The sequence below is a fragment of the Tenrec ecaudatus genome, chromosome 15 (genome assembly GCF_050624435.1).
Source record: "Tenrec ecaudatus isolate mTenEca1 chromosome 15, mTenEca1.hap1, whole genome shotgun sequence".
Classification (NCBI taxonomy): Eukaryota; Metazoa; Chordata; class Mammalia; order Afrosoricida; family Tenrecidae; genus Tenrec; species Tenrec ecaudatus.
Genome location: NC_134544.1, coordinates 11,184,879 through 11,256,967, shown reverse-complemented (window position 1 = coordinate 11,256,967; position 72,089 = coordinate 11,184,879).

The window sequence follows — 72,089 nt, the reverse complement described above, 5'->3', positions numbered from 1 at the left end:
AGGCAGCCTATGCTCTTCTTTTCATTGATTTCAGTTCACTTGTTGTTCCCTTGTCCCTGGGTCTGTCCAACTCCCCACCACCACCACCACTTTCCTTTCTCCTACCTTCCCTTCTCCTATATCCCCCCCTGGAACTATTGGTCCCATTCTTTTCATCTCTGAATTATTTATCCTGCCTGTCTTATCTAGATAGCCATGCAGTTACATTAATAAGTGCAAAAGCCAGTCAAAGCCAAATAAAACAACAAAGGAAGTCAAAACAAATAAAACAACAACAACAAAACAAAATAACAATAGTAAAATGAAAGCTAATGACAAAAATGGAAAAGCCTATAAATAGTTCAAGGTCTGTTTGTTGTCTTTTATGAGTGTTTTCTAGTTGATTTTTATGGGGTGGCATACTCTGTCTCTAAAGTCTATTTTTGGTATTCCCTTGGGATTTCATTATTTTGCTCCCCTTGCTGCTCTGTTGCATCCCCTTAGTGTTTTGCCCAGCATGATGGTGTCAGATTGTGCACAGATTGTATCCAGTGTTATCCCCCACACCGCTATGGTTTTTTGAGGGCTGTCAGGTCCCATGGTAGGACCGAACCTGTGGCCCTTTGAGCATGAATATAGTCTTTGGGGCTTGCTGGACCAGGATGTCCTCTACTCCCTCTCCAACCCTTTTTGTTTCTCTCATGTGGTCTATCTGACATGACCCTCTCCACAAGCTGTAGACCCAGTGCTTCTCTCTGAAATGTATTCTTAGGAGGCAGGAAGGTGAGAGGAGGGGAGGAGGTTGTCCATATAATTGGGATTAGTGCCGGCCACTCAGACCACTGTATTGGTTCTCTGGTGCATGCCAGTATGTTCTCTCATTTCTTAGCACATCTGGTTGAAGCCTGGTCACTCTCTCCCCTCTCCTATGGAGATATAAACAATACCCTCCCCTTGGGTGTGTTATTGCCCTGCTTCTTCTCTCACATGTCTCTCTCTCTCTCTCTCTCTCTTCCCCCGCCCCCTTATTTTCCCCTCTTAATTAGTTGTATGTCTTATGTATCCCTGAATTTGGCCCCTGCAATAGTTGCTGGACTTCACCCCAGGGATGTATGGATATAGTAGCTTTTCCCCTATGCCCTGATTTTGTTTTTATCTTACCTAAGTGGACTCATATTGTACTTGTCCTTTTGTGCTTGGCTTACTTCAGTTGGAAGTTCTTACGTGAACGCTTGGTAGAATTCTCCAGTGAACCCATGTGGCCTGGGGGACTTTTTAATTGGTAATCCCTTGATAACTTTGTCTATTTCTTCATTGCTCTGGGCCTATTGAAATTCATGACATCCATCAGAGATAGTATAGTATAGAGAGGATTTGTTTTTCCAAGTAGTTGTCCACATTTACCAAGTTGTTGAATTCATTATAGTACACGGCTTCATAGTACTGTGTAATTATCCTTTTTATTTCATTAGGGTCCGTTGTAATGTCCCCTGTTTCAGCCTTCATCTTTGCTATTGAAATTTATTGCTTCATTTCTTTGGTTAGGTTTGCCAGAAATCTGTCAATTCTGTTAATCCTTTCAAAGAACCAACTTTTAGCTGCATTATTTTTTTCATACTTTTCTTATTTTCCCTCTTCTGTAGCTCAGCTCTGACTTTTATTATTTCTTTTCTTTTGCTATTAGTAAGATTGTTCTGTTGACTCTGCTCTAATTGCTGTAAGTTTTATGCCAGCATATCAACCATAAGTCTCTCTTCCTTTTTCATGTGTTCATGTATTGCTATTAGCCTTCCTCAAATAAATGCCTTTGCTGTGCCCAAAGGTTTTGGTACATCATTGTATTTTGAATGGTTTCTAGAAACTTCCTGATTTCATCTCTGATCTGGGCCAATACTCGTACCTTTTGCAATAGAGAATTATTCATCCTTCAATTGTTTGCATAGACTGTAACTCTTTATCAGAGTAGAAAGCCCTGTTTTCTCCCCCAGAGCAGCAGGTGATTTAAAACTCTTGACCCTGCAGTTAGTAGCCAAACATTGACCACTATGTCACCATGGCTCCTCAAATGAAAAATGAAGAAGATAAACATAAACTTGAAAATAAGTGATTGCATTACAAAGAGAACTGTTTGTAGTGAACACGCACGCACATTCTGGTAAAATGTTGACAGTGAATGCAACTGGAATGTGCATGCATGAAATAAACATCAAAATGAATATATTTGTATGCTATGGAGGTTAAATGGCTGCATCAATAAATTCATATGCCTATAAATTGAGCATATATAAAATTTTTGTGAATTTTAGCATTTTGTAATTATTTAGAATTTCATAACCTGTGGGCATTCATTAGAGTATTTTTGTATGTAATAAAAATTATTCTTGATAACAAAGTAAGTACACGAAAAATAGTACTTCTTGGGGTTTCTCGGAGCTAGGAAAGGGCTCTCATCTCTTAGACACTTCACATATAATGAGAATTGGATCTGTGATCATTTTTGTGGCTAATGGTTCTGATATGAAAGGATAATCCAACTCTCCTTATTTCCTCAACAGGGCCCGATTGTTATAATCTGCACTACATTTCTAAAGTAAACATCCAAATTGCCCAGAGACCAAAATAGTATCCTGCTAGGTGTTTGTTGTCCAAGAAGAAAGGAAGTTCAGGAGTTTGGAAGCAGCTGTTAGACCTTACCATTCTATTGGCTTTCTGACCAATTTTAACTTTGTTCTACGTTTAAATATTTTCTGCTTTCCTTTTGAGTGAGGCTTTTCTGTTTTATCTTGTTATTATTGAGTTCATTTTTGTTTTGTTTATTATTCTGTACCTGAAATCCAGGATATACTTATGTTGGATAAAATAATCTATAGAGATAGTAAATGCATTAAATATTTCCTCAGGACATGGCAGAGCAGTTAGGGTGAAAAAGAAGAAAATGTTGGGACATGATTGTGGTAATAATTGCATAACTCTTTTTAATATGATTGAACTATTGAACCATAATGTGTGCATTGTATAGATCCCCGAGTGTTGTAGTTGTTAGACATTGAGTGGCTACCTAAGGTTAGCAGTTCAAAACCACCGTCACTCCATGGTGGAAGAATGAGTCTTTCTACTCCACTACAGAGTTGAAGTCTCTGGAACCCACAGGGGCAGTTCTGCCCTGTCCTGCAGGGTTGCCACGACTCAGGTTGTCTTTATAGCAGTGAAAATGGAGCTTTGGCACATTATACATCAATCAAACTGCTAAAAGAATAAATTAAAATGAAAACAACTCACAGGACTATATGACCCTGCTTTGGAGAGCTTTCATTTGCATCTAAAGGGTCAGACTCAGGAGGAGAACCTTTTCAAAGGAAGACAGACACCTATCTAAGTCCCTAAATAGTTGACTTTATTTTTTGAAAAAACAACACAAACAACCCTCCCCGCCCCTAATTTTTCAGCTATGGGATAGCCAGTCCCTTGAATAAGAAAATATCTTTTGTGAGAAAAACAAAAGAAAACTGAATTTTAAGTGAGAAAATAACAAGATAATGAAAAAAATTCTAATCTATTTCACCCTCAACTTTGAAGGATACTTTTGTTTTATAAAGACTTTTAGATTGCATTTTTCTTTCTTTCTTTCAATGTTTCAGCTTTGGGATGTTTCCCTGTGTTTTATTGACTATGCAAAGCTTTCAACTCTGTTTCATCACACATTAGGAAAAACATTGTAAACATGGGAATTCTGAACATTTCATTGTTCTCATGTATACATACAGGATTTGAAATTAAACAAGGGGGCACTGGAAGGTTTACAATCAGCAAAGGTGTGTGTCAGGGTAGCACCCCATTATCATACTTATTCATTCTATTTATGGAACACCTCAGCCAAGAACTTAGGTCATATGAAGTTGGACCAACTCAGCCAAGAAGTTGGACCACATCATAGGAATTAGAGAAAAACTATGATTCATCCTCTGATGTACATATGCCACAACCTTCCTTGTTCCATGGGAAAATGACTTGAAGCATTGACCGATGAACATTAAAGATCATGGCCTTCAGTATGGAATGCACCTCAATTTAAAGAGAAAGCAACTACTGACAACTCTACTGATAACATCATGATAAATAGAGAAAATATAAATATTGTCAAAGATTCCATTTTACTTGGATCCATAATCAATGCTCCTAGAAGAAGCAATCAAGAAATAAAAGAATGGATTGCATTGGTCATATCTGCTCGAAAAGATCTCTTTAAGCAAGTGTGGTGAAGAAGGCTGATGGTGCCCTGCTATTGAGAGATATAACGTACGGGGACTTAAAGGCTTGAAAGCAAACAAGTGGCCATCTAGCCCAGAAGCAACAAAGCCCACACGGGAGCAGAGCAGCAACATGGGTGATCGTGTAGGGCAGAGGAGACCAGGTCTCAAACAACAAAGGCAGGGGGATCACATCACCGTGAATGAGGGGGAGTGAGTGATGGGCACCCAATGCCCATCTGTAGACAGCTGGACATCCCTTGCAGAGGAGTAGTGGGGAGAATATGAGTCACTCGGTTCAGTGTAGCAACGATGAAACTCAAAACCTTCCTCTAGTTCTTGAATGCTTCCTCCCCTCCCAATTATTATGACCCCAATTCTACCTTGCGGACCTGGTTAGACCAGAGGATGTACAGCGGTGCAGTAGGGATCTAGAAGCACAGGGAATCTAAGACGGATGAACCCCTCAGGACCAGCGGTGGGAGTGGTGACACCGGGAGGGAAGGGGATGTAGAAAGGGAGAACCGATCTTGAGGATCTATGTGTATCCTCCTCCCTGCAAGATGGGCAATGGGAAGGTGGGTGAGGGGAGACGCTGGACAGTGTAAGATAAGAAAAAACAATTATTTATAAACTATTAAGGGTGCAGGGGGAAGAGGGGAGTGAGGAGGGAGGGGGAGGGAAAAAAAGGAAACCGAGCTGATTCCAGGAACCCAAGTGGAAGGCGAATTTTGAGAATGACGAGGGCAACGAATGTATAAGGGTGCTTTGCTCAACTGATGTATGTATGGGTTGTGATAAGAGTTGTATGAGCCCAAATAGAAATATTTATTAATAAAAAATAATGTTAAAAAAAGAGTTAGAAAAGCAAATATTTCACTTTGTGGACTAATGTGTGCCTGATCAAGACGTGAAGATTTTAATGGTTTCACCTATATGCAAACCTGGATGCAGATTAGAGAGGGCTGAAGAAGAATTGGTGCTTTTAAAATGAAGAGCGTATGAAGAATTAATGAGGCATACTGAATACACCATGAACTATCAGAAGAATGGACACATGTGTCTTTGAAGAAGTGCAGCTAAAATGTTCCTTTGAAACAAGGGTGATGAGGTGTCATTTCACACACTTTGGACATCCTTTCTAGAGGGGAAAGTCCCTGGGAAAGGACAGCATGCTTCACAGAAAAGATTACACTCTTCATTGTGATAGAGTCCTGTGGCTGCAGCAATAGTCTCCAGTGTTGTTCGAATGGTTCCGGAGCTGGAAGAGTTTTGTTTTGTTGTATGTAGTGTGTTTCTGAGTGGGTGCCTAAAACAACATTCGAACACCCATGCAACCAAAATTATATGTCAATAGAACAGTTAAAAAAAATAAAATGCCCACCCACTTCCATTAAGAAAATTCCAAATAAATATATATTTATATATATTATTAATTAAAACATGCATTTAAATAAATAATATCAGTGTTGAGATGTACAGAGGTTTAGAAGTGAGGTTTCTAAATAAGATAAGGGGGGAAAACCACCTTACATCCATTGATTCGATTCCAACTCATAATGGACCTTTAAAAAGGGTAGAAGTGCACCTAGAGATTTTGGATAGTCACTGTTTATGGGAGTAGGAAGTCCCAGCTTTCTCCAACAAATAAGATAAGATGTGCCCAGAAGTCTTGCCTGCCGGGCAAATGCTTAAATGAACTTTGAAGGAAGGACTTGGCAGGAGATGGAGATCAGGTTGAGATGAGAGGGGCTCCCTTCCCCCCACCAAACCCTGAATCTTTTTTTCCCCAAAGCTATGTATTTACGTGTTTTTACAAAACAACTTTATAACCTGCAAAGGACTCTTCATTACACTAAATACATTTGTTAAATCTGTGATTCTATTCTTGCACACATTTTTCAAACTCATCTGCTTGGATGACTGATAGCATCTCCCTCGATTTTTTTCTTCTGCCCTTCTGTGTTGCCAAATCACTGTCCTTTCATGCCCCTCTTCATTAGCAGAAACAAAAGGAAGTCACATAGAGCAAGGCCAGGTGAGTAAGGTGTATGGGGCAAGAGAGCCATGCTGTTTGGGGTTTTTTTAAAACATTTTATTGGGAGTTCATAGGACCATTGTCACAATCCATACATCCATCCATTGTGTCAAGCACATTTGTACATATGTTGCCATCATCATTCTCAAAACATTATGCTTTCTACTTGAGCCCTTGGTATCAGCTCCTCATTTTCCCCTCCCTCCCCGCTCTCTCTCCCCTATGAACCCTTGACAATTTATAAATTATTATTATTTTGTCATATCTTACACCATCTGATGTCTCCCTTCACCCACTTCTCCACTGTCCATCCCTCAGGAAGGAGGTTATATGTAGATGTAGATCCTAGTAATCTGTTCCCCCTTTCTCCCTCCCCTCCCCTCCACCTTCCTGTTATCTCCATTCAGTCTCACCACTGGTCCTGAGGGGTTCATCTGTCCTTCATTCCATGTGTTTCCAGTTCCTATCTGCACCAGTGAATATCCGCCGGTCCAGCCAGATATGTAAGGTAGAATTGGGATCCTGATAGTGGCAGGGAGGAAGCATTCAAGAACTAGAGGAACATTGTATGTTTCATCATTGCTCCGCTGCACCCTGACTGGCTCGTCTCCTCCCCTCAGCCCTTCTGCAAGATGATGTCCAATATCCCACAGATGGGCGCTGGGTCCCCATTACACATCCCCCCTTATTCACAATACCATGATATTTTTTTCCCTTTGATGCCTGATACCTGATCCCTTCCACACCTTGTAATCTCACAGGCTGGTGTGCTTCTGCCATGTGAGCTTTGTTTATTCTTGGCTAGATGGCCACCTGTTTATCTTCAAGCATTTAGGACCCCAGATGTTCTATCTTTTGATAGCCAGGCACCATCAGCTTTCTTCTTCACCACTTTTGCTTATACACCCGCTTTGTCCTCAGCGATTGAGTTGGCACAGACTGGTGTGCTTCTTCCGTGTGGGTTTTGTTGTTTCTCAGCTAGATGGCTTCTTGTTTATCTTCAGGTTCTGCTGTGTTTGGGGGGGGGGGGGGTTGACAAAAAGTCACACTTTGAGATGGTATGTGTGATCACGTGCATTGTCATGGTGGCAAAACCATTCCCCCTATATAAATCAGGACTAGTTTGTTGCGCAATATTTTCAGAATTTCTAAATTGAAAGATTAAGTAACAGTCTGACCTGGTGGACTGACCTCCAAATCCACTACTACTAGATATTTTCATCCATTCAGGAGTTGATGAAAATCCACAACAAGGTTTGGCATCAATCAACATTTCATCTTTTTTGAAACAAGAAAATTATTTCTACCCTTGAATTGTTTGTTTGTTTTCATACTGCTCTCCTTCTAAGCTGTGTTCAATTTCACAACAGTTTCTACAAAATTTTTCCCGAGTAGGAAATAAAATTTCACAGCCACATGCTGTTCGCTAAAATTGGCCATCACAAAAACAAGGTTCAAGTGAAACTGCTTTTATGAAAAATTATCTGTGACCAGAGAGAACCTTCCCAGACAATACCACTGAGTGAGTTAACTCAGCATGAGAGTCTGGATGTCTGCTAGTGGGAAAAATACGTACTAAAAAAGCTCTGCTCTGCCTAGTGAAATTCTGTTTTGTTTATTTGTACCCCCCTCATATTGCTATGTAGGAGGCCAGGGTTGGCAAGGTCTTTAAGTCAAAGGAAAACAACAGCAACAATATGTTTGGGGAAATGTGCATGCCTGAATTTGACTCGGCCAAGAAAGAGCTTCAGGCAGCAGAGCCAAGGAAATTGTCTGTACTATCAATTTTTCACTGCTCACCTATATGTCAAAAAGGCATTTTAAGGGGTTTTAAACATCGGTTCTGAATTCATTAGGCTTGCACTTTGAAAGGATTTTGGGGTGGTGGGAAGATGAATTTAAAGCAGCTATTCTCTAGAAAAGAATAATGCAGACATTGTTGAGAGTAATCTGGGCAGAGATTATGGGATTGGGAAAAATCACACAGACTTTGTGCATGGCACACACATGTGGGCATGGGCATCACAATTGATTTTTTGATGAGTGAAAACAAGTAGATGGCTCTAAAACCGTGGTCATACTTGTGTCTTTTTTATAAGAATCTCAAATTAAACAACCTTATTGGTGATATGGTCTAGGCATTGGGCTTCTAGCTACAGGGACCTCTTCTCCTATAATGATATTCGTTCTAGAAGCCTTATGTAGGATCAAGGTGTGCCAGCATCAACTTGAAGGCAGTGGGTTTGGTGTTGGGGAATCACTGAAGAGGACAGTGGTAATTCAGTGGTAGCATTTACATCTTCCATGCACAACACCTAGGTTGAATTCCTGACCCATGCACTTTCTCCACCTTCACCACCTGCCCTGTCAATGGATGTTTGCATGCTGCTAGGATACCTAACAGATTTAAACAGACCATATACTAATGTTTTCTTTGGAGGGGGGGTGGGGACACTTAGAATGATTGAGAGGGACAAAGGTGGATAGCAAACTTTATCCTGGTTTATGGCAATAGGACAAATATTTCTAATTGCCAGAAGGGTGTTGAGTAAATTCTCTTTTCTTTTTCTAAAAAGTTGGAAGTTGGCCAAATAAATTTGGGAACCTATGGACTCATCTAAGAAATAAAATTAATGATCTGCTGATCTGCCAATGGAAGATCAACCAGGGAAAGCCCTATGGCTCATGATGAGCCAGCATCCCTGATGATGGCGACGGTGCAGTCCCAGGCAAGGGCTCACACCATTTTTCATGGTTTGGATGACAGGAAACAAATACAATAAATAAATGGAGATAAAGAAGTACAGCATGGAGAATAATAAAAGAATCCATTCTGTGTCAATTAAAATTTATACCCTCTGCCCATTCTGCAGTTAGGTCGGAAGGAGCCGTATATGATGGCGCCTTGCTTGATCAGGCTTGAAAAGCCTGCAGTGTGGCAAGTCCCCTGATGGAGACTGAAGAGAAGCGTGCCCAGGAGGAAGCCCAAAGGAACAACAGCATCCCAGAGTGTCACAGACCAGAAGATTGCAAAGGCTTGGGAAGATTAATGGGGAACAATTGCATAGAAGGTAAAGGGGAAGAGGTGTGAATGAGGAAAACAAACTGAAACTGGGCGCAAAGGGAAGGTGAATATTGGAAGAAGAAAAAAACAAAAGGCAAAAACTCATTGACTCTGTAAACATTGTTTTTAAGGTAGGTAAATGAATCAGATCCAAAAAGCAAAGACAAGTGATTTGTGATGTGAGAAAATCACTTTCATTCTCTGAATCATGGTGTGCTAGTCTGGGTATTTTAGAGAAACAAATCCACAGAAACTCATGTATAAGAGAGAGTTTTACGTAAAGGTTAAGTACGCATCAAGAAAACATCCCAACCCAGTGCTGCCCAAACCGGCAAGTCCAATATTAACCCATTTACCCCTCCTCCATGTCACAAAACAGACACAATGATGCCCACTGCAGGAGGAAAGTCAAATCAGTGAACGTGTAAACATCTCAGCACTGGCAGGGGTCTCCACATGGCTGCTCCAGCACCCAGGGCTGCATCAGGGTAGGTCCATGGCTTTTCTCCTTGGGAATGTCTTGAAAGAAGTCATCCTTGAAAGCTCAAGGAGCGAACTGCTAAGGCAGCTGCAGCCTGGTCCGGCCATCACAAAGCAAGAGACCTGAGAACTAGAAAGGCAAGTCTCACCGAGCCATTTATTCCTCTGCCCTTCAATTAACCCCACATGTGTTTATTGGCCAGGTTGGCACAATAAACTAACTTCCATGGTTTCCTTATTCATAAAGTGAGGACTGAAATAGTTCACCTACAGCACAGACCTTCATCTGTTCAGATATAGTTAATATATATAAAGTATTTATAGTATTGTCTACTGAATTGTATATGTTATATATACTTTGATATTACAATCTGATTTTTGTAGAGCTTAGGGAGACTTTTCTTATTCGTAGGAGCCCTGAAATAAACAGATTTTGGGTAGCTCAAACACACCTGTCACTTGGTGAGACAAAGATGAGTGTCTTTTTCCATGTCAGAAGGATGCTATGAGTCTGTGTCAACTTGATGGCAGGGGGTTGTTTTTCTTTTTGTATTTGCTGGATGTCTGCAAATGTATTTCTTTACAGCTTGACAATTTTGAAATGCACTTGAATCCATTGGAATATATATCTTAGCTTGAATGTTGTTGCTACTCAGACCTATCATCGCTTGCACACCATGCCAAAGTAGGAAGAGCCCTAATTACCATAGGTGATGCCAAAGTATGTGCCAGCTTTCCCCTTCCCCTCCAACACATGTTCTCATAGGTCCAGGCAGACTATGTGAATAGCTCATTTGTTGGAGAAATCTCTTCTCATAATAGAGGGTACGATATGGGGACCACCCAGCATTTGCAGAAGCTGTTTTATCTTAAATTTAAAAAAAAAAACCACACAAGAAAGCAAAACATTTCTTGGTGTGCTAGTCTGGGTACTTTAGAGAAACAAATCCACAGAAACTCATGTATAAGAGAGAGTTTTATTTAAAGGGTAAGTGCACATCAAGAAAACATTCCAACCCAGTGCTGCCCAAGCCCACAAGTCCAACATTAACCCATATGGCCAACATCAGTCCACAAGGTCCTCCTCCATCTCACAAAACAGATACAACGATGACCACTGCAGGAGGAAAGTCGAATCAGTGAACATAGAAACATCTCAGCATTGGCAAGGGTCAACACACAGCTGCTCCAGCACCCAGGGCTGCATCGGGGTAGGTCCATGTGGTTTATCCTCAGAGATGTCTTGCAGGAAGTGAGCCTTGCCAACTAAAGCAGGGAACTGGCTAAGGTGGCTGCACCCTGGCCCCACCATCAGAATGCAAGAGAGCCTAGAACTAGAAAGGCAAGGCTCACTGAGCCATTTATCTGTCTGCCCTTCAATTAACCCCACATGTGTTTATTGGCCAGATTTTCAAAATAAACTAACTACCTCACTTGGTTTAGCATATTTCACCCTTGCTGCCCGATGTGGCATCTTGCAACATCTTTCAAGAGGTTATTGAGACAGTGTAATAGTATTGTAGTGGAACAGTTGAACAAAAATATACTTATTTAACAATGAATGAAACACTATCTGTTCTTGCACCATCTGAGACCTTTGTTGAAACTATTGTGTCATTCCTTCTTGTCCAGGGCCTGCCTTTATTTACCCTAAACCTTGTTCTTGACCAAGCATGATGTTCTTCTTCAGGGACTGCTCCCTATTGATATTTCCAAAGTCTCTTGAATCAAACTCTTGCCATCCTTTGCTTCTCAGGAGCATTCTTCCAAGACAGATTTGTTCATAACTCAGGCATTCATTGATATGTTATATACGTATGTGTGTGCACTCATAAGCATACTTGCTATATGCTGTGATGTCTGGTGCTTTGCATTTATTTCTTCATAAGTAATAAGAACTTTAGGATATTCCTTTGAAATTTTCTTCTCTCAAATCAAGGATCCTGGACCAATTAGTCTCTCTGATACTAGTGATCCAAAAAAGGATTTATACATCCTTTCAATGGCTGCTCCCAATCTTATAACCTTGTATTCATGGCCTCTGTACTTGAAGGGAAACCACAGGTAGACAGACAAGAAACATAAAAATTCTAAGGTGAATATTTCAAGACCTATTGACTCTCCTTACTTCTTCAATTATGTCCCCACCGTTGTTATTTTGTGAACTTACAACCACTGATATTTCTTTGTTAAGTTTGCCAAGGAATACTGTGACTCTGATTCTTGAAGGTTCTTCATTGCTCTATTATTTTCCTAAGGTCTAATCATTTTTAGTAATTTGCCTAATTAGGTGCCAGTCCATCATCCTTTCCCATGTATAAAACAAACAAAAATTTGACATAAATGTAGTTAACATCTTTCTTTCTCAAATCTTCCTCGTCTGGTTTTCTACATTTTTTGCTTTAGCACTCCAAATTCAAATCTATTTTTTTAAAACCACATAATGTAGCCATAAGATGTCATAATTTAGACATAACTGCGGACTTCAACAAAATGATACCTAGAACAAGAATTTATTTTAGACTCTTTAAGAATTTTGCCACTTCAATTTCTTTCATATTTTTCATATCTTTTAAGGAATGGAAAGGAATTAAGCAGATTCACAGTAATGAATACACAAAATTATTTTTATCCACAAATAATAACATCACAATCTACTCAGAATTGTGTTTACAGACTCATTAACTTTGAATAAACATTCTCTGGAATCTAGCCATTTTAATATATGTGTTATAATAATTAAAGCACATACAGAGAGATTGCCATTTCTGCATTATTTGTATTTCAAGATTTTATTTCCTTTAAAAGAGAACCAAAAGCATTTAAATTAATATAGCTTTAAAATATGTTGACCTTTTAAACATTATTTTGCAACTTTCAATTCTTACAGGTAAACTAAAAATGAATTTGTCAGTCAAAGAATTGTTAATTGGGATAACATCTTTGGAAAAGATCTGAAACAAAGAATATAAAAATTGTAATATTTCTATGTAATGAAATTATGGTTTATTCAGATAGTTAATATATTTCATAATATATAAGAAGTCACTAGTTTTGGAAAGTAATGATATTAATGAATGAAGAATTGGTCAGATAGTGAAGAAAATTTAGAAAGCATAAGGGAAAAACTTGTGTTACTGTAATTAAAATATATTTTAAATATTCATTTACTGAAGTATTGTGCTATAAAATACTAACAATTTAAATGGGAACAGCTAGATTGACATGACAAAGACGTAGAATGAAGTCATTGGTACATGCAGCTTTTATTTCCCACTAGATTCATTTCAATCATCTTGTATTTTCAATCATCTCATTTGTGTGGACATTGAATAAAGAAGACTAAAAACAAACAAAAAAATTCTTAAAATATTTGAAACAAAAATGAGGTTTAACTATACAGAAAAGCTATGTCCAAATATATATCACTTGGATCAGATCATAGCTATATAACATAACTGTACATTAAATTCATGCATATTGATCTGCTCATTACAGTGTGAATTTTTTCTATGCTTAGCTGTTATTAAGAAGCCATGGGGGCGGAGGGGAGGGAGTAGATTACTCAATGGGCTGCAAACTGGAAGATTGGAAGTTCCCAGCTACTGTAAGTTCAGCAGGAGAGAGACGAGTCTTTGTACTCAGTAAAGAGTTATAGTCTTGGAAAGAAACCAACAGGGGCAGTTCTTCCCTCTCCTGCAGGGTTGCTATGAGTGAGAATAGAATCAATGGTGATGAATATAGCTGTAATCAAGCAAATATTAAACTTAATTCTAAATTTCACTTAAGTTTAAAATTTAGATGTCTATTTTAAAATAGCAAGCACAAATACAAACTAGGAAAGTGGGTGTGATATTCTTATTTGAAAATTGCTATCCTAAATATGGAATTATCTTATATATATCTACAGAAAATTGATGAAAAAGGTCATATTAAAAATGACTACGAGAATGATTTGTTCTAATAATGTGTATCATATAGTATCATAATAACTATATTATACTCACTTTCCTGAGATGACCACTGAAGACAAAATGGGTGCATAAGCAACTGTGGTGAAGAAAGCTGATTTTGCTGCGTATTAAATGATATAGTGTTTAGGGTCTTACAGCCTTGTAGTTAAACAACCAACCATCTAGCAGGGAAGCAACAAAGCCCACATAAAAGAACAACACCAGACTGTGTGGTCATAAGGTGTCCATGGGAAGGGGTAAAGGAAGTTCAAAAACAAGGAACCAAATCAATGTGAAGTGGTGTGGATGTCATGGAGACCCAAAACTTACCTGTACGATAATGGGATAATCGCTTTCAGAAGAGGCACATAGTGGAAATGATTAATACAGGGTGCAGTAGATCATGGATGAAACAAAAAAATGTCCTCTGGTTCTTTAATATTTCCTTCCCTTGCTATTGAGGCTTATGTTTAACTTCATTCATATTGTTAGGCCTACATATATTCATTTGATAATTGAGATAATTTAATGCAGGAATGCCAGGATAGCTGACCCTTCAGAAACAGCAACAAGAGTAATGATTCCCTGAGGATATGGGAACAGAAGGGTGGGGGAAGGCTGGGGGGAGAAGCTGATAGCAGTGATTACTTTAGAACCCCATTCAATGGAAATGAATAATACAATTGGTAAGATATGGCTAATATATGTACATTATTATTAGAAGAAGAATATAACGATACCAATAAGGCTTCTTTGGGGGAAGGATGTGGGAGGGAAGGAATAAAAGGGACCTGATATCAAAGAGTTCAAGAAGACAGAGAATGTTTTGAAACTGATTGTAGCAGCAATTGTACAATTATGCTGGATTCATTTGACTTATAAAAGGTTATGATGTCTGTGAGAGCTCCCAATAAAATTATTTTTTATCATTTTATTGGAGGCTCATACAACCCTTATCACAATCCATACATACATCAATTGTGTAAAGCACATTTGTACATTCATTCCCCTCATCATTCTCAAAACATTTGCTTTCCACTTAATTCCCTAGCATCAAGTCCTCATTTTTATGCCCTCCCTTCCCAATTCCCCTCCCTCATGAACCCTTGATAATTTATAAATTATTATTTTGTCATATCTTACCCTGTCCGACGTCTCCTTTCACCCACTTCCCTGTTGTCCATCCCCCAGGGGGAGGTCACACGTATATCCTTGTAATTGGCTCACCCTTTCCATGCCACCCTCCCTTCACCCTCCCAGTATTGCCTCTCACACCATTGGTCCTGAAGGGACCATCTGCCCCAGACTACCTGCACTCCCAGCTCCTATCTGCATCAGTGTACATCCTCTGGTCTAGTCGGACTTGCAAGTTAGAATTGGGATTATGATAGTGGGGGCTGGGGAGGATGGAGGGGAGAGATGCATTTAGGAACTAGAGGAAAGTTGTATTTTCATCGTTGGTACATTGAACCCTGACTGACTCATCTCCTGTCCAAGACCGTTCGGTCAGGGGATGTCCAGTGGCCTACATATGGGCTTTGGGTCTCCACTCTGCATGCACCACCTCATTCACTATGGTAAGATTTTTTGTTCTGATGATGCCTGATACCTGGTTCCCTGGACAACTCGTGATCGCACAGGTTGGTGTGCTTCTTCCATGTGGGCTTTGTTCCTTCTGAGCTATATGGCTCCTTGTTTACCTTCAAGCTTTGAAGACCTCAGACGCTGTACATTTTGATAGCCAGGCACCATCAGCTTTCTTTGCCACATTTGCTTATGCATCTAATTGTCTTCAGCGATTGTATCAGGGAGGTGAGCACACAATTATATGATTTTTTTGTTCTTTGAGGCCTGATAACTAATCCCTTCAGCATCTCATGTTCACACAGGGTGGTATGCTTCTTCCATGTGGGCTTTGTTGCTTCTCAACTAGATGGCCACTTGTTTACCTTCAAATCTTTAGTACCCCAGACACTATCACTTTTGATAGCCGAGCACCATCAGCTTTCTTCACCACATTAACTTATTCACCTGCTTTGTCTTCAGCGGTTGTGTTAGGAAGGTGAGCATCACAGAATGACAATTTAATAGAAGAAAGTATTCTTGCATTGAGGGAGTGCTTGTGTGGAGGCCCAATGTCCTTCCACTACCTTAATACTAAACCTATAAATATAGGCACATAGATCTATTTCCCCATCCTCATATATAAATATATTTACATATGGTCATGTGTTTATCCAATGCCCTTTGCCCTTTGCCTCCAAGCTCTTTCCTCTATTTCCTTTGACTTTCATCCTGTCCCACTATCAACCTCTGTCCCCACCAGGTTTTCAACAATTCCTCATGGTTACATTACCCTTGATCATGCCCTACCAGGCCTCTCATACACTCCTCACCAGCAATTTGGGTCACTTACTGTTCCCTTGTCCCTGGGTTTGTTAACACCACTACCTCCCCCCACCCCATCTCCTCCTCTCCCAACTCCCCCCGGAACACTTGGTCCCGCTGTTTTCTCCTCCAGATTGTTCATCCAGCCTATCTTATTTAGACAGACCTGCAGAGATAATAACATGCACAAAAGACAGAGCAAAACCAAGCAATGATATACAACAAAACAACAACAAAATAACAAACCAATCACAAAAAGAAAACAAAACAAAGCACAACAAGAAAGAAAACCTTGTAGTTAGTTCAAGGACTTTTTGTTGGTCTTTAACAGTGCTTTGCAGTTCAGTCTATTGGGGCACCACGCCCTGGCCCCAAAGTCTACCTTCAGCATTCACTGGGGACCTCATCGCTCCATTCCCTTGCTGTTCTGTTGCACCCACTTAGTGTTTTGCCTCGGTGTGGCGGGATCAGATCAGGTGAAATTCCTGCGTGTCTCTGGTGTTGTCTCCTATAGGGCTATGGGTCAGTGAAGGACAACATGTCTCATAGTGGGGCCGACCATGTGGTCCTCTCTGTGAACTTGCTGCTGTGATTGGGAACATCGTCCTCATGGCCTGGTGGGCCAGGGTGTGTTCACTCTCTTCATCTGCTCCCATGTGCCCTGATCAGATATGTACCTCGCCCGAAGCTGCACATTCAATGCCGTCCTTTGAAATGAATTCTTCTAGGGGAGGGGCAGGTGTCCACTTAGTAGTTGGGATTGGGGCCTGCACCCCAGACCTCTCCACTGATTCCCTAATCCACCCCAGCATGTTACATTAACATCTTGGAGCACTGGGTTGAAGTCTGGTCCCTCTTTTCCTGTGGAGAGATAAATTATACCCTCCCCTTGGGTGGGTTAGTGCCCTGTGACCTGCTACACACTTCTTTATTATTTTTTTCCTTTCACACCTCCATTTTAGTTGTCTACCATGTGAATCCCTGCATTTGATCTGGTCCCTGCCATAATACTGAGTACTCGTGCCAGGAATGTTTGCATACATTAACTTTTTCCCTAAACCCCCTTTGCATTTTTTAAAAAAAGCTTACCTCAGGGGACTCATGTTGTACTTGTCCTTTTGTGCTTGGCTTACTTCATTTAGCATGATTTCCTCTAGTTCTTGCCATGCAGTGATGTGCTTCATGCATCCATCCATCACTGCTTTACTGCTTTTTAGTGATGCATAGTACTCCATTGTGTGTGTGTGTGTGTGTGTGTGCCACAACTTTTTAGTCCACTTGTCAGTTGATGGAAATTTGGGTTTCCAACTCCTTGCAGTTGTAAAATGTGCCACAATGAACATTGGTACACAGATGTCTGGTCTTGGTTTCTTTGTTGTTGTTGTTTTGCCTCTTCTGGTTATATGCCAAGTAGGGGGATTGTTGGGTAGTATGGTCACTTGATTTCCATCTGTTTTAGATATCACCAGATCAATTTCCATAGTGGCTGCACATATTTCCAGGTCCACCAGCAGTGGATGAAAGTTCCTGACTCCCTGCAGCCCCTCAGACACTTGTTGCTTTTTGATTTTTTGAATTGGGCTAACTTTGAAGGTGTTAGGTGGTACCTTATTATTGTTTTAATTTGCAATTCTCTTATGGAATTTTATCATGTGTTTGTTGGCCATTCGGATTTCTGCCCCCTGTGAAACTTCTGGCCAGGTCCTTTGACCACCTCGTCAGTGGGCAATTACTTTTTTTGATTTTTGGAAGCTACCAGAGTATTATAGATTTTAGTAATAATGCCTTTGTCTTATATATTATTACTAAAGATTATTTTCCCAGTCTGTGGACTCTTTTGTTACACTCTTGGAGAATTCTTTCGATGTACACAGGTGTTTTGTCTTCAGTATATCCCATTTGTCAATTTGTGCCTCCTCTGTGTTTGTGTCCTTCCCTATTTCTCATAGCCTGTGTGTTCCCTGTGCCAAAGATCTCAAGTTGGTCCCAATTCCCTCCCTAATTGTTTGAGGTTTAGCTTCGAGGTCTGTGATCCCCCTTGAGTATATTATTGTGCATGGGGTGAGATAGGGGTCTTGCTTCATTTTTTTGCAGGTAAATATCCATTTTTACAGCACCACTTGTTAAAGAGGGCATTTGCTTCCCATTGGATATTTTACTGAGGATTTTATTCCTGTGTTTTCACTTCTTTTCCATTGGTCTGAGTATCTGTCAATGTATCAATATCTTGTGGTTTTGACCACTGTAGCTGTATAGAATGTGCTAAAGTCAGATAAAGCAAGCCCTCCCCCTGTGTCCTTCTTCTTGAGGAGTTCTCTGCTAATTCTGGGCTTCTTCCCTCTCCATATGAAGTTGATAATCTGTTTTTCCATTTCTTTGATGAAAGATGAGGGTAATTGTGTCAGGATTGCATTAAATTTATATAGTGCTTTTGGCAGAACTGACATCTTGACTATATTGAGTCTTCAAATCCACGAGCATGGGATATTCTTCCATTGGTTGAGGTCTCTCTTTTTCTTGCAATAGTGTTCTGTAGTTTTTCCCATATAGATCGTTTTGTACTTTTTGTCATGTATATCTCTAGATCTTTCCATTTGTGCTTGGCTATTGTGAAGGGTACCACCTTTTTGATCTCCTCTTCTGTGGTCTTACCTGATGTATCTGAGTCCGATGGACTTCTGTTTATTAATCTTTTATCCTACCACTCTGCAAACTCATCTATTGCTTTCAGTACTCCGCTTGTGGAACTTTTGGGATTTTCCATATACAAAATCCTATCATCTGCAAATAATGATAATCTCTTCCTTTGTTGTCTTTTCTTTGCTTGTGGTGTTAGATAAAACCTCCAGCATGATATTAAATAAGTGTTGGGACAAGGGGCATTCTTTTCTGGTTCCCTTTTTCAGTGGGGTTGTGTTAATCTTTTTTCCATTGACTACCATGTTAGTTATTTGTCTGTATTGTATTGAGGAGTTTTCCTTCCATTCCCATCTTCTCAAGTGTCTTAAACAGGAATTGGTGTTGGATGTTGTCAAATGCTTTTCTGCATCTATCGATATTATTATGTGGTTCTTATATATTTTCATGTCAACTTGCTGAATAATACTCATGGTCTATCATATGTTGAACCATCCCTGAATCCCTGATATGAATCCCACTTTGACATGGTGAATTATATGTTTTATATACTTTTGTATTCTGTTGACTAGTATTTTATTAAGGATTTTTGCATCAGTGCTCATTAGGTATATTTGTCTGTAGTTCTTAATTCTTGTGGGATCCTTCCCGGTTTTGGTATCAGAGTTATATGAGATTCATAGAAAGAGTTTGGAGTTTGCCATCTTTTTCTGTGTTCCGGAAGAGTTTGTGTAAGATTGATGTTAGTTCTTCCATAAAAACTTGCTAGAATTCTCCTATGAAGCCATCTGGTCCAGGGGATTTTTTTTGTTGGTAATCCCTTGATAACCTTGTCTATTACTTCTATTGCTATGGGATTCTTGAGGTCCATCGAGGAGGGAATGTTTTTCCAAGAATTTTTCCATGTCTTCCAAATTGTTGAATTCATTGGAGTACAATCCTTCATAGTACTGTGCAATTATCCATTTGTTTTCATTAGGGTCTGTTGTAGTGTCCCATCTTTCATCCCTCATTCTTGCTATTGACATTTGTTCCCCACTTTCTATGGTTGGGTTTGCCAGTGCTCTGTCGATTCTGTTTATTCTATCAAAGAACCAACTTTCAGCAGCATTAATTTTTTCCATAATTTTCTTATTTTCACTCTCCTGATTCTAGCCTTGATTTTTATAATTTCTTTTCTTTCACTATTAGTAGGATTTCCCTGCTGACTCTGCTCTAGTTGTTGTAAATTTTGTGCCAGCCTATTAAGCATGAGTCTCTCTTCCTTTCTCAGGTGTGCATTTATTGCTATGAAACTTCCTCTGATAACTGCCTTTGCTGTGTCCCATAAGTTTTGGTATGTCATGTGCTCATTCTCATTGGTTTCTAGAAATTTCCTATTTTCATCTCTGATCTGTGCCAGTATGCACTCCTTTTGCAATAGAGAGTTATTCATCCTCCAATTGTTTGCTCTCGGTTTCTTCGTCTTCCTTTTCATGATTTCCAGCCTTATGGCACAGTGGTCAGAGAGGGAGGTCTGTATGATATCAATGTGCTTAAATTTAAGTAGACTTGAGATGTGTCCCCTGTAGGCAGCATATTGAGGGAATGTGTTTTCTAAGTCAGTCTCTTGCTAGTCGAAGTCTTTTAATGCCTGCTTTCAGGCCGTTGATTTTCAGGGTTCTCTCCATCTGCAGACATCTGTGATGTCATCTTAGACTAAGTTGACCAGATGTCCTGCTTTTGATGGGACAGTCCCCATTTTTAGCAATTTTTCCCAGGTCCCATGGTGTTTTTAAAAAGTCCCGATTTTTTGAAAGAATGTACGTCAAGCTATTATATTCGGCTTTCGGCTGCCAAGTGGCTATTTCACCAGAATATGAGTTGCATCAATGGTGTCCCACTGGTGTCCCGCTTTACCAGTGTTAAAATCTGGTCACCTTATCTTATACCTTTGGTGTTGGGTGTTTTCATACTTTCCTTTCTCATTAGTGTGTGTGTTGTGTGTGTGTGTGTGTGTGTGTGATTCTTGATTTCCATCCTTAAGGCAAAGATATAATGATATCTTGGGATATGTTTTCTCTTTGTTACCCTCTGGATGAGTTTGTTCTATATGGTGGTCTCTTATTTATGCTTGGTTATGAGTGTTGTTCTTCTGCCCATACTGGGTCGGCAAGGATTTTTTGTAGGGCAGGGTTTCTTCTAACATAGTCTTTGAGTTTTTCCTTGTCTGGGAAGACTCTTACTTCTCCTTCTATCTTGATCAATGATTTGGCTGGGTGGAGTATTCTTGAGTTTGCACTGTTTTTCTTCAATTTTTAGAATATGTTATACCATTCTCTCCTCTTCTTCATAGTTTCTGCTGATAGGTCTGGGCTTTGCTTATTTGGGAACCTTTATATGTGATTGCTTGTTTTTCCCTAGCTCTCATGATTTTCTCCTTTTTCTCACAGTTGGATAGTTTAACTATTATGTGCCTTGGTGACATCTTCTTGGGTTTCAGTCTAGCTGGTGTTCTTTCAGCCTCCTGAATGGTTAACTAGTTTTCATGCATTAAGCCGGGAAGTTTTCCTCCAAGAATTCTTTCACTATTGTTGCAGATGACTTCTTTGTTGTATCTTCCTCCAGTAAGGCAATAATTCTAATGTTGTTCTGCTTCATATCATCAGACCTAGCTCTTAAGTTTTCTTCAGCTTCTCTTATGATCTTATTAGATTTTTGTTCGCGTTTGTTGAGTCTACTTGGCTGTCCTCCAAGTCCCTGATGCGGTTCTCTGCTTCCTCCCATCAATTCTCTAGGTCCATGGTTCTACCACTGGTTTTTGTTTTCTCCTCCCTAAACTCTTGTATTTCACTTTGGTGTATGGCCTTTATCTCCTCTATCATTTCATCCTTTTTCTGTATTTTTCCTTCATATCCTGTATCACTCCAAGCAGCATTCTGAAGATTTCTTTCTGTGGCAGCCCAATGTCTGCTTCTTCTATGCATGTTGTTATGTTTGGGACATCTGCCATTGTGTTTCACTCTCCTGTTTTTTAGTTGAGGTTGTTGTAGCTGATGGCTGTTTGTGTTGCGTTGTTTTAGAGCAGCCAGGTTCCATTTTCCAGGAAGTCAAAGAACACTGGCTCTCTCTTGGAGACTTGTAGGCATGCTTCTTTGAACTGCATTCAGCTAATTTCACTATGGAATTAACCTACTACTTTATCCTCCTGTGGCTTCCCTCTCAGGGGAGTGCCCCAGAAGGCTAGTGGGTTGCCTGCTTTGGTGTTGCAGAGGTTGGGCAGTGATTCTTGCTTGGAATGTTGACGAGTGTTGGCTGAGATGCTTTATGCCCCCAGGTACACAGGCAGGAATTCCCAGGTAAGAAGCTGGGCTGAGTATCCCTTGGTGGAGGCCAGCAGGGCTGTCCCCAGCTTCAGGCTAGCTACACAGGTTGGAGCTCACCTAGCTGGTTGCGATGCAGGCTTAAATGCCCTAGGCTATGGGGAGTGGTCTAGAGGTCAGCAGTGGAGTGTGAGAGAACAGAAAAGAGACAAAGAGAAGAAAATATAATTTAAAAGTATCCCTGATGAGCCTGTGCAGGGATACAGCGAAGATAGGAAAACAAAAGCAGGAATATAGGTTGAGTCCAGATCCCTGCCTATGGAGCTGCAAGGGTTTACTCCCTGCCCTGAGGCCATAGGGGCAAACTGTGGCTGTGTTGAGAAAAATCCCCTGTACAGCCCTCCCAGACTGTGGGCAGATAGAGAGAAGATATTGAAATAAAAGAAACAATGTAGCTGAACCCCAATCCCTGCCCATGGAGCTGTAAGGGTCCGGTCCCTGCCCCTAGGCAGGTGGTGGCAAACTGTGGCTGTGTTGAGACCAAGCCCCCCTATGGGTTCCAAATGGTCCGGTTCTAGCAGAGAAAATGTCTCAGCCAAGGTCAGGCCCCAGCTGGCCTCCACTGAGATAAGCAAAAATCCCCCAGGCCCTCAGAACCCCATGGGTCTGTGCCTACATATTTTTATGATGCTCCTCCTAGCTTCCAGCAGTGTTAAATTTCCCTCTAAGCAATTCTCCTGGTCTGAATTATGCAGAGTCCCTCTGGTATCCAATAAAATGATTTTAAAACATGAGTGAAGTTCATGGATAATGCAAGTAAGTAGTGAGAGAATGTTATTTTATCCATGGTAGTGGACCAAGAGATGAAGATGAAAGAAAATGACCATGTTTGCAAATGCTAAAACTCTATTTTTGGAAAAGATTCTATAATTACAATATGTGGATATAAAGTTTCTAATGAAAATTGATCAATTTGGCAGAGCAGATGGAGCACATGGAATGGAAGAATGCTGAGAGGCTCTGCTTTTCTTGATCTTCCAGTGAATAAGGTGGTGATCTATCATGTACCTTGAGGAGCCCTGGGGTCTGAGCGGTTAGGAGTTGGGCTGCTAACTGTAATGTCAGTGGTCAAGCCCCTGTGACCTTCACAGGAGAGAGAGGAGGCTTGCTGCTCCCATCAAGGTTTACAGGCGGGGATGCCCACAGGGACCCCGTGGCAGTTCTACACTGCCCTTTAGGGTTGCAGTGAGGAAGAATAGACTAAATGGAAATGGACTGTCTTTTCAGTTTTTAAATTCACTTTGTTCATTAATTTTACAGTACTGCATAAAAGTAAGTAGGTGCAAATAACCCAAAGAAAAACTCAGTTACATATTGTGTATCCATCCATGTGATGAGACACAGTACTTGCTTGAAACATTTTTTACGTAATGTAGGAACATAGTAAAGTAGTGATCCTTTGAATGTGTGTATGTTTCCCCCCAAAATCTGAAGGCAATTAATTTTATTATTTGTATTTAGTTGTGATTTTTTAACTTCACTATATGCAATGTATTTTCCTATAACTAATGAGTATTATTTCAACAATGGCAGTGACCTTATAAAGGAAGACCAAGGTTTTAAATGCAGGAGCTGGCCTATAACCATGGTCAGGTTGCATGCAAACTGGACTGTCAAAACAGACAATGGGGCTAAATTAGGTGAGAGACAGTGAAGAGGAATATCAAGGAGCTGAAGTCAAAGCCATCAATCAGAAATCAAGCAGGCAGTGAGTAGAGCTGACAGGTACTCAAGTGCAGAGGAATTTCCTCACAAGATGATTTTTAAACAGAAAGATTTCTTTTATTTGGGCATAATAGACTGGACAAGGGTAAACAAAACAAAACAAAACAAAAAGCATGAACCAAATTCACTGCCGTTGAGAGGTGAGGACTCAGGGGGAGCCTATAGCACAGGCTATATGAGACTTTTTAACTGTTTACCAGAGTAGAAAATCCCATTTTTCTCCCAAGGAGTTTATGGTTTTGAAACTGCTGGCCTTGCAGTTAGCAACCCAACACATAAGCATTACCCTACCAGGGTGAACAGGTCAGTAAATTAAGGAATTCATACTTAGCTCTCATTGATGAAAAATTAGTAAGAAACAATCAATTTTCAATCTCAGAGCAAACATGCTGTCTTAAACTTGTTGTTTGACTTAAATGCAAGCATCAATTTGCATATTGAAAAGTTTCTATTTCTGTAGTGGGAAAATTTTGGAAATTATGCACGTACACTAAGCACACAACTGAAGCAATACATTATACATTAGTTCACCACTGTACCTTGAAATATATTTCAAATATTTTTTTGAAAAAATATGTCCTTTTTTCAAACATTTTTGAAAACTGGAATTTCTGTTGAATTTAAAGCAATTTAAAATATACAAATGTATAGGCTTCAAATATCTTTCTTTATAGATGGAGCACTACAAGATTCACTTATTGTGTCTACATAAAATTAGCAAATAGACCTTAACAAATGGACTTCTTTTTGCCATACTACTATTTTCAAGTGAATTTCAAAATATCTTACGTAATTTGCTGTGAGGACTTAAACTCTGAGCTTCAGGAGAAGTATCCTCTTCTTAAATAAATACACTTTCTTAACTTCTGCATCCCTCTCTCTCTCTTTATTAAGCATTAAGATAGAAATATAAAGCTGTGTAGCAAAGTGCATCTTCATTGTTCTTAATCCAGAAATACATAGAGATCGAATAGTAAAGATGACTATTTTCAAATTAAATTAGTTTCTATTGTGGATTCACATTATGAAAATCATTTTCTTCAACCATTATCTGTTTTTTACCTATTGCTATCTGTGATAGGACTACATCTAAACACCTACACTGAAGTCCAGTTAATGCACCTCTTAGTCTAGTTTACACAACAATCACTAAAGCTAGTCTTGAAGAAATAGAAGGATTCTACTAATGTCTTAAGTATGAAATTGATCAAAACTGCAATCAAAATACAGTTATAATTATTGGTTAGTAGATTGTGAAAGTTGGAAATGAAGAAAGTAGTTGGACAATATGGATTTGATGATAAAAATAAAGCTGGAGATTGTATAATAGAATTCTGAAAGACCAATAACTTCTTCACCGCAAATACCTTATTCAGCAACATAGATAGTGAGAGTACATATGAAGCTCACCAGATGGGATACACAGAAATCAAATGGACTGCATCTGTGGGAAGAGATGATGGAGAAACTTAATATTAGCAGCTAACGTGAGATGAGGTGAGAACTGTGGAATATATCATGAATTACTCATATCTAAGTTCAGGCTGAACTTGAAGAGGATTAAAACACGTCCAGGACAGCTAAAATGTGACCTTGATAATACTCCACATGTATAATGAGAACATCTCAGAAGTGGACTTGACACATCTATCACAAATGACAGAAGACCTGATGAACCGTGAGACGACATCAAGAACATTATATATGAAGAAAGCAAAGGGTCATTTAAAAAGGCAGGATTGGAGGTTTGCTTATTAAAAACTTATGATATGCAGATGACACAATCTTGTTTGCTGAAAGCAAGAAGGATTTGTAGAACTTGATTATGAAGATTGAATATGGCCAATTTCATATGAATTTAAAGAAAATTGAAAGAAATTTAATATAAAAAACCTAACCTAATTTGAAGAAAACAAACAAAATCTTCACAACTAGACCAATAGACAGTATGATGGTAAAAGGAAGCAAGATCCAGGGATTTAATTTTGTTTGTGTCCACAAACAACATTCACTGAAGCAGCTGTCAAAAAATAAATTGACTTATTGCATTGGGTAAATCTGCTGCACAAGATCACTTTGAAACTATCTAGATTTTTTTTTAAGTTCATTTGGATTAGTAATATGTACCTGACTCAAGACATGGTGTTTTCATTTGCTTCGTATACATGTGAAAATTGGTCACTGAATATGGAAGATGGAAGACGAATTGATGCATTTGAACAATGGTGTTGGTTCAATGCACTGTCCCCTGCCAGAAGAGCAACAAATGTGTCTGGAAGAGGTGCAGCTCCTTAGAGTTGAGTATGCTGAGATTTCGTCTCACATACTTTAGACAGATCAGGAAGGACTGACTATTGGGAAATGATATCCTGCTGAATAAAATAGAAAGGAGATAAGAGAAAAAGAGGAAGTTCTTCAAGAGAAGAACTGATATAATGACTGGAAAAAAAGGCTAAACGTAACACCGATTGTGAGGATAGGGCTGTCTCCCCGGCACTGCCATTGTAAACAGAGTTACAATGAATCAGAGCCAAACTGATCGCACCTGTTAGCTCTGGGTCTCTACGCCAACTGGACGATGTCAGTAGAAGCAGAGAATAACATCCAAAGTGCAGAGGTTTGGGATTTAAAAAGAAAGAATTATCCCAGAATGAGAGTTTAGTTACTTTTGAATGAATGCAATGTTCACAATTTATGAAGCAACTCCCTGATTTATCCACAGGTTACTGATATTTATTTTAGGTTAGAGAGACATGACATGAAAGTATTTTGAAAATAAATGCGGCACATTCACCATGCAGTTGTAGGAAATATCTCTCATCATTCAATAGCCTAGTAACCTGATGGTTTCCTGGGTTTTCTTTAAAGGTCGGCAGTTTTAAACCACCAGCCACCCGGCAGAAGGAAGAGAAGACTTTCTACTCCAATAGAGTGGCCGTCTCAGAAACCCACAGAGGCAGTGCTCCCTGTCCCTCAGCATCTCTATGAGTCAGAATCGACCCTGTGGCAAGCAGTTTGGTTTTGGTTTATTTTCTGATACTCTGATAATCATAAACATTGTAGAACAAGATATTGATATCTTTTTCTTTGATCTGGAAAAGTTTTAAGGACTTTATTATTTGCTTTTTGGTCACAAATTTTATGTTTTCAAATCAATTCTATTCCTAAGAGAAGTTGACTATTGTTTTTCAAAATACTAGACTTGGTATTTCTCTGGGGAGTTTCCGAGGGTCAGTGTGTCTTGTGTGTCCATTAAAGTAGATGGAAGGTTCCCTCTAGATTTTGGTTCTGTCTCTGTTGTTATTTGTTATGAGCCCCAGCCCACAGAGACCTTACACACAACGGGAGGAAACATAGCATGGGCCCGGGTGGGCATCCTCACAAGTGTCCCTATGCCTGAGCCCATTGAGGCAGCCACCGTATCAATCCAGGTCGTTGAGGACTTCCCTCTTTTTTTGCTGCCCTTTAACGTTACTAAACATGAGGTTCTTCTCCAGGGATTTGTCTCTTTCATCCATACTGATGGCTACAAACCTGGATCTACACCACCCAGTGCTTTAAGTCCGCCTCACTTCCAGCAAGCAAGACTGTATGTATCCTCTGTATATTGCAATTTGTTAATAAGCATTCCTCCAATCCTGTTGTCACATTCTCTTTATAGATGAAAGAGCTGTTGGTTTTGCAAAATTCTATCACATGACCTCCAGTTTTACAAAATTCTGTCGTGTGAACTCCAGCTTCATTTCTCTACTATTTTATAATAATGTTAATCATTTTAATTGATTTGACATGTTTAAATGTGTGCACCTTTGAATAGGTATTATTATCATTTCCTTGCTTCCACAAGGTGCAGAACAATCTGAATTTCAATTATTCAGTGTGCATAGAAATTCTTTTTTGGTGTGTCTGCATCAAAAATATATAACCTTGCTTCAAAAGAAACTAAATGGCAAAGATGAATATTTCAAATCACACGCCCATTTAAAACATCAAAACAGAGAATTGGCTCCTCTGCATGCGGCCGTCGTCTCCCTGGGGGCTGCCGACCTAAATGACACTGATTACACCTGTTACTCCAATGCATGATTCATGAAATTGTTGATAGGCCATCTTCAAACCGTCGGTCATTTTCCATTACATTTCACCAATGCTGCTCTCCCAGTGCACTGATAGTCTGGCATACATGACATACTCACTGAAGCATATGGAGACATTATAGGGTTTCCGATGAGACTTTGAAAATACTTATTCAGTGCTTTGAATGGCTTCCATGATTATGAGAAACTTTAATTGAGGAGTTTCAGCAGAGCAGGCAATTGGTAGCCACCTCCTCAGCAATGATTTTGCCAATTACCTGCTCTTAGACCTTGGGTGCAACATCAGCGTTTTCTTGACCTTTTGTTCTAACCTGTCAACGAGGGTTAATGATTTGATTCTAACAAGGCAGCTGTGTATACGAAGTAGAATAAGAGTATGTGAGTCCTGTCAATATCTAGCAGAATATAATATTAGTTACATGCCATTAGTATTGTTTGTTGTCATATTGTTACAAGGTAGAGAGGTTACTACCAGAGATATTAAGGGATTTTCCAAAAGGTAAAACGGCACATTATTATAGCAAAAATATTACATGTGCATGTGCATGCACATACCCGTGTGTGTGAGTGAGAGAGAGCGAGAGTGAGAGCGAGAGCAAGAGCGAGCGAGAGAGAGAGAGAGAGAGAGAGAGAGAGAGAGAGAGAGAGAGAGAGAGAGAAAGGGAAGAGACAAAGTGCTATTCTGCCAATTGAATGATGGGTGGGTGGGTTCCATCAGAAGTTGTGGGAAAAAATTGGGGCATTTTGCTTCTGTCAAAATTATGCTTTGGGGAATCTATGAATGGTAGTTTTACTGTGTCCTATAGGGTTACTGGGGTTGGAATTTGACTGGATGGTAATGGGTTTGTTTTGGGTTTGGACCATGTTGGAACATTTGATATTTTAATAAGTATCTTCCCCTCCTTATCTCCCCTACAATTTAAAGTGTGGGCTGAGAGACCTCTCAGTTCACACACCAGGATTCCTATGACTATGAAAAGATTGAAACAGTTTTAAAATGTAATACCATTCACCTATACTTTCTTCTGGTTGGTCACTGCCATGTGCTATACTATGTTCATTTCGCTTTGAGAGCAAGGTGCTATATTTTTATTAATGGAAACCTCAGTCAATAAGTTTCCCTTATTATATAGAAAACTCTCTTCACCCTTTTTTGATGATCAGCTAACAAGGGTTGCAAAGAATTCACTTGCCACTAGCCCTCTACCTAAGTCCATTAAGGATTCACTGGGTTTCAGAATAAGAAAGTCCTCACCCACCTTTCAACATGCAATATCCTTCAAATCTTAATAGAGTTATCACAGTTTTGCATTTTGGGATTTTCTTCTCATTTCTTCTTCATTTCTGTAGACAGAATTGAATATAGTTCCGCCACATGGGAAATATAAAATTTAAAAATAGAGTAATGAAATTTCTTTAGCGTGGAAATGTGGGAAGTCAATTTATTTGCTAATTATTCCTGTCTCAGAGTGGGCTTCCAAAAACAGGCTAACAGTAGAGGATACGTATTTTATGCTTGTAAGAATACTTAGGTTTTCAGTTTAAGACCAAGCTGGTTACTAATGGCAAAGTGTTTTTTGTGTGGTTGTTATTTGTTTGTTTTTTAGCTAGAGAAAGTGAAACATAACATTAATTATAATTAAAAATAATATCTATAGTACTGATTCCTTGAAAGAAATTAACATGAACCACTGGTATGTTCAGAAGGACTAGAAACTCACAGCTGAAAACACTCTACTGACAATGGATTGCTTATTCAATTTGGCAGTGCAATTGATCCCTCCAAAATGTTAATATATTGATATTTTTAATGCTAATAGTACATTCTGTTTTCATGAATAAGAAAATATTCTGATTTCTACTCTATAATCCATTGTAAAGTGCTATAAAATTAGGAAAAATAAATGCACATATACTCATATATGTATATACATTATTGATATATGTATGATATATCTATGTATGTACTCATATATGTATACATATGTATGCACACACATATATATCCCCTGCCATTGAGTTGATTCTGCCTCATATTGAGCCAATATTACAAGGTGGAGCTACTCCATAGGATTTCAAAGATGAAATCTCTCTTTTTTTCTGTGAAGCACCTGTTGGATTTGAACAGCTGATCTGTTCAAAGCTTCAAGATAGAAACCCAACAGTTAACTCTCTACGTTACCAAGAAACCTTCTCTCTTTCTTCCTTTGTTTCTAAAAAAGAAAACAGTTCTATTGACATATAATTCACACCATACATTTCACTAGTTCAATCATATTAAAAAGAGTTATAAACCATCATCACAATAAATTTTGGAACAATTTTCTTCATCTTTGTACTCTTTATTACCTCTCCATTTCTCCCTCCATTCCCCCAAGAAACCATTAATCCAGTTACCATCTTTATAGATTTCCCTATCCTGGATTTCATAGACAGAAAAACATTTAAAAAATGAAAACAGACAAAATCCTAAAAGCACTAACAAAATGAAAGAGAGAAAAACCTCATTTGAAAAGAAAGAAAATATTAAAAACTAGAATAAATTAAAATGGGTCAAAGAGGTATCTAATGATAAGATTTTAAATTTTCCCCTAACTTCATCTTCAGTAATGCACTTTCCAAAGTTCTGTCTTTACATATCAGGATATGTTTTCGTGTTTGTTATACTTTTTCTGAAAATATAAGTAAACAAAAGGAGAAAGGCATATACATACTGTATTTGGCAAGCATTATCCATGTAGATATATCCACTATATGACTGTAAATATAACCTATAGTATGCATGGGAATATTATATATTACATATTCTAAAACAAGTATATAAATATGATGTATGTACATATACATATTTCCTATATCTATGTAAGCATGAAACTATATATCTTCACATATATTACTACTTATATATATATAAGCACTCTTTTAAACACATGCAAAGATTCTGCTTCTGTACTCACACAGCTATGCAGACCTGTGCTACCCAGCTTGCTCCATCACACTTTTCCCCATAATTGTTCCTTGACTTTAATTTCAGTACTATTATCTCACATTTGTAGAGTCACAGGGATTTAGAATATAATTTAATTGCGCCGTTTCATTTAATTTTCATAGTAAATCTGCGAGAGGTGCTTCACTATCCTCCATAAAAGACAATGGCTTTGGAGCTGAGTATGATTGGGACTTGTCTGCAGTGCCTGGAGGAGAAAGGAGCAGGGAAACATTGCTGAGTGGCTGCTCTGGACCATGAGTAGCATTCATTGAGTGTGTCCTCCACCTGAAGAGAAGCCCAGTATTTGCTGTCTTGGTTCATACCATGAAATTCAACCATAATGTAAACCCATATTTTACAGGCATGTTTGATAAAGCCCTTTCTAACAGTAAAGTGTATTTACATAGTATTCCAGAATTGTGCCTTCCCCATATATCATTATAATATGAATTTCATACCTATGGAACCAAGGCATTCCTGTTTGAAGCTATTATGTCTTAATCTCTAGAGTGAGATAAAAACTTGGTAAAAATAGAGTTTCGATTGCTGTCTTCTGACTTCATCTAAAAAACAGAGCATTTATTAAGCTATTGTTTTGATTTACCACACACCCCTGAACGCACACATGTGAACACACAAAGACACACAAACACAGGGACGCACGCTCACACATTATTTTTATGCACTCTGAACTTTGCATATGAATTTATTGAATCTGATAACATATTCATTTTTTAAGGAGTTGTGCATTTTTCACTTGATTTCCCTTGTTTTCACCTGTGTACAACACATTTTGTCCTTATTTATTCTTTCTCAACATTGTGGCCTAAAAGGGGTTTTGACAGCACATGTATAAGCTTGCAAAAGCCAATGGCCACTGTGTTTTCAAGTAATTAGTTTATGACACCTACATGTTGTATTCTTTCTGAGAAAGCAAGACAGTGTGCCCCTTGAGCTGTGTACTTTCTTGATAGTCTTTGCAGGGCTTTCTTTGAAAATGAAGAAATGCTTTTGATTTCCAGTTTGATTTTGAAGCAATAATATCTCAGCCAATAAAAGTGTCAGCCTCGTGGCAAATAATGTAGTGTTATACATGAAATGTAATAGTGGGAAGATGTTTCTTGAGCTTTTCATTATAAATATTGTATAAATGTTGACCTCTACCCAATCCCTTGGAGATTTAGGTGTCTGTTTGAATATCCTAGACATATTTTGTTGTATCACTATATTCTCATATGTGCCTTTTGAAATTGTACTGTAAAAATGACACCATTTATGAGACTCATAAAGAATATGATTTCTATGGAATTGTAGGTGAGTCTAGTAAAATATTGCAAAGCATGCTATATTAAATCCACTAGCATTAGAATTTTTTCAAGGTAATTTGATAAGAGGTTTAAAGAGTATTTAAGCAAAAATCAGTTGGCCCTTTAAGTACTTCTTAAATCATATAATATAAAGATTCTATGGAAAATATTTTCCAACATTTCACTAACTTACTCCAAAATAACTTTGTTTTATGATTCAAATATTTTAGGATTGTTTTCAATTAAAAAAAATAGTTCTTGGAATAATTAAGCAAAAGGGGGTATTTCTTTGAAACTTGTCATTTTCCCTTCCTTTGGGTCAAAATTATTCTATTTTTTCCTTCTATTTCTCTTACAGTAAGTGTATTATGGCCATAACAAGTGGGACAATATAATTCATAGTCTTGCTGCCATCGAGACAATGGAGACTCATAGTGAGTTCTGGAGACTGTAACTGCTTCAGTGAGGAGAAAACCCAGACTTTCTCACAAGGATCTGCTGGTCCTTTGGAAGCGCTGACCATGCAGGTCACAGCCTAGCACAGAACCACTACGCCACGAGGACTAGAAGTTATAATATACATATTAGGTCAGAAAACTATTTAGGGATCATTTCTTGAATTAATTTCAGTTTAGCAGAGGGATTCAGAGCTGGTTATTTTGTTAGAAAGTCATTGCAGGAGAGGGATCAACAGAATGCTATGGTTTTAATCATGAGGAAATTTGGGACACATTTTTGGGATTATGTATATCTATTTTAAAAGATTGTCAATTGAGTGAAGATTTATTAAGCAGATCAGCTTTCCATTCAACAATGCAATGTTTTGTTTCATCTCCTTGATGGCTAACTCCACATGACACACCTTTTATCCCACCCCCCTCTCTGTTTCCAGTCTCTTTTTCTCCTTCATTGATAATTTTTCTGAGTTTCCTCTTTGGTAGAAGCTCTTTTCCCCCTGCCTATTTGCTCAACCAGTTCTCTTACTCTTCCTCAGATCCTGTGAGGCACCCTTTCTCCTTCCAATGAATGTACTCTCTAACCAAGTTAATCAGAGGTTATCACTTTTATTTAGGACCAAGAAAGCTGACCAAAATTCTTAGTAAAGCAGAGTTCTAGAAAATGGATAAAATGTCCAAATGGATATGTTATACAATTGATAATGAAAAAAAACAAAAGGATAAATCAGGTATTAAATGATGGGATGTTGTGCACATGTAGTACCACAATTAACTACATTTTTGTTAAATTCATCTTTGGAGCCAGAACTCTGGGTTTCATCAATAATTACATAATGTCAAAATTCTATGATTGACTAATCATGAATAATGGGATTAAGAAACATAAATTCTTAAAGTATTTGTCTTAGAAACAACTTAAACCATAAGTATTGGTCGTGGTTAACTGCTGTCAAGTCAATTCTGACTCATAGCGACTTTATGCACAAACTGCCCAGTCCTGCGCCATCCTCACAATTGTTCCTCTACCTGAACCACAGATTCAGCCATCGTGTCCGTGCATCTCCACGAGGGCCTTCCACCGCTTGTATAACAGTTTGTCATGCTGTGGTGGCTTGCTTGTGGCTGTGATGCTGGCAGCTATGTCATGGTATGCTTACCCAGCAGGCTCCCCCAAAGCAAACTGGTTTCCATGGAGCTTCCAGACCACCAGTACACATGCAAGAAAGAATCAGCTACTTCCTACTTCAGAGGAAGTAGTTGCTGAAAAATGTATGCATAGCTAGGAATCATTGTGAGACCTATAATAAGTAAATATTTATGCCAATTAATTCCCAAGTGGTGTGTAGTGTTTCCCAGAGGACCCAGGTCTCCCATATTAAACTTTGTGTATTTATCAGTAAAGGGACTCAGAATTGCAACCAAGATCATTGTCTAAGTCTCAGTAAGGTTTTCTGGGCATCTAAATTTTGAAGTATCTCCTTAATGTTGTTTGCCTTAATTGAATATGCTTTAATGCCTTACCTTAAAAAAAATCCTATACAGGTATACTTTCTTTTTCTCGCCAGTGTTTCAAATTCTATACTATTGGCTAAGTTAATGGTATTATCTATGGAACTTCCATATGTCCCATTGGGATAATTTTTAATGCTCATTAACAAAATAACAATCATATCTTTAAAGTGAACCAGAGTCAGATAGTAATCATAGATTAATGAATGGAATTTGAACTTGCACATAATATTATCCCCAATCTAAGAAAAATCACTTCTTGTGACATGGCGCTGCTCAATGTTTATCCCCATGAGGTGATTACTGAATACATGGGTGCTATAGCAAAGTATGGTGAAGAAGTCAGATGGTGTGTGCCTATCAAAAAGAATAACATCTGGTGTCTTAAAGGTTTGTCTTAAAATGAGTAGCCATCTAAGTGAGATGTTAGATTATTCTACATGAAAGAAGCACACCAGCCTGGGTTATTCAAGATTTGTAAATAATAATACTAAACAAACAGGGATGGGGGAAAGGCACTGGAGCCTACAATCTGACCACTCAGTTTGCAAAGACTATGGATGACAGTGAAAACTCACAAACCCATCCATAGGGTCTGTCATGTGATCAAGTGCAGGTGAATCGCCTCCCACTCAGAAAAAACAATGCTTTCCTTCTACTATGATTAATGTGCAAAAAAGTAGTGTTGTCACAGCTATAGTCACATACAGATGCATTGCATTAGAATCTGTGATACATAGACTATCATCTAATTGATTCCACAAGCCCATTTGACAATCTAACATAAATGAATCACCACAAACCGGAGTAGAATTAGCTATTGTATAAGGTATCTCATGATTCTTTCCCCCTTGGCAGTGGAAATAGGACCTGCAAGTTGCACTTGACCATTAAGAGCAAGTTAGGTGTCTCTACAACCACCTGTTTTTAAAAAAAATCCTATGTGGATTTGGAATACTACAGACACCATACACAAAAATGACAAATTGAAGAAAGTACAACCCCAAATATATTCTCAGAAGAGGATATGCCTCTTGATTTCTTTTGATGTTTCAAAAGAAATATAATAGCCCTGTGCTATTACCGATGTAGCTTACCATATGTAATACACAGAAAAGCACATAAACGGATGTAACTCTTCAAAGTGTTGACAGCACAAGCTTAACACATTTCAGAGATATTTGTCCGACAGGTCAGGAGAGGATTCATTAGGTCATAGTAATCCTGATTCTCAGGCTCCCCAATGAAGGCTTTTAAGTTATTCTTTACTTGATAGGTTGATTAGCTGGAAATGATAATGAACTTCTTAGAGAATGAACTTGTAAAGTATGGCAAGTAAATGAAGAAAACATTATTTAAGGGTTTTATAAAACTCTATGTCAGAGTCAAGAATTTATTGAGTGGAAATGGTATCTCTTCAAGTGAATGATCATTTTCGTTTGTTTTTATTTGAGTGACATAAATAATAAGACAATAGACAATGTGAAGTAATTGTAAATGATTGCATTGGTCATACCTTGAAATGAATTTAGTAACACACATGAATTCATTATATACATGAATACATAAATTGTTAATTCATGTATCTACATAATCCAAATACACATCTATTTATATGTATATTTATAGAGGCCCAAACAAACTGAATCCACTGCTGAGTCCATTCCAATCTATAGCTACCATGGAGAACTAGGTAGAAATGATCCGTAAGATTTCTGAATCTGTACACCTGTATGGGAGCAGTGCGCCTCAGCTCCATTGATTCCATGAATTATTGTTGCTGGTGGTCTGTGATATCAAGTTAGTTCTGACCCAAAGTGATTTCTACACCATGAAATTAAACACTGCCCAGTCCCACATCATCCTCACAAACTCTTCCTTCGTGTGAGCCCATTGTTGCAGCCATGGTGTCAATCCAGCTCCTTGAATGCTTTCCTTTACCCTTCTTCCCCTACTCTTTTCCACTCTTCCCCTTTGTACCAAACACAAGGTCCTTCTGCACAGCCCATTCTCTCCTGACAACGTGTCTGAAGCCTGTGAGTAGATGTGTCTTCATCTTGGCTTCTCAGCAGCATGCTGGTTGTACTTCTTCCAAGATAGATCAGTTTGTCATTTTAGCAGTACATGGTGCTTTCAATGTTCTTCTCCTGAACAACATTTCAAATGCATTGATTATACTTCAGTTTTCCTTATTTAATGTCCAATTGTCACATACATATGAGGTGATTGGAAATACTATGGCTTGGGTCAGTTTCACCTTTTCCTCAATGTAACATTCTTGCCTTTCAGTACTCTAAAGAAGTGCCTATGGCAGGGGGCGTGGGGTGGGTGGGTGGGATATGTAATCTTGGTCAGTGGCATCAAGTTGGTTCTGACTCATAGTGACTAATGAACAACAAAATGAAACACTGCCTGGCCCTGCATCAGCCTCACAATTGCTAGATTTGCGCCCATTGTTGCAGCCACAGTGTCAATCCATCTCTTCAAGAGTCTTCTTCTTTTTGGCTGAATTTCTCCTTTACAAAGCATGACTAGTCTTTCCTAATAACATGCCCAAAATACATGAGAGAGTCCCTCGATCCTTGAGTTAAAGGAGCATTTTAGCAGTATTTCTTTTAAGATTTAATCTTGTGGCACGCACTCCCTGATCCTTTCAATATTCCTCACCAACACCATAATGGAAATGTATTGAGTCTTCTTCATTCTTCCTTATTCAATGTACAACTTTCACATCCATATGAAACCATTGAAAATACCTATTCTTCAAGGGGACCTCTCTTTTCAATACTTTAAAGAAGTCTTATGCAGCATATTGTCCCAATGTAAAGGCTATTTGATTTCTTGACTGATGCTTCCATGAGCATTGTCTGTGGATCTAAGATTAAATCCTAGACAACTCCGTCTTTTATCATAATGTTATCTATTGCTCCAGTTGTGAACATTTTCAATTTCTTTACACTGAAATGCAATACATACTGAAGAGGGCAGTTATTGATCTATATCAGCAAGTGCTGCCTTCAAAGACACATTTTCTGCATTGAAAAGCAAGATATTGTCATCAAGGCTGATAACAAAGATTAACAGAATGCACAAATTCCTTTGTATAGATTTTTGTTGTTCTTAGGTGTCATAGAGTCAAATCCGACCCACAGTGACCCTGTTCACAACAGAATGAAACAATGACAAGAATTACCCCTTTCTCACAAGTGTTCCTACTCTTGAGCCCATACCAGTGTACCAGAGGTGCATATGTGTGTGTGTGTGTGTGTGTGTGTGTGTGTGAGAGAGAGAGAGAGAGAGAGAGAGAGAGAGAGAGAAATACATATTGATCTATCTAACCCCTTCCCTCCCAGTATCGCCACTCTCACCACTGGTCCTGAGGGGTTCATCTGCCCTGGATTCCCTGTGTTTCCATTTCCTATCTGTACCACTGTGTATCCTCTGGTCTAACCAGGTTTTCAAGGTGCTTGAAACCTGGTCTGCTCAGCCCTTCATGATCACACATGTTGGTGTGCTATTTCCATGTGGACTTTGTTGCTTCTGGGCTAGATGGCCGCTTGTTTACTTTTAAGCCTTTAAGTACCCAGATGTTATATCTCTTGAGAGCCGGGCACCATCAGCCTTCTTCACCACACTTACGTATGCACACATTATTCATCTTCAGCATTTATGTTGGGAGGGTGATCACAGAATGATGGTTTTTGTTCTTTGGTGTCTGCTACCTAATCACTTCAACAACTCATGATCACACATGCTTGTGTGCTTCTTCTCTGTGGACTTTGTTCTTTCCGAGCTAGATAGCCAGACATACCTACTTTCTAGTGTGTTTTTCTTCCCTAAAACTAGGGAACTCCTTTTGTAAACAAGCATTTCAGTGCCATAAAGTAAATTAAAATGATTTAATTGGTATAGAAGGATTTTATAAATCAAGAAAGTAACAGTTAAGAAAAATCAATCAATCAAAGCCATGAAACTCTTTTTTGATAAAAATAAAGCACAGGTTGGGATGATGAATGAGAAACACTTCATTTTCTTAGCCACAGCTTTCAATTTTTGGTTGTGTCATCTTGGTTCTACAGCCATGGAGAACAAACCTGGCAAATTGTTGCAAATAGTAGCTATTTTTAAAAGTTAGGTCACTGTATTCAGTTTTTAAAGAGCAGTAAACAATGGCTTTTCCTTATGAAAGCTAGCTATGCCGTCAATCACATACCTAGCAAAATTTAAATTTCAGTATGGGGTAATCAATTATTTCACTCAGAAGCGTATAGTAAAATTGTTCTCTGCTGAACTGAATATGTGAAAACCTCTTTTATGCAATCACTGATTTTTCTGAAAATATTGAAGTATATTTCCCCCCTTTATTCACCCATCTGAAGCTTCTAGAAATGTTAGTATGGAAATAGAAAGAAATAGTCTGATAATCGTGCAGCAACCATTTTCAAGGTGGGAAATAAGTCTAGACAGGAAGTCAGACTTTGGAATCCATGGACTGGAACTTCGTGGTGATATTTGTTAGCGTATTTAATTTTATTTTTAATTGTTATATGAAGGTTAAAGGATGCACTTTTTAGAAGCATACCTATCACATAGTAACAGTTATAATGAATGTTATCTACTAACTGCTGAGTATTTTGCAGGCACAGGTTATTCACTTTCTCCATATTACTTCATCAGTGCATCATAGAAATGCTTTTAGGTGGCTAATGTTGTTATCATTCATCTTGCAGATGGAGCACTAAAGGCATAGATCTTTAAGTTGTTTTCTAGTATCAGGCAAGTAATTATTGATTTTCAATGGTGTAATCCAGGAAATATGACTCTAGTCTGATTTAGAGTTAGCAATGCTATCAGAAATATTGAATAAATCTATGAAACAGAATTATAATATTCTTTTAAAATTTGTCCTGAAGTACATGCTAGAAAACAATTATGCATGATTTAAGAGTCAGAAAAGGTTGTTAAATAAAGTAGAGATTATTACAGTTACATATTGATAAATAAACAAGATATTTATAAAGGAGAGTGGAGTCACTTGGTAATATCATGAAAAAATAAATGTTTGATAAAAGTTCCAATTAATATATCCAAAATCTTCTACTGCTTTTTCTCTTTGCTTAGAGAATGAAAGGCAAAGAGGGAAGTAAAAGCAGAATAAATCCTAGATATAGAGAACTAGGAATTGCTTGCTATATATTCTCAGATTTTCAAAGAGATAAAACAAAAAATTGGAGGGTTGAAATGTTACTAAACAGGGCAGAAGTATGAAGGAACATCAATGAATAATTAAGTTTAATAATTGAGATAATTGAAAGAGTGATCTTTTATTTCCTAATAGCTTCTTTAGACTTTATTATGTTTTAAAATGATAAATGTGATTATGTTTATACCTTAAAAAGCAAAATTGAATAGGAAGATTGTTTCATTTTTTATTTAAACATACCGTAGCAAAGCCTAACTCTCTTTTTAAAAAAAATCATGGTATTGGGGGCTCGTACAACTGTTATCAAAATCCATCCATTGTGTCAAGCACATTTGTACATTTGTTGCCATCATCATTCTCAAAACATTTTCTTTCTACTTGAACCCATGTTATCAGCTCCTCAGTTTTCCCCTCCCCCCCGTTCCTTCCCCTCCCCTTTCATAGGAAATATTTTAAGACTACACTCAGAGTCCTAGAGATGCTCATTGCTACTGATGGCCTTTGTTGCTAGGCCTTTCCATACAGACACATACACAAAGTACTGCATACATTCACACAGATACTCCACACTGAGATTTATTACAAGGTTTTATTTACCTCCTTTGATATTATTTTTGCATTGCCTTCTTTTCTCATCCTTCAGGGGAAAATTGAATGGGAATATAACCTATAGTGACTCCTTTGCTTTGCCCCACATTAGACACAAAACAGTTTGGGGACATGAGTACTAATAATATCAACCGTAAATTTACGCAAAATAGGTTACTCTTATTTAATACCAAGTGCTATGTTTCCTGAATTTGAATTAGCTCATTTTGGATTTAACTCAACATTTAACTCATCATTTAATCCTCAGTTAAACGTTGTTATGAAAAATATGTGCTTTTCTTATGTAAAAACAGATGCATATAGTAGTTATTTCTTGTGATTTGATGGACTTGAATGAGAACAGCACAGATAACCCATGTGGTAGTGTTCATACATATTTTTCTCCTTTCCTCTATGTAGTGATTGCTTCACCTTTGAGTTATAAGCCATGTGATATCTTCTTGTTCTATCCAAACTACTGCCAGTTGGTCTATGTAGCGTCCACATGAGTTCAAGTATTCTAGGACCCCACTTTTCCCATGCTTTATATATAATTTGTAATGAACCTTACAAGCACATATCTTTGCCTTGTTAATAAAACCCAGGTGAATGAATTTCTGCTAAGATAGCAAACTTGTTTTTAATCAATATGACATCAGCAATGACAATCTCCCCTCCATGATTTCTTCTGAATCAGGCTAACATTTCTGTCAGTTCCTTGTAAATGTGCTGTTATAATGATTTTGGATTGTTACAAGGAACATTTTCTTAGATGTGGTATTAAGCATATTGTCTGAACATTTCCAGTTTCAATTGGATAACTTTTCTTTGGAATGATTTCCAATGTGGATCTCTTCCAATAGGTCAGCCAGATTGGCAGCTTCCAAATTTCTTGGCACAGACACATGAAGGTGTTCGGTACTGCAATAATTCAGTAAAACATCTAGTTGTTACTCTGTCAGTTTCTAGAGCCCTGCTGTTTGCCAATGCCTATAGTGCAGCTTGGTCTTCTTTTTTCAGTATGACATGTATTAGATCATGCATTACATCTTATAGTGACAAAACCTCAGTACAATAATTCTGTGTATGCCTTCCATCTTCCTTGATTCTTCTGTGCCATTCAATATTTTACCCATTAAACCCAAAGTTTTCATTTTTTCTTCCATTATTTCACCTTAAGACATTCTGAAAACACTTTTCCCTTTTTGTTTTCTAACTTCTGGCTTTTGCAAATTCCATAACACTTTTGTCTCCTTGAGCTTTCCTTTGGTAACGTCTATTTAGCTCTTTTAGTTCATTTCTTTGGGTCACTTTGGTATAAGGCCAGGAGGTGTTTTGTCCTGGTGTACATAGTGGAGGTATGAGTTGGAAATGACTCGAGAGAACATTGTCTGAGCAGGGTAGAGGCCAAGGGGCTATGTGGCTGAGAGGCCAAGGACCAGAGAGCGGTATGCCTGTAGGTATGGCTAAGAATACTCTCTCCTGATGGAAGAACTATACCTTGAACATCTATGATGTTGAACTGTAACCTGTTCACTTCACTAATGAGTTTACTAATATGCCCTGTGAGAGGGACATGGTGGTGTAGTCGATATTCACTGGGCTAACCACAAGGCCAGCAGTTCAAAAGTATCATCAGCCAGCTCCAAGGGATAAATATAAGGCTTTCTACTTCCATAAGGAGTGACAGTCTCAGAAACTCACAGGAGCAGTTCTACCCTGTCCTCTAGAGTTACTATGAGACAGAATTGACTCCATGGCCGTGAAATTATGTCCTGTGAGTTCTAAATGGTCACTGCACTGAGTTGTTGAACCCAGAAGCGAAATAGGGTTGCAGTGGAAGGAATGGGTGGTGTCAGATATGATAAGAACCCTGTAGGATGGTGGCATCTCTCTCCTCTGCTTCATAGGAACAGGTCTTGGACTGAGAGTGGGTTAATTATCTTGCCCTCTTGTGTAGCCATTGGAGGTAAAATGGAATATCCATGCCAGTCTCTGACTGGTATTTGATATCTTGGTGACACACATAGCTCCCAATACCCAAGCAACCTGGAGTCACTGCAATATGAGGAACCAACTGATAAGCGTTGGAATATAGTACTAATTTTTCAATTGCTGTATGGCAGTAGTTAGTGCTAATATATCACCTTTAGTGAATCATTATACAGTGTATGCATGTAGACCATGTGAGGCTTTATTATCATTATTAATAAAGTTATTATAGGCAAGCTTGAATATATCCTTTGTTACATTATACATACATATTTACCAAATATATCTATCTTTGTCTCCATAGGGATTTTACTAGGCAATTTTTCTAAATTAGACCACTAGGTCCTTCTTCATGGTATGTCTTCATCTGGAAGCCCTGCTTAAATGTGGCCACCATGAGTGATCTTGGCCATTGTGGTGTAGTTAATCAGTTGATATAGCACTCTCAGAAAAGAATTATTAAATCATGTGACATGTTTATCTGCAAATTGCTAATGTTATTTTCAAATTAATTAAATAATGCAGACAGACAGACATAGGCACACTAGTTTTGCATGTTATTCCTGTGCTCCGCAAACTGTCCACAACTTAGTATTGACATGTTCTTAAAGTTTTAGACATATGCGACTTTTTTTTTACTTTCTGTGGTAGTTACATAATTTCATCTCAATTTTGTAAATAAGAATGAATGGGTGGAGTCTAGCCTGTCAATCTTGTCATACTCTGGTGGTTTCTCTTAGTGGGCATGGCCTTCTCCTGAGGATTATGGAAACCCCTGTCTTCCTCCTTGGAGGCGGCGCACACAATCCATCTGTCTTCTTGATGCGGAGACACTCAGAGAACTGGAGGAGACAGATGCAAATATACTGCTGATGGAGCCACAGTTCTGGAGCCGGAAGATATAAGTGGAGACTCTTGCCAGCACTGAGATGCTTCCACCACCACTGGATCCACAAGAATTTCCACCAAGTGGCCTGAGATATTTTGTATTAGGTGTCATTGCATGTGTTGCACGAGTCTGTAGAGGAATTTATAGACTGGTATGAGACATTTTGTCTAATATCAGACTTATAGACTTTTTCTGGACTGGGCTGGGGTATTTTCTTAATACATAATTACTACTTTATATAAAGTTCTTTCTTATAAACATGAGTGTCTATGAATTTGTTTCTCTAGTCAACCCAGACTACACACTTTATAATGTTAAAAAACCTTATAATATCTAAGTCCCTGAATCACATCATCTGGAGATCATGAGGTGCCAATTGGAATAGGTATCAAAAATTCAAAAACAAGAAATCAAATTGACATGAAAGAGAGTGGAAAAAGTGGCGAATCAAAACCCACCTGTAAGACAATTGGACCAGTCCCTCAGAGATGTGTCAAATGGAGGTAATAATATATCCAGGGTGCAGTAAAGCAGTGATGAACCAAATAGCTATCCCCTAGTTCTTCAATATTTCCTCTCCCTGATATTATGGTCTTAGTTTTACCTCATTAATCTTGTAAAAACTGTGTTTGGTCATTTTTATAAATAAGTTTGTTTGATGCATGAAATCCAAGATAGACAAACCCTTCAGAAATAGTCATGGGAGTAATGATTCCCCGAGGGAACAGGAAGAAAGCGGGGGAAAGGGAGTCAGGGGAACTGATAGCTTTGATGATTGTATAATCCCACTTGAGGGGAATGAAGAACAGAATTTAGGTGAATGGATACATTGGAAGGTGTGTGGTATGTCAAAATAATAATAATAACAACAATAATTTAATATAATAATAAAGGTTCCTGTGGGGTAGCATTGAGGAAGGAGGGGATAAACGGGAGCTGATATCAGAGTACAAGAGAAATAAAATGATGGTGCAGAAATTAGACAATTATCTTTGATCTAATTGAATGATGGATTTTATAATATCCATAAGAGCGCCCAATAAAATGATTAATTTTTTTCTTTTCAAAAGGCAGCAAAAGAAGAAAAAATGCTTATTCATGGTATTTGGCCAATTTTGTTTTTCTATTGGGTCTTTTGTCTTTTTTATACTGATTTACAAAAGTTTTGATATATTTACTATAAGATACATTATCCCTCTCCACAGTATGTGTTTTAAGTCTCTAAATGAGGCACTTGTATGAACAGAATTTATTTGAAATGTAATTCAGTATAATTGTCCATTTTAATGACTTTTTATTTGGTCTGGTTAAGAATTGTTATTGTTTTTTGCTCTTAGTTCTCAAGTATATATTTTTATCTTATCTTCTATAAGTTTTACCTTCCCTTTTATAGATATATATTTTTATCATCAAAAATTTATCTTGCATACAGACTATATGTGATAGTTAGGTTTATTGTGCCAACCTGGCCAATAGGAACATGTGGGATTAATCAGGTCGCAGTTTGATTGTAGGGCAAAGAGATAAATGGCTCTGCAAGGCCCATCCCCCTCTCCTGCTCTCTGGTGATAGGCGCATGCTGGAGCATCCTGCTGCTTTAGCTAGTTCTCTGCCTCAACCTGTGAGCTACACCACATGTAGGACAAGCCAACCTGTGGATCACACTGCTAAAGCTTGAGGCTCCTTTGAGATCTGTTTCCCCACACTGCTGATGTAAACATCGCTTGAACTTGAGTCTGGTGAATCCTGTTGCCTTGCATTGCTTGTGTTGGATATCCCACCTGGGCCTGCTTTGCCAAGCTCCTGCGCTACTGACTGTTGGTGACCCACCTTGCTGTTTGCTGCCTGTAGGCAGACTCTGCTTGCTTTGCCAAAGGGAGGACACCTCTATCAGCTTCCTTGACCTTGAACCTGGCAGTCCATGAGAATTAAAGGAGTTCCAATATATTAACTGTTCCACAGAAGTGAGTTGAACTGAACCCCTCCATACTGCTGTGTGGACTAATTAGCTGTTATATTCCTTCTCACTCTATAGACCTACACACACACACACACACACACAAACACACACACACACAAACACACACATACACACAAACAAACACACACACACAAACACACACACACAAACACACACACACAAACACACACACACACAAACACACACACACACACACAATCATAAGTGTCCTGATTTTGTTTCTCTAGAGAATCCTGCCTAACACACTATGGTACTTGATAAATTTTCTTTCTCTTTTATATGAGTAATCAATTGTCCTTGTACCATTTACTGAAAAACAATTCCTTATCTGCTGGTTTTCAATGTCATCTGTTTTGCCATAAATCACATTGGCACTTGTGGGTGGGTCTCTTTTCCAGTTCTCAATTCTCTTTCAGGCCTAATTTCTCTCTTTGACCACTATTTCACTGATCAAATTCTAGAATTATTATATATTTGTGTTAGTCTGGGCAAACTAGAGAAACAAATCCCCAGAAACTCATATATGTCTAAGAGACTTTTATTATAGGGTAAGTGCACATTCAGAAAGCATCCCAACCCAGGCAAGCCCAATCCCATAAGTCCAATTTAACCCACATGTCTGACATTGATCTACAAAGTCCTCCTCAAACTCACAAAACACATACAATGATGCAAAATACTGGAGGATCACAGGCCAGTTGGATGAAAGTCTTTGAATCCAGTGTCAGTGTAAGCATCTCAGCACTGGCAGAGGTCACCATGTGGCTTCTCTAGCACCCAGGGCTGCATCAGAGTAAGTCCATGTGACTTCTCCTCAGGAATGTCTCACAGGAAGTGAGCCTTGCCAGCTAAGGCAGCCTCACACTGGTCCGACCATCAGAGAACAAGAGACCAGAGAACCAAAAGTAGGAGGCTCACCGAGCTGCTTATCTCTCCACCCTTCAATTAATCCCACATTTGTTTATTAGCCAGACTGGCACAATAAACCTTAACTATCTCAATAGCTTTACCATTTCCCTTGATTGTCTTTGATTATATTTTTGTTATGCTTGGTCTTTTGTATTTCAATATAAATTATAAATCAACTTGCCAATTGACAGACACACAACTACTGGTAGTATATAAATTGATATAATATTTTGTTAATCAGTTTGAGTAGAGTATAAATATATAAAATATTGAGTCTTAAAATACTTAGGTATAAACAATTTCTCCATTTATTTCATAGTTACTATATTTTCATTTTTTATTTAAATATATTGCACAAAAGTTGATATTGAATTAGTATATATTCAATTCGATTTAACTAAATTCATTATCATGCACACAACTCAATTCTACTCATTTCCATGGAGCTGATTCTGATTTCTATCAACCCTACAGGACAGGATTGAAATGACTGTGCATTTCCAAGACTGTAACTCTTCAAAGGAGTAGAAATCACCATCTTTCTCATGAGGAGTGGGTAGTGATTTTGAACTGCTGAACTTGTGGTTATCAGTCCAACGTATAGTCCTCTAAGATGCCTGGGCTCCTCATTATGAACAAGCCATATTAAAATATGTACAGACCTTAGAACACATCTTGGGTTTTTTTTTATACTTATATCTTGTATGTACATTCCTTTTTTATTGTTTGAATAAAGAAACATATTTTTCATGCTATTCATGTAAATAAAAATTATGAAGATTAATTTATTCAAAGATACCCAGAAAATGACTCGTACGTGTTTTTTAATAAGAGTTACAGTGTTGAAATTTGTTTGTTTTTCCCATCATCATTGATACACAACAAGCTGAATATACTTAAATTAAAACATTTGATGAGTTTTGACATTTTGACATACTATGTATCCTTGAAATCATCATTACAAACAGGATAATGAATAAATCCCTCACTCCCACACGTTTCCTGGGAATTCATTTGACTTTTCCTGCAGCTGCCACCCACCAACTCCACTTCCCTCCCCCACCTCTGATCACTCACGGATGTGTTTGGTCTACTTCTCAGAATGAACATTGTATGTTTTTAGATTTTGACTGACACCAATAATACTGCTATGAGGCATTTGTACAGCAGCCATTGTATGGACAGACATGCTCATTCCTCTACTGTAAATATGGCGGGATCGCATGTTGGAGTCATGCTCAGTGCAGCTGCATCCACTCTAATGTAATCACAACAGTAACCCTAATGGGCAGAAAAGTACCCCAGACAGTTTTCTGGGCTGTACTTTTTCTGAGAACAGACTGTGAACAGAGCGGGTGGATTTGAAGTTCTGAGTGTTGAATAAGTATGCTAGGACTCCAGCCTGTATCTAAAGTAATCGTGCATCCTAGCAGTGTACAAGAGTTCCATTTGTTATCCAACCGAGTTAACTTGCGGAAAGGAGCAATCATCTTCATGTTAGTCAGAAAAGGGGTACGTAGTTGTATAGTTTCCACTTCCTCAATGATAGAAATGTTGAAGGCACTGTTATATATTTATGTGTCTTCATCACACATCCGTTTACAATTTGGAGCCTATTTTTGTTGGGTGTTTTATCATTTATTTACAAGTGCTCTCATATTTATTAAATAAAATAAATCTTTGTTGGATATACGTTTTGCAGATGCATTTTGCCACTCAGTAACCTGCCTTTTAATTTTCACAACAGAGCCTTTGAAGAACAAATTTAGAAGAAATCAAACTTGTATATTTTTTATGGTTCATGGGTTTTGTGTCAGTTTTAAGAAAGTTTGACCAAGTAAAACATCACTAGTATTTTCTCATTCATTTTTGGGAGTTTTGTAATTTTAAGTGTACATTAAGTTGTTCTATTTAGATATGTCATCAACTCCTTAATTTCTGCATGTGGTTGCAGGTTGTGTTTGAAGTTCTTTATGTACTAATTTATTAATTTCATATGACTAGCTAATAGTTTTGGCACTATTTATGGAAAAGATTATATTTTTCTCCGCTAATTGCTAATATAAATAGGTCCAGCTTACATTTCCTGCTTAGGGCTTGCGCTATTTCTGGACTCTATTATTTCCCATTTTCTCTATGCCAGTGGTTCTCAATCTGTGTGTCGCAACCCCTTTGGGTGCTGAACAACCCTTTCACAGGGGTTGCTCAATTCATAACAGTAGCAAAGTTACAGTTATGAAGTAGCAATGAAAATAATTTTATGGTTAGGGGGTCACCACAACATGAGGAACTGTATGAAAGGGTCGCAGCATTAGGAAGGCTGAGGCCCACTACTTTAGGCCTATCTTTACTCCAAAGCTACACTTGCTTGATTAATGTAGCTTTACCAATGCAGTAACACAGCTTTGAAACATATAGTGTGATTCTTCCAATTTGTCCTGATTTTTTCTTAAGCGTTATTTTGGCCCGTCTAGATCTTTTGCCTTTCCATTTAAATTTTCAGAATGAGCCCCTCTCTGTTTCTACAAATCAAAAGTAGGCTGAGGATATGATTGAGATTGTGCCAAATTTATTTGGGGAGAATCAATGTTCTGAGTGCCTTCTGATTAAGGAACACATTACATTGACTAGATCATATATCAACTAGTCTTCAGATGGGATCTGCACTCAGAAATGTGGCAGATCTTGGACAAGACATCTTCTTTCTGCTGAAAACATCCTGGGGAAATATTTAGCTGGCAACATTTAAGACAGCACTCTTGAACAGCCTGCTGCAAAGAGGATGTCTGGGGACACACTGCAGATACTTCAGAGTCTCACCATGCTACATTTGAAACTTCTTATTTTGTGTAAATTGTCTCCCTACTCCAATCTATATACCAAACCAATCTCATGTCTACTGAGTCAATTCTGACTCATGGTGACCCTGTAGGACAGGGTAGCACTGCACCTGTGAGTTTCTGAGACTGTGACTCTTTACAGGAGGAGACAGCTGTCTTTCTCCCCCAGAGCTGGCTGGTGATTTCAAACTTCTGACCTTGTAGTTAGCAGCTAAATGAGTAACTACTACGCGATCAGGGCTTCTTGATCTATACAATTCCTGCCCATGCTGTTTTGTTTCTTATCCATACAACTGGGACAGGATATGTTTGCTGAAGAAAAATATTATATGAGGTAGATAAGTTATAACTGAGATGGAAGCTATACAGCAGATGCAGTTTGCAGCAAAGCTCAGACATCCACTGCCTGCATCCTTCCAATCTTTAAGTGGGAACTTGCATTCCAAGTAAATGTGTTATAATGATTTAGTCATGTACACATTTTTGTGTACACTTGGGATCCCAATGTCACGAAGATTTGGGCCAGAAACCCACACCCTATGCCTAGAAATGTACACTATCACACAGACACCCTATGGCACTTCAAATCCCTGGTTGTCAATGCCAAATTCAACAGCATGTTCAGTGGCCCTCAAACATTTGTGCACAACCCCCTTCTGAGAGTTAGGCCCAGGGAAATGTTGGCAGGCCCTTTTAGAGAAGCTAGAGCCCTGGTGGCCTAATGGGTTGTGTGTTGAGCTGCTAAGATTGTTCTGTAGGATTGCTCTGAGTTGGAATAGACCAAAAGGCAGGGAGTTGGGAGAAATTTTATTTTGTTGATTGTTGAAGGACTGTGGAGTGAACTATCTGATTATGGCTCCTCAATTCAATTCTGATTATGGCTCCTCTAACCTGCACCAAATGAACGGTGGAGTATAATTATGCAAATATGGCACATTTAACACTAATAGATGGGATTGATGAGTTCTTATTATCCCTGCCTGGCTCTAAAGCTCAGCCATCTTTTAAGTAGGTGCCGAGTGAGGAGCCCAAGACCACCAGAAAAGCACATTCCAGATTTCTGCCTGAAGTGGAACAGGCTGAGACCACAGTCACCAGAGACTTGGCACAGAACTTTGGGATGGGGCAAGAGGAACAGCGCTGAGGTTGTGGGATTGTATGAGAGAGCCACGGGTGGGCTTCCTGCTCCAGAGATGTAAATGTCAAGGGACTACCTGGCTGAGAGGTAGAGAGAGAACCTGGTGTTGCCTGAGGAAAGGTGCTGCTGTGGACTAACAATTATATTCTTACTGTTACTGGTCATGATGTGTGGAAATCTATTAACTTCTCTAAAAATCCCATAATTTAGGCAACTGGGCATTCCCTTACAGAGGAGTCATGGGGAGGAGACTAGTCAGTCAGGGTGCAGTATAGCAACAATGATGAAACATACACCTTTCCTCTAGTTCCTAAATGCTTCCTCCCTTTCCAACTCTCATGATCCCGATTCAACCTTACAAAGTTGGCTAGATCAGAGGATGTACACTGGTACAGATAGGAACTGGAAACACAGGGAATCCAGGATGGATGATTCCCTTCAGGACCAGTGGTGAGCGTGGTGATACCAGGAGGGTGGGGTAGAGAGGGGGAACCGTTTATAAGGATCTGCATATAGCCTCCTCACTGGGGGACAAACCACAAAAAAGTGGGTGAAGGGAGATGTCAGACAGTGTAAGATATGAGAAAATAATAATTTATAAATTATCAAGGATTCATGAGGAAGGGGCAGTAGGGAGGGAGGGGGGAAATGAGGAGCTGATGCCAAGGGCTTAAGTGGAAAGCAAATGTTTTGAAAATGATGAGAGCAACGAATGTACAAATGTGTTTTACACAATTGATGCATGTATGGATTGTGATAAGAGTTGTATGTGCCCCCAATAAAATGATTTTTTTTAAAAGCCCATAATTGTGAGTTTGGTCTGTGAGTTCTGTGTGATCATTAAAATTAATTATCAAACTCAGCATAGAAATAAAATCCTGTGGGAGGAAAAGTTTGTGTTAGCATAGGTCACAAAGGTTGGTATATGGAGCCAGGTCAGACATTGCCCCCTTGGAAGCAGGGAAGCCAGAGGATTTTACTGTGAGCACTAGGATAATTATTCACACATATGTTATTATGATATTGAAGTATTTTTCTTTCTAGGGGCACAGATTGTCCTTAGTGAGTGGGCTTTCGATTGTGAAAAGGGGCTCAGGTCTGGAAACAGGAGAAGAGCTAGTGATCTGATTTCCATTAGCTTTAAGCAAAGGCAGAGCCAACTTTATCAAGGAGGAGCTAGCTACGTTTTGTAAAGCATGGAGTCTCAGATTTAATAACACAAGGTTTTCAACCAAATCAAAATGCCAACTCATTGTCATCAAGTCATTTCCTATACTTAGTGACCCTATAAGACAGGGTAGACCTGCACCTATGGGTTTCTGGGACTATCACTCTTTTTGGGTGTAGTCTTTCTCCTTTGGATGAGCTGATGGTTTTGAACTACTGACCTTGGCGTTAGCAGCCTAATGCATAACTACTATGCCCCCAAGGCTGCTAAGGTTTTCAAGTGTTTTGAAGTTGATACAGCATCCCGTATCTTAAGAGTTCTAATCCTTCTCTGTCACAGAACTGACCTTGGAACACCAAGCTTGCCAAAGCTGAAGATGTAATATTTGCTGGAACGTTGCTAGCTCTATTGTTAAGTCCTTGGACTGACCCTTCTCTTTTACTTCCCTCCAGCTGTAGAAGATCAACTTTAAAAGTTGCAAAGATAGGCTTCTTCTCTTTTCTTCCATTGGTGATTAAGCAGTTTTGGCCTTCTTTTGTTTAGGAAGAATCAGTGTCAGTTTTATTCACATTTGATTCAAAGTTCTGTTCCCTTAAATCTCTAGTAATCTGATATATTAAACCACAGAAAAAGCACACATGACTTTCCAATGGATTCTTCCCTACTTAACATCCACTGGGTTTAATGTTGGTTATGTTGCCTTCTTCAAAGGGTATGGGGTCTATATTGTTACCTGCCAGCAGGTGATCTGTCTCAAAAATCTTATTTAGAAACTTTTCCTAAGATCACTCTTGGTACCAAGTTTTATTGGTTGGATTCCCTAGAACACTGTTGGTGGTTTATTGGTCATCACGTTTAGGAACAAAAGCTATAAAGAATGAAGTAAAGAAGAATTGGACAGAGAAAACTTTGAACTGTGATGCTATCATAGGAGTTCTTAATTGATCAAATACGGAGTGTTCAACCAACGAGAGCTTTTGGAGGTATCCAAAAATCAAGGATAGAAAGCTTAGCTGTCTTACACACAGCACACAGTCATAAGGTGTGGAAAACCCTTACTAGGACAGTAGATGAAACCATGCTGACACAGCAAAACTGGAGTTGACACAAATTTGTAAAATGTGGGTGTACTGGAACAATAATTGGAATGGGAAAAGGTACAGGTAGAATCCATAAAATAGGAGACTCAGATGAGGGACAGTAAACCCTAGACAGTCTGATGTGGGAGATTAGATTATTGCTAGAACTTTGAAGACAGATATACCCTCAGATAGGCATGGTTGCCATCCTCTTTCATGGTGCAATGCTGTTTCATATTCTGCTGATCAGAGACTATATGTTTTGGAATATTCATTCCTTTCAATGGTGGCCATAATTTATTATGATCTTCAGAGTTGAATGCCTTTACAAAGTCAATAGTACATAAGTGAATATCTTCTTGATATTCTCTGCTTTCTGCTAAGATTCATCAGACATCAACAGTGATATCCATTGTTCCATATTCTTTTCTGAATATGGCTTGAATATCTGGCACTTCTTTATCAATGTGTGCTACAACCCTAGTCATTTTTCTTATGTGTATTATTTTTTTATATTACTTTAAAGTATCCATATCGTGTTTGATCACTTGTCTTTGTAACTGGCACAGATTGGATCTCTTCCTGACAGCTAGCCAAGTGATTGTCTTCCAAGTTTGCTGGCACTCGTAAGTGGTTGCTTCCAAAGTCGCGTCAGTTTGTTGAAGCATCTCACTTGCTCTTCTCTCAGTTCCTGAAGCCTTGTTTGGCATACTTGCAGTAAACGTTGATTTTCCACCCTCTAATATCACTGGTACGAAATTCAACTTCCTGAAATGGGTGGATGTTGATCAATTCCCATCTTCTTTTGATTTTACCTGTGTTTTTTTTGAATATTTACTTTCCCCAGAATCCTTCAATATGGTAACTTGAGGCTTGGATATTTTCTTCAGTTCTCCAACTTGAGAAATGCCAAATATATTCTTTCCTTATGTTTTAAAGTTTCTGTGTTTGCACATTCAATTATAATATGTTGCCTTCTTTATCTGTACATTAGAAATCTTCTGTTCCACTCTTAAGCTTCATCTTTCTTCCTTTCCCTTTAGCTGATCTATAATCTTGAGCAAGTTTCAGTATTTTCTGACATCCATTTTGGTCTTTTCTTTCCTGCATTCCTAATGACATTTTGCTTTCTTCATATAGTATGCCCTTAAAGTCAGCCTACAACTCATTGGGCCTTCATTCAAGTGTTAAACCTATTTGTTATATGGCTATCATAAAGTTCATATTTTGCTTTCAGAAATATGTTTTAATTTTTTTCATCTTCACATTGTATGTGACCGATTGATGAGTTGTTCCACAATTGGCCCTGTGCCACATTCTGACGGATACTATTGAACTGAACCACTGTCTGTTTTCAATTAGAGTGGTCAATCCCTGTGTATAACATCTGGCAACATCTATGTGTACAGGCATTGTTGATGTTGTAAAGAGGTTCTGGTAGTTACATAATCTGTTGTCAATTTGAGACTTAAGAGTGTAAGGGTAGAGTTTCGCCTGTCAATCAGGGCGCAACTTGATGACCTCATTTGGAGGTACTAAGGAGGTAAATAGCTCTCTGGAGGCAGGACACCTGCTCACTCCAGGGGAGACATTCCTGTTGAGAAAACACATGGATCTATGCTAGATCCTCGGAGCTGAAGGAGACACTTGGAGACCCCTGCCATTGCTGAGATGCTTACACTTGATCCGCAAGGCTTTCCACCCACTGGTCTGTGTTCTCCCTGCATCCGGTGTCATTGCATGTGTTGCATGAGTCTGAAGAGAACTTTATATATTGGTGCAAACATATGGGCTAATATCGGACTTATGGACTTGATCTGGGCCAGGGTGGGATGGATTCTCAATATTCAATTACTCTTATATATAATGCTCTCTTATACACATGAGTGTTTACAAATTTGTTTCTCTAATCTATCCAGATGGACATGGAGGTTTTTGCAATGAAGAAATAATTGGTTTTGCACAATTCTATCATGCAGTCTCACACCATTTCTATGTCCAAGGTCATATTTTCCAACCCCTGATCTTTAATTTTTGTTTCCAATTTTTCATTTTAATCAGCAATAATTACCAATGCATCTTCAATGCATACTTGATCAATATCATAATGAAAAGCATTTCATTTTCTTGAAATTTGATATTAGTGTTTGGCTTCTTAATCATTGTATTAATCAACAATATTTTTGTAAACTTATGGATATTATCCTATTGCTAGCAGTGTTGATGTTGCTGCTGTTATTGTTATTGTTGTTGTTGTTAAGTTTTGTGAAATCAGTTCTGACTCAGAAAGAGCCTATTCACCACACAATGAAAGACTTCCCAGCCCTGTAGTCTCTTTATTTTTGAGTCCTTTCTTGCAACCACGTTTCTTGCAATCATCTCATTGAGGACCCTCCCCTTTTTGACTGACTTCTACTTTCCCAAGCAGAAGGGCCTTTTCTAGGGATTCCTCTCCTGATACCTGGTCCAAAGGACATGCGATGAACTTTTAACATCTTTAATTGCAGGGAGTGTGCAGGCTGTGCTCCTTCCAACAGCAGTGTTGGACTTCAGGATAATTCTTGAATTATTATCTTTTGATGATGAATTAATGCCATTTGCCTACAATATTTTATTCCTGATATAATTTTTTAGTATTTGCATATAACCTATGCATAGTCTCCCATATACAATAATATATCAGCAGAGCATATGAATGTACAATGAAAAGTGGGTATTATCAATTCATTTCAGGTTACTAAAACCTAGTATTTTGATCTGTATTTGTTCCATTTAATTTTTTGTGATTTTCAATTTTCCTGGACTTATACTTTGTATATTCTACATTAGAATCGTTAATGGATGATCATTAATTTGCATTTTGAGTCATGCCATATCAACAAATGAAGGTTCTAAAAACTTTCCATGCCCCAGACCTCTACCCTACTTTGCAAAGCCAGCTCTTTCCTAGTGGCGTTTTGAGTGTCTTCCAACCTCAGGGCCTCATCTTCAGTATAATAGCAGAATTGTTCCATCACTATTCATAGGGTGTCCATTGACCAATTTATTTCTGCAAGGAGAAAAACCAGCTTCTTTTTCCTAGTTTGTCTTGGTCTTAAAGCTCTGGTAAAACCTTTTGGGTTAAGCTGAGTTGACTAGAGAAAAAAATCCAAATACCTTTGCAAGTCCACATCCATAAGCAATGTCAAATCAGGATAGGCCGCCCATAAGTTCAGCAGCAATATGAATCAATTCATGGGCTCAAATATTTTCATTTCATCCAGTCAGGTTCTGGTCAACTTAATGTAGGCCGCCTCATTTAGTGCCCATTGGCCACCTTGCCTTTTGCACATGGACTCCTTTACAAATTCTCAACAACCCTAGCTCCTATGGGCTAGGTCATGACATAGGCTCAGGTTCTACACAATTCTATAAACATCAGACCAACCAACCCACTGTTTTCTTCTCCTCTAATCTCTGTGAACCAGGTCCATAGGTGTCAGTGGCCAGACTCAATTCATCTCTCTATTGCATTTCTCCCCTTGCACGGAACAAGTGGATCCAGGTAGTCACCTCCAGAGCCACAAGCTGCCCTCAGGCTTCCTTTAGCTTTCAGCCCTAGTGTCTTAATGGCTCCAAATTTTTCTAGCCTTGGCAACAAATCTGTAATTCAAACTTCAAGAGGGTCAGATAGCTCCTTTTTTTTTTCCTTCTGTCTGCCAACAGTCTTGTCAGCAAGGCTTTTCAAATGCAAATGTACTGATCACTCAAGGCACTGGGTGGGGCTTATCTTTTCAGAGCCTTCTTTGTAGGCCTTTCCTATACCCATTTAAATTTCTAATGACTGGAAACAATGGGCTTACAAAAGCTCTATTTTCATATGTCCCAATAATAATTTCTATCACACATTAAATCAATAAAAATAGGCAGAAATCTGATTAAACCTATTCGTTTTAGTCAGATCATAAACTAGATACTTAAGACAGTCAAGTTCAATCTTTATCTAAACTATTCCATTGATATGCAATATAGCCTTAGGCCTTTGACTGAATCAAGCCAGGTTGGGGTCTTTTTTTTCAGTCATTTTGTTCTTCTGTCAGACATTCTGACTAAGGAGAGTGGTGTCCGAGGAGTTCAAGGGGCCATTTTGCCCCCTGAGCTAAAAATTTACCTTAATCACATTCATTTTTGCCATTCCAAACAGGAATAACCAAAGATAATTTCAAGGAATCAAAATCTTCACTTCCCATGTCCTTTCCAGAAAACAATCCCAGTAAGCAGTGTGGCCGTATCTGCCCTCCAGTTAGCCAAAGAAATAGCGCCATAAGGAAAAGGTCAAACAATCATTGTCATGATTTGTTTCTCTAACAGTGGACTCCTGGTACCATGATGTGTTCGGCTGGGTGGACTAGAGAAACAAATCCAGAGACACTCATATATGTGTAAAAGAGCTTTCTACCAAGAAGTAATTGTATATCAAGAAAACATCCCATCCCAGTCCAGATCAAGTCCTTAAGTTCAATACTAGTCCATAAGTCCCTCTTAAGACTCACAAAGTTACCTACGAGGATGCAGAATGCAGGAACATCACTGACTAGTGGGTTTGAAGTCTTGTAGATCCAATGGCGATGGACCATCCCCAGAGTTTGCATAGGTCTTCCGGTGGCATCAACAGGGAGGTAAAAGCAGAGAGAGAGAGGGGTGGCCCCCAGAACTCCCCTTATGAGGAGATCATGACCAAGGGAAGCATCATTAGGCTATGCTCTTATCGACAAGCTAAGCTCCACCCCTACCCTTTAAGGTGACACAAAAGTATGTTACTACAACACCTGTCTACCTTGGGAGATACCATTCATACATGAAATACACACATCTTCAAGCATCACAGACACATGTCAGCCACCACACTATCAATTATAACTACCCCAACGTGATGGATAAAATGGTATAGTGTTTGTATATAACTTTTAATATCCTCCTATATACTTTAAATCATCTCTGTATTGCTATCACATCTAACACAATGTACATGATATATAAATAGCACTTTATGATTCGTGCTAGCTTTGGGGGGAGTGTTTTGACCACTTAATAGTTCCGCCATTGCCATCTGAATATTTTTTATCTACATTCGGTTTAAATCCTGTATATCAAGTTTTCAAAGTCAGTGTGTAACTGGACATACACATACACATTTAACGCAATAACCAAATTTGATGCACTTTTGCCTAATTTTACTTTCAGAACATTCAAGTTAATAAAATATTTGTAACTACTGTCTCTTGTTAACATATATAGAAAACTTCTCATATTTTATATATTTTGTGAGCACAGTTACAGTGGACTGCTTCTCCTCATTCACTGTTTATCTGCCTGGTTTCTATTTTATACCTGTAGCCTTTGGTGTTATTTCAATTTCTAGGTGAAATTTGTATTATATTTTTGTGATATTTCTCAAGAAACTGTTTGTAGGTCAATCTTCTCGTGTTCTCTGCGGATGCTATCATTTTCCTCAATAAGGCCGTTAACAGGCCCTTTCTCTCAGAACTGCGCGGATTGCAGTGAGAGGAACTGGCTTTTGAAGTCGCTTGTTAGACTTTCTTTGATGTGTTTCTGAAGATTGTAGAGAACACAATCAACCCCTGGTGTGTTCATATATGTTTTGATGTCTTTTCAAATCCAATTTTTGTTTCTAAAGTGGAGAAGTTCACAACCATGTTTCTAACAGTTTTTTCCTTCTGAATGAATATCTTTCAGCCTTTCACCTTAAGCACTGTGATAGCTTTCAATGACGTATTCTGCTGCTTCTTGAGGAAAATAGGAAGGCTATGATATTTAAATATGCTTGCAAGAAAGCTTCATCTTTTGAAATGGGTTGTTTTTGTTAATCCCATGATTTCACTAGAGTTTATTGTCATTTAATTAGGAGAAAGTCTGGGCAAAAGAAAACCTGAGAAAACGGCCAGCGAAAAATGATTGATGCTGTGTGTCATGTTATTAAGGATGGGGAATATTTCTGACTAATGATTCCAGGAGGAATCTTTGTGAGAAATCAGGTTACTGAGGGGTAGTTCTTTAATAGATTGTAATTATTGGTGATATTCTTCAAAGCATATCTTCATCATTCATAGGAGTTCTAGTAGGACATTCTACCTCTTCTTCCTCTCTCATCTATTGTTCTACTATCAATTAAGCATCAGAAAAATCCACTGTAGTTACCAATCAATTAGTGAACCAGCACGGATAATAGTGATATGCATAATGGATATATTTTGCAGAGAAATTTGCAGAGATTTATCTAATTACCTGTTATAGTGACTTTATGAAATATATAAAAGATTCTCTAGAAGTCAAGTAATTCATATTTATTCTAAGGCAAATCTTATTGGTTCTTAGGGTTTCAACATTTGGGAAAATTACATGTTTTGAAAATGCATTTTTTCTTATTATAAATGCAAAAAATTAAGGCTAGAAGTTGATGTTTCATGCAATGTTTCTGTGCAATTTGAAAACTCACGTCAACTGTCTGACTGACTCTCCACCATATTCTTCATCCTGAAATCTAGTATCAAGGAGAACCAAGCTGTCTAAAGTCAAGGGGAGTTTTGTTATCCAGAAGTTCTTTTCCAATATACCGTGTTCAACCAGGCTTACTTATTGATAGCCTTGTAAAGGCCCCCACACATACCGTTTTCAACATTACCTTTCTGTGTTTTAACTATTACTATACCTTTTTCCTTAACCCTATTGATATGGAGAAATAGCTTACAATAAAGATATGACTCCATCATTCATCCGTACTACTTAATGTATTATGTATTAAGGGATGTCCAATAAGTGGCAATATATGTATATAAATGAATGCTGCTATTAAATTTATTAATATTGTTGTTATTAAATTAATCATCTGTCAGGTTGACTAATTAACAAGCCTGCCTATTTCTTCTCTCAGTGTCAGAACTGGAACTAGCATGAAGATAAAAGATAAATAAATGGAAAAAATAAAAGGAAACAAATAAAAGTGTTTCCACCATGGCCAAAATCTAAGGTTACCTCCTCAATTTGATTCTGATTAGGAGTGAGCAGAGTTTGTCTGATCATTGTTTTTGCAGAAGATAATTTGACAACCATCTTCACCTTTAGAACTCACTTAAATATCCACACTATGACATAATGGGAGGGAAGAACACTAAAGTGAAAGCCTGGGACAGAGCTGGCCAAAAGCAAGTCACGAAAATAATGACTACTTATTACCATGTGTCATTAGTATCATCCTAGTGTCCAACAACTCAGATGAAAAAACCTTTGAAAAGGCTCAAACTGTATGGAGAAGATCAAATATTATGCTTCTGTTTGTATTCAGCAGCTATTCCTGGGAATATATGCAGCAGACATGCCCAGAAGAAAAGGTAGAAGAAGCAGGCTTATAGTTTAGGGACATGTGCTGATTGCTTGAGAGAAGTGCCCAAACCAGTGTAAATGTGGATGAGAACTTCAGTTCCCTGGCTTGGGACACTGTGGGACATCCTGATTTCAGGATCAGGAAGCAGCAACAAGACTCTCAACACTGAAGTGGAAAACCTGCCACAAAAGCTTCCTGGGCTGAGAAGCCCTGCCTGCCTCTACTTTGAGATGGAGGCAGTCTCACTGATGGGGCTTGAGAGAGTAACTGGCAAGATGATAAGTAGGGAGAATGAGGAGAAAATGATGAAGAGAAAAAAAGGATGATGTAGCTGACAAAAGGGGTGGAATAGAGAGAGAAGGAGAGGCAGGAAGAAGGCAGGGAAGTATTGAGGAACTGAAATACCACGAGAAGGTTGTAGCAAGAGAGGAACAAAGGACAGAGAGATGCTACAGACTCACCCAGCATCATCCTCTGATTTCCAACCTATCAGTCTATTTGTGTAGGTGTGCGTGGGCACAAACACACATTCACCACCCCCTAACACCCTCCCCCTCCCCACACACACAACCATGCAAAACCCCTGAGATGGGGAAAAAGAAAGGAGAGGAAGACATTAAAAAAAAAAAATAAGAAGAAATACACACACATTTGACAAGCTCACCTTGCAGGTAACAACCCAATATGCAACCCACTCTTGCCACCAGGGCTCTGAATATCTAGCTATCTATATATTTACATATATTATTCATACATTCACACATATATTATTCATATTCTTATATGTTCCTACATTCATGTATATATATATATATATATATATATATATATATATATATATACACACACATCAGAAAACATATAGTGATACTATGCAGGGTTGATGGTTTTCTAGGCTAATAATCTTTACAGGAGCAGAAAAGTCTATCTTTTCCTGGATGAATAGATGTGAGTTTGAATCACAAACCTTCTGGTTAGCTGTCTAATACTTACTCAACAGCACCATCTAGCTTGCTGTCACTCTCACTCTCTTTCTATCTATACACATAATATCTTCTCTCTCTGTATGTATTCAACATATACATATATGCACACCTTTATATATTGCTTTAAAATAATTGTAGGAAAATGTCATATCTCAATTCCATTTTCCTGGAAGTTTTGAACAACAACAACTCTTTTCCCTGAGTGTGTGTGTGTGTGTTTATAATAGTTTTGGGGAAATCAGCCTAATCATAAAGGAAATCATTGAAAAATTATTGTACATTAAAACAGACATCTTTATGCATCCAAGTGATAAGTGGATATGTAGAGGAAAATCCATTTTTTCAACACACATGATAAACCAGACCCTAAAAACTATCTTTAAATCAATGGAACAAAGACAAATGTCATTCCTTACTTTCCCAATTCCCATAATCCAAATAACGACTTTTCCACGTGTGTATTCAAATGTCAATTAATTTTATCAAAATGGTCATTCTCATTAGTATTACTGGAAAATACAAATAAAACCGATTAGAAGTGTTGTTTAAAATGACAAAATTATGCTGCCCTACTTAATTTCTACAATATCAATTGTCAAACTGATGTTGGCGAATCATATGCCATTATCCACTAGTGCTGATCACAGTCTGACCGCATTGCCAGGAATTCTGTCTCCAGGTACACTCCCCAGAGCATTGTGCACATGTGTATACTAAAATATTATTAATGGCAGAACTACATAATTGGAAACACCTGAAATGCTTAAAAGCAAAATACATAAGCGAGTTATGATATATTTGCCCAATAGAATACTGAGTCCTAATGGAAACTATTGCCACTCGACGCGAAGTCATACTGTGTTTCCAAAACAGAGTAGTAATGGCAAGAAGCCATAGACAAACAGACACCCTCTATCTGAATCCAGAAGTCCATAATGAAAACAGCAGAAGCACAATGTAAAATTGTGCCACCCCAGGAGACTTGTTTTACTAAATACATGGGCCAAACACTAAGTCAGTAAATGATCTGAGACAAGTTTAAGACCAAAACTTATCTGAGAAATCAGCAGTTTGAAATCATAAGCCACCCCTCATGAGAAAGATTTGTCTTTCTCCTTCCAGTGAAAGTTATAGTCTCCGAAACCCACTTAGACAATTCTCCTTGGAGCACATGTTGGTTCTGAACTTCTGACTTGGTGATCAGCATCCCCGGACTCAATCCACTGTGCCACCTGGGTTCTTTGTCCTATACTACCGATCTTCTAAATGATGCTTCTGATAAGACACTTTGTATAACCAATAAGGAATGTTCAGGAAAATGAGGGGCATCTGTTGTGACTTCATATGAGAAGACTTGTACTCAAGCTATACTCCAGGAAGCAGTGCCAAGTATAAAAGTTGCAAAAATGTGGAAATACTGCGCTAGCTTTTAATTACTTTTCCCCACAAACTTTTTGTCTAATAGTTCCTTTAATCAATTAAATCAATCAAATGTAAAAATTTTCTTCTGCCCCCAAATGCATATTCTCACTGGTGCTCATTAATCCTTGTCTACAACTTAGAACCTTGCTCACTGGGGTGTTCCATTTTTGTAAGATATATTTCTCCAGTTTGAGGGATTGGTGATATTTAGATTTCATATTTCACTAAGAATATTCACGTGTGCTCAATTTTGTCTTTTATGTCTAAGCTAAAAGACACGAGATTCTTCTAAAAAGTATTTTTATGAAATCATATATCAAGGTGATTTACTTTTCTGCTGGACCAATAGCATTACTATCTCTAACACTGGAGGAAAATTGATCATACAATTGGTAAACACAGCTCTTTTATATTATGCAGTTCCTTTACTTATTGTACTGGTAATTAGTGCATGTGGGTTCCCATTTCATGTTCAAATGACCACAATTAACCTTCTTGAAAATATTCATTTATACTTAAAAATAAGTTTTAGCATGCAGATAAATTCTACATATATGACATAAAATATTGATATATTAATGTTCTCCAATGCGAATATACCATGGGTATCCCTTGAACCCAAACATGCTGTAAAATACCTCAGTTATTATAGGGATTTTTTTGTTGTGATGGCTTTTTATTACTATTTGATTTTCAGTGTTTACCAAAGAGAGAATGATTTCATCTGAACATCCAATTAGCAGAAAGCTATGGATGACAGAAAAGCCCATATATAATCATTCTGCTGAGTCCCCACAGGGCCGAAGCCTTCACTGAATTCCCTGGGACTGTTGACCAGATTTGGGCAATGTTGCCCTCAGAGAAAGTGCATCAGAAAGTGAATTTCTGCAGACATAATTAGGTTAAATTTTAATATTTTATTATCCCCTCCTTAACCCATCTTCAATTTGTTCTAGTTTTATTCACTTTCTACTTTCTTTGTGATTGATGTTTTTCTGTGTTTTGTTTTATTAATATTGTTGGATAGGTTTTTGGTATAGTTTTCTTTATATGCAATCTAGGATAGGTAATGGATCCCTGGTGGTGTAGTTATTACACATTCAACTGCTAACTGCAAGGTTAGCAGTTCAAAAGCATCAGATGCCCTGAGGGAGAAAGACTGGGCTATTCTACTCCTGTAAAGAATTACAGTCTCAGAAATTCACCAGGACAGTTCTACCCAGTCCTATAGGATCACTATGAGTCAGCATTGACTTGATGGCAGAGAAGTTTTTTGTTTTTGAGGATAGGCAAGACAATAGATACAGTAACTAGTCTCATAGTTTCTTAGTGCTTAACAGAGGAGGTTGGTTGGAAATGATGAGTATGATAGTATGTTTTTTGTGTCTACCTGGCACTGATAAGATATGGGTGGAGTTTAGCCTGTCAATCAGGTCAGAACTTGATGACCTCATTTGGAGGTGTCACTGAGATAAATGGCTCTCTTGAGGTGTGCCACTCTCTCTTTTTCTGCCTCCACCTTCCCATTGACAAGTCATGCTGAGACTTGTGGGAGCCCTGGAGAGGTGTGCACCTCCATTGGATCCACCAAACATTTTACGCACAGGCCTGTGATCTTCCTGCATTTTGCATCATTGCTTGTGGCTGTGTGAGTCTGAAGAGAGAATTCTTGACTTGTATTGGACCTAAGGACTTGATTTGGACTGTGCTGGGATGTTTCCTAAATATCCAATTAATCCTTGATATAAAGTTCTGTTTCACACATATATGAGTGTCGATGATTTTTTTTCTAGACAATCTAGCCAAACCCAGGAAGCCAATAACAATGAGTAAAATAATGAAGAACATATTCTAAAATTGATTTTGATGATGATTGCACAACTCTTTTCTAATATATTTAAACAATTGAGCTATATGATATATTAATTATAAGTCAGCAACACCTTTGAAAAGAAAAATGTAAATGATTTTGCAATTCTAAAACAGCATGAACATTATAGCATAAATAGGTTCCCTTCTGTCAAACGGTAGATAATTTTAAATCTTCATAATTATGAATGAATAGGTAACTTGTGGGGGACCAGCCTCCCCACAACAGAATGGGTCTAAAGGGCAGTCGTGTAATTGAGGGATAAATTATAGAGACATCAGACAAGATAAAGCATGCAAGGGCTCAGCTCTCAGTCATGACTTCAAGAGCCAAGTTTGAGCAGAGAGAGAAAGTAATGTTATCTTACACGTTTATATAATCTGGGCACACAGGCCACAGTAAGCACATATGTTAGAGGCAGGGGTTTTACAATAGACATTATTATGGAGAGAAAATATGGGGAATATATTTTACTTAGGGCAATCTAAGTGGTATGCATTGCCAACTCACGAATGTGAAGGCTTCCTCCAATAGGAGCCTTTGCCTCCCAGGCTCCTTAATGTATGAATGTTGAGCCTTTGTCCTCATAAACTCTCTTCCAAGTGCAGTTTGCCACAGTAACTGCATATGTATTATGAGGTCAATATTTGGAATATCTGTTGACTATGCAACATTAATATGTAAAGCCTGTGTCTTCACAATCTCAAAGTAACTAATATCGTTAATATGTGATTTATTCCCAAAATCTGTCCATTTTTGAAGCCCTGGTGGTGTACTGGTTATTCTTTGGGCTACTAACCACAGTGGTTCAAACCAACAGCCAGTTCTGAGGGAGAAAGACAGCATTTTATATTCCAGGAAGAGTTATAGTCTTTGAAACTCACAGAGATAGTTGTACTCTGTCCTACAGGGTCACTAAAAGTCAGAACTGACTCAATGGCAGTGAATTTGGTGTTTAGTTTGGCCAAGTCTGTGGTCAATTGTCTTTTTCTAGTATTCCTTAATTTTGTTATTGAGCATGTTCCGAGGTTCATGAGACTCCTAGGGCCTCCGTGTACAGATTCTATGAATGAAACACTTCCCAGTTCTTCACCATCAACAAAGTCCTTGAAATGTTTAAGCCCATTGTTTGAGGATCAAGCATGATGTCCTCCAGAAGCTGGTCCCTCCTGATAACATGTCCAAAGTAGATGAGACAAATCTAAACATCTTTGCTTCTAAGGAGCATCTGGCTATACATTTTCCAAGACAGATTTGTTTATTGTTCTGGCAGTTCATGGTAGAGTCAACATTGTTTGCCAACACTGTAATTCAAAGGCAGTAATTCTTCTGTGGTCTTCCTTCTCCATCCAGCTTTCCAGGCATAGAAGAAAAATAAAAATCGCCCGGCTAGGCAGAAGAGCTCCTTAATCTTCAAAGTGACATTGTTGTTTTAAAGAGGTCTCTGGCAGCACACGTACCCAATGCAATGCATCATTTGATGTCTTGACTGCTTTTTCTGTAAGGAATGATTGTGGATTAAAATAAAATGAAGTCCATGCCAACTTCAGCACATTCTCCATTTGTCATAATGCTGCTTCTTGGTAGAGTTGGATGAATTTTTCTTTACAAAGAAAACAAAAATATTGAGTAAGAGCATATCTTAACTCCTACAAGTAGATATCATTTCTCATACATGTATTTGTGAAACACCATTTCTAACAATATAAAACCGATCGGGGTTCTAATAAGATGAATTTTAGAGGAAAAGAAAGCCATAAGGAACATAGACAAATGGTTTTAAAGGCTCATGATGTTTCATTTTCTTCCCAGAAGTTTCTGAAGTCGGGCCTATAATTTCCACTATTACTGTAAGCCATTTATTGTAAAAACAGCAGAATGAGAGCATATACCATTTGGATATTCTGAAACAGCCACCATAAGACACTGCTGATAAATGAACCATGGTGCTGGCAGGCTATAATCTAGTGCTTGAGGACACAATAGTCCTTGGGTTCGTCCCACTATGTTCTGAGAACTTCCTTCTGCCATCTAGGAGCACGTTCATTTTAGTTCTTTTCTTTTTTAATTCCTTCCATTTTTTTTCTTCAGAAGCGTTTCATTGCCACAGAATCAGCTCTGACTTGTTGCAACCTGATAGGGCTGGCTAGAACTATCCCTGTCAGGTTTTGTCCCTCTGAATCTTTGCAGGAGTAGATAGAGAGCCTCATCTTTCTCCCAAGGAGTAGCTGTTGGTGTCAAATTGCTGACCTTTCTGTTAACAGCCCAATGTAGAACCTACAATGCCACCAGGGCTCTTTTTGTGGAGGTTTAGTGGCCTCTAATTTAGATTTCAAAGTTGATTATAAATTCTATGATCATTGAAATCAATGGCAAAATTTTCAGAACAGCTCCTGCCCTCTCATATTTTTATTTTTTATGTGTTTGCCTTCATGAGTGAATCATCTTCAAGTACTAAGGAGATATGTGCCCTGTTCTTATACCGCAGTTGTAATTGCGATGTCAAGAAAGCAATAAGTCTCTCTGGAAGCCTTCCTCAGACAATACGTTACTCAAGAACTTTACTTCATCTTTTGATTGATGGGATAATTTAGTAAATGAAATAAAATGTCTAATTTTAGAGAAAGAGAGCTACAAGGTTTAATGTTCCCTTTTCGATATGATGAATGTAACATTTTAGGAGATTACCACTGACCTCATGACTTGTTCTTTGCTTATACCTCCTATGGGGAATGAGCAGGTGGTTTCTGAGATGCTTGGCTGTGATTTTCCAGAACAAAGAGACTGGGGGAGATTTCCGAGTTTTAATGCATGTGAAAAGTTCTAAAGAGGGGCAAATGATGTATGTGCTATATGAGAGCATCTGAGATTTTCCTATTAGAGAAAAGTAAAGAGTACTTAAATATTTAAAGAGCATTCTAATGATAGCTGTTTTAAACATGAGTTATTTGTAGTCATTATGATTCTATCAACCAATCATTCTTTCTTTACTTCGGTTTTGTTTTGTTTTTGTTTTTAAGCATGCTCCCATTCAAAAGCAAATTCTTTGAATACATTTTGCTGGAATTATTCTCTGTCATTAAGGGGGAAATGGAATTACTCTGTTAATTAAATTGCAATTTGCTTTCAAGATGAAGCATTTATTGCATTTAGCCAATTATAGAAAAACACTTATGGAAGGTGGGTTCCGTTGTATGCAGAAAGGACATACAGGTGTTTTTTAGAGAGGTGAGGTACTTTTAAATATTTTTGCACAAATATCTATTTTGTAATAGGTTGTTTGTTCTGATTGAATATTTCTCAATGATTCCATCTCACCCTCATTCTTTTATCTCTTCTTGCATTATGAAGCTCTTTATAATAATTCAGGGATAAGACATAGGATTATCTTAAAATATACATATTATTGTGTGGTGTTGAGTAATTTGTGAGTCCTACCTGACAGGAGACAGTAGAACCACCCCCATAGGATTGTCTAGGCTGTATCTTTATGGGCAAAGATTTTCTTTCAAAGGAGAGCTAAGGGGCTAGAACCTTTCAATTAGCAACTGAGTGTTTAAAGATTGTACCATGAGGATTCCTTATTGTCTTTAAACAAAGGAAAACAAACTCCTGTCCGTCAAGTTAATTCCTAACCCTCACCCTAACGTTAACTCTAATCTGACTCATAAGGATGCTAAAGAACAGGATAGAGCTGCCCCTCTGTGTTTCCAAGACTGTAACACTGTGCAGGTGGGAAGATTCATCTCTCCTGCAGAATATCTGATGGTTTCAAACTGCTGACCTTGCAGGCCTAACACCTAACCCACTATGCCCCCAGGAGTGCTTACATATCTTACATTGAACGCTTAAATTAATGAAACCTGATATATTATAAACAACCCTGTTATCAATCCCAAGGAATATCAAATGATAATAGTAGGTTCTTGTTTTCTATACAGTCTTAGAATATAAGTTGATATTAATATGACCTCATTAAAACATACACTGGTCTCAGGATGATTTATCAGAGGGAAATCTCTTTGTTTCACCAGTAACCTTGGTGCTTCCAGAGACTTCTCTTTCAAGGAGTGCTCAACCTTGCAGTATTCCTTTCCAAGCTTGCCCAATCTTGGTTAACAGGGGCCATTGCGAAGAGCATCAGGAGACCGGACCCCAGGCACAGGGAGGAAATGAATGGAGACCATGGAACACTGCAGAAGAGTTGTGCTTTCTTCGGCATTCTGCTTATGATTACTTGTAAGCAGCTCCCAAATATACCTGCCTGAAGCATATGACCTTTGAAACGTGGACCGTGACGTGAAGGGAAATATTATGACGGGCTGATCGGTAGCTGATCTCTTCCATGAGTTGGAACCGACTCAGGGGCAGTAAGTTTGACAGGTCCCTGACTTTCACATTGTTAAATAAATTCATTCTTTCTCTGTTATTCTGTTTGCAGAAGTAACTGAGTAAATAACATGTTTAAGCCGAGCAATTTTCTGATTCTCCAATGCCAACAGCAACACCCACTACTCATTCCGACTCCATGAGGAGGATCACTCAATTGGATTCTCATAGTTGAATTCTTAAGAGAAGCTGGCTGCCACCTCTTTCTGGCTGGGAACCCTTGGCAAGTTCCAAGGGCCATTTTACTTTGCTGGCTCACAGCCACTTGTTTAACTACTGCACCACCACAAATGTTTACTTGTACTATGGCCACAACAAGATCTGATTTCCTTTCACTTGCATAAATCAAATGCTTAACATCTTCAATTACGGATTTCTCCAGTTTAAGGAAATCAACCAAGGCCGCCTAGTTAATACCAGAGGTATTGTCTTCACACTGCAGCTTCAGGTACAGAGGTTGCTTGCACATGTAGATTTCCAGCTGGATTACTTGTCTATCTAGTCATTTTAACTTTAGTAGATTAAAGGTGAATCAATTCAAAGGTTTTATGTGAAGGCAGAGTTTGTAAGTCTGAAAGTAATATTTTAACCCTGAATATTATTTTCTCTTTTGACCTTTTGTGGCTGAGTGATGTTTAATTTAAATGAATAATTAGGAATGCTGATATGATAAAGACAAACAAACAAACAAACAAACAAACAAACAAATGAGAGTACTGTAAGTTAATTCCAGTGTAGGCATTTATTTTCTGCTAATACATTTAGATCTTAATTATTTTCTCTTTAAGTTAAGCCTGGTATGTAAGACTCATTGAACTAAATGATATAAAACTTTCAACCTAAACTCATAAGTTCAAAACCAAAGACCAAATTCACTGTCCTGTAGTCAATTCTGACTCATGGTAACCCTATGGAATGGACTAGAATTATTCCATAGGATTTCTGGGGCTGTAAATCCTTAAGGATGTTTGACTCATCTTTCTCCCGTAAAACTCTGGTGTTTCCAAACTGCTGGCCTTCACATCAGCAGCCCAAGGCTTAATCCACTGCACCAGTAACGCTCCTCGGAATCTTTACATGGTGCAAGTGTTGGATGCATTCAGATGCTAATAAAAATGCTCAAGTCCAGTCAAAGGTATTTCTGAATAAAAATCTGATCTGAAAAATAAGCCAATAAAAACCTTTGGAGAACAGTTCAGCTCTGACACACGGGGGGTGGGGGTGGGGGGATGGGGTCACCGGATTTAGAATGGCCTCAGTGGCAATGGGCTAGGCCTTTAGTTCTAACTTCTCAATCTAACCTTTTTCAAATGACTTTGTTTTAGTAGGAGAGACTGTGGTAGTTACATAGACTGGTGTCAATTTGAGAGGATTATGAGTGAAGGGGGTGGAGTCTGGCCTGTCAGTCTGACCTGTCAATCAAGATAAAACCAATGAGGCCTCTGTGTGGGCATGGATTTATCCTGAGAATGCTGGGAACTACTTTATTTCTTCCTTGGAGGTGGAAGACACTTCTCACTCTCTGTTCACTCCCTGGAAGATGCTCTACCGAGAAGACACAAGGCTGACTCCCTGTGAGGCATCCCTGAGGAGACGTCACATGGACCTACCCTGATGTAATCAGAACCATGGACCTGAAGAGGCCACGTAGAGACCCCTGCCAGCACTGGGATGCTTATAACACCACTGGATCCAAAGAATTTCTACCCACTTGCCTGTGATTGTCCTGCATTCAGCATCATTGCATGTCTTCTGTGAGTCTGAAGAGGACTTTATAGATTGGTATCAGACTTATGGGCTTGGAATGGACTGGGATGAGATGCTTTATTAATGTACAATTATTCTTTATAAAACTCTTTTATACACATATGAGTCTCCCTGGATTTGTTTCTCTAGTCTACCCGGACTAACACAGAGACATAGGTAAGTGAGATTGAAACAATTGGCATGAAAACACAGGGACCAGTGTAGGAAACTATCATAATTGATACTCTGAAGCTTAGCATTCATTTTTAATAAAAACAGCTCCAGATAAATACAAGTTAAGCTTTCCCAGAAAGACCTAAGGGGGAAGGTCCTCTTGTGTAACACAGGTTCTCATTGTAAACATAGGGATCATATATTTATGGCGACACTTATCTGCAGAGATAGACTTTCTTGTTTGACAAAATTAGGATCAATAAGGCTCAAGATAGGTAGATTATGATTGCTACTCATTTGAAAGCCAGAGATAATTATTTGGGACTGCGAGAAATCATGCCTGGTTAAGAAGCGATGGGCTGATACGGTTGACCTTTTGCGATGACATGAATTCTAGCATTTATAGTGTAAAGCTGATAAACAGCAACATTTAGCGGTTAGTTTCACAAATACTTCTCTTGTTTTCAGGGTCACCAAGTTGATGGGAAATTATATTTGTATTCTACGCTCCTAACCCTTCTCCACCCTCAGGCAAGATGCCGTGATGACCCTGTTTGAGATGAGTGAATGTCAGGGAGAAGTTTAATTTAAGATATGAAAAATCAGTGGCTTCTTTGTTAAAAAAAATAAAGTATTGTGTTTCCTTTCTGTGTTTTTACTGACTACAGTTAAGAGATAGTTTTTTAAAAGATGACTTTCCTTAGGGATATGGCAATGGACATGTATTTTGGTGAGGTACCAGGCAGATGTCATAACTGTTTCCAAAGGTGAGCCAAAAGGACAGGACCACTGGTAAGACAGGAATTTGGAAATGATGGTGCAAATGGAAATCAAAGTACCTTCTGCCTTAGCAGGGGTGACGTGTAGGGATAGTGTCAACTGGGTACCACTTAGTAAGGAGAGGGGCGGAACTCAACCTAGCAAGTGCATTACAGCCGGATGAAACTTATTTGATGTCAAACGTTCTTTTGTCTGAGAAAAAAAAAATCAAAGCAGTGTGGAATCCTCTTTGGCCCTTTGCCAGCTGGTGGAGCTGGATCATGCCTGTGTTTCCTCCATCTCCCGTTTGTTGCCTGCTGATTTTAGGAGCATTCAGCAGACTACCAAGATTGGATACATTTCGCCAACTTCGGACTCTGCATCCACTAACTTTTGCCTCTCCTGGGTCTACTTTACCATCCTGCTTCTGGTTATCAATTTTCACAAATTAGGAGAAATCTGTTTGAACCGAACTGGACTAGCCGATTTCTTCTACTGTGGAAGGTATTTCTTGAGGGAAAGCTCTTTCTCTAGTCAACAAACACAAGTGCCCCGGCTTCGTTTCTCCAGAGAGCCTCGACAACACGGAGAGACCAGGAGTGTGTGTACCTCTACTGGATATGTAGGCCTTTGTGTTTAGCTCCCATTTCCTTCCCTTCTCCCCTGCCATGCCTCTAACTCAGCGGTTCTCAACCTTCCTCACTCGCAACCCTTTAATACAATTCCTCATATCGTGGTGAAAACAACAAAGAGTTCTACTACATTTTTTGGGGAGAAATCTGGAGTAGCATAGCATACAAATAGAAAGCTTTCAAATCAGTTTAGTAGAATGCAAGCATATTTACACACTGGGTTGTTAATATTTCCCAATTCAAAGTCCTATACAATTTGTCCTGGGGAGGAAAGGGTTAAAATGGTAAGTCATTGTCTCTCAAATGATTATTTCATAAAGTAATTCAATATTTACCTCGTTATAATGTATGAAATTATGTTTTTGGCAATAAGTTAAATAAGGATACCTTGACTAATATTGTGAAACTTATTTTACTTCCAAAATGGTGATGTTTTACAAAGTCCTAAAAGCATAGTAGCACACATTTGATGCCAACCACAGTTCAGCAGTGGCAACCACAAGCCACCAGGATTCCAAGGGAGAAAGATGAGGCTGTCCATTCCTCAAAAGAGTCAAAGTCTCCGAACCCACAGGGTCGCTTGTGCATCCAGTTGCTATGAGTTGGATTTGGCAAAATGGAAATGAATTAGTGTGGCAGTCACCTAATCTGGTGTTACTTTAAGGATTAAGAGTGTAGGGGTGGAGTCTAGGCTGTCAATCTGGAGATAG